The sequence below is a fragment of the Xiphophorus couchianus genome, chromosome 9 (genome assembly GCF_001444195.1).
Source record: "Xiphophorus couchianus chromosome 9, X_couchianus-1.0, whole genome shotgun sequence".
Taxonomy (NCBI): Eukaryota; Metazoa; Chordata; class Actinopteri; order Cyprinodontiformes; family Poeciliidae; genus Xiphophorus; species Xiphophorus couchianus.
The window spans coordinates 3461390-3529181 of record NC_040236.1 but is presented as its reverse complement, the minus strand read 5'-3'; the positions used below and the strand labels follow the sequence as shown (position 1 = coordinate 3529181).

Below are 67792 nucleotides of genomic sequence, written 5' to 3'. Positions count from 1 at the left end.
GGTCAGTAGCATTGACCTCTGTTCCCACAAGCACACTGATACACTTGTCCCTGTCGGTCAGTGTTTAACCCAGTCCGTCTTCTTGACATAGCCATTAGCTTTTACTGCTACTAACTGTAAAGTGATATTTCCAGCGAACATAAATGTTTTTGGACTACGGGATAAAACCAAAGTAATGCATCACTGGGCAAATATGTGGACTCCACACACAAAGGCGCAGCCTGGGGGTTTGAACCTAGGAGTGAGCAAATAGGTGACTTTTTAAAACACATTTTGTTTATTTGTGGGGAAAATATGTCTATGCAACTTCAAGAGACAGCAAAATGTGTCATGTCCTGCTACGCTTTCACATGGGTAAACAGTAACTAAAGATGCCCACTAGTTTCCTTGTAACCTCAAAAACACAGCAGGAACATGGTTGTTCCTTTTTTTAATGCCTCACAGTCATCAAAAAAAAATCCCCTATGACACAACAATAAGATGTTTTCCTCATACGTCTCCAAAAAATCAGATTAGCAAAAAAAAAAAAAAAAAAAATGCAAGTGCCATTTGGAGAGTTTATTTTAGTTTCTCTGTTAAATCATTGCCAACCCACGAATATTTCCTAAAAATATCAAGACTGTCGTATTAGGAAATATTCTGTGGCATTTTCACTTAAAAAAATAAAAACTAAAGATCTTAATCACAAGTATCACAAAACTCTTTGTTCAAAAAACAAAAGCTTAGATAATGGAGAAGAAATAATAAGAAAAATAATAAGTACACTGTAACATTTTGTTTTGAAATTTCACATCCCAATTCCAGGCTGTTGATGTCAGTCACAGATTGATGCCACGCCTGGTTGATGCATTCTGAATAAATACTGCAGAACATCAAACATTTTTACTGGACTTTTGGAAAAGGAACAAGTTTATAGAAATCTTAAGTTCACAGGACACAATAGTTGGGGATTTCACATACTACAGCCACAAGAGAGACAAAGCAAGAAGTTTTTTCCCCTGTAAATCCTAAGTGGCCATATAAACGGGCTTTTATAGAAAGGTTCTCCTCCTTGTCTGGTCCACAACTGCACTCTGAAGCAATAAACACACAAAATAAACAGACGAGGTTGGGAGGGATAGGGAAGGAGTTAGCAAGCTCTGCTATCAGAAGGAGCCACAGATGTGAAGACATAACAGGAGGAAAAACAGTTGCTCTTAAACCAGTTCAGTGATATTCATGCTTTCATTCCGTTCTCCTAATCCCTCGACATTAATCTTAACTTTGGCCTGACTGTGGGGTGAAGCTGCCACGGCTGTGGGAATAACTGAAGCGATTTTGCTCCAGTCGGTTCCTTCAGAGTCCACCGGACCTTGTAGCAGAATCTCGCCAGGGTTTTTCTGCAGCCAGTAATGAACTTTTGTAGGTGGAATAAAAACGATATATTGCGAAATCAGACAGAATTAGGCTCTGAGGCCAGAAGAGGTCTTTGGGTCTTGGCGTGATGGCAGCGTAGATCAAGAAGAAGAAAACAAGATGTCAGAAGTAGATAAGGCGGATGTATGGTACCTTCACAAAGTATTCACACCGCTTGAACTTTTACACAAGTAGTTATACTGCGACCGCAAATGTCAGTGTCTTGCATTGGACTTTTCTGTTTTGGCTGTTTTATAGTTTTTTGGAAGTTTGTTCCAGATTTGTGGTGCTCCATGTTTGGTTCTGGTTCTGGTTCTGCAGCCCCAGAATCAGAAGATCTGAGAGGTGTGGAAGGGTCATGAAAACAATTAGTGTGGACCAAAATGGAGACTAAAGGAGGCAGCAAGTTCAATGCAAAAGGAAGATTTATTGTAAGAAATGGAAGATGAACTTCCAAAACAAAGGGGGGGGAGAGGGATCAACTAACTAGAAACATGGAGCGTGAAACCAGTGAAGAGTAATGAGTCTGAGAGGTAGATATGCAGAGGAGGGAGGGGAGATGACAGAGGAACTAATCAGAGGTAAATCGCTGCAGCTGGGAGGGCAGCGAGTGAGACTAGATGAGAAAATGACTAGCAGCTGGGATGTGACTAAGACAACAGATGAAAGTAGCAGGGAGAAAACCTAAACAGAAACAAACACCAAACCTAACAAACATAAACCCGACATCTAAAACCGAACTAACAGAAAGCATAAACCGGAAGGAGAAGATCAAACCGAAGGCAAAACAAACACAAACCTCAAACACTGAGCAAAATGAAAGGATAAACTGAAAGTGAAATATTATGAAATAAGAAATCAAAGCAAAGAAATAAAAGCCGAAAAATGTCTCAATGTTCCCGTTTGTTTTTAAGGTACATAAAAATAATACAATTTAGAACACATGATCATATTAAATGTAAGCAAGAGTCAATGACTTAAGCTTTTTCTGAACTTGGATCAATATATAATAAGAATCAGAACTTTATGTCTGAAATAAGTAATAAGCGACAAATACCAGTGTATAAGTATAAATTTAGTATTAAAATATGTCTTAGTATTCCTTTACTTAGTGTTAGATTCCTCTTTATACTTTTATAAGTCAAGTTAAGTTTCCTTATCATATATGGTTCATAATAAGTACAGTGCCTCATTTTTAGTATAAAGTAAGCATACTCCTCGCTTACTTTGGTAAGGATCCAATCAGCTCATCTGGTCTTGCTAAGGTAACCTCCAGCCTGGTCAGGATCTTCAGACACATTCAGGGACGGATGTGGAAACAGAAAGAGGAGAGAATGACAAGTTGAAGTGTTTACTCGTGGTCGCCTGCTCCTGTTTGCAGGTTACCATGAGTTCGCTCTCAGTCAGACTCAGCCAGGCTGGAGGAGAGGCAGACCTAATAGTTTTCACGATAATTTAGTTTTATTGTGTTGTGACTTTTTTTTTTGTCTAATTTGGTTTGTTTTAATTAGCTTTCAAGATTGTGTTTGCTTGTTTTAATTAGCTAAAGATTGGTTAGTTTTTATAAGTTGTAGGTTTTTTTTCATACTTCGGTTAATTTTTCAGTGCAGAATTTAAAAACACTCCAAAGTGTTGCACATGGATTGGGTAATGAATACTCAACAGGAGATGCAGTTTTAAAAATAATTTATTCAGTTATTGTTGAACAACGACTCACTCTGGTGTTTTCTCCCAATTTTTGCTAACACCATTTAGCGGACTGGCGTTATCTGCCAACAACTGCTGGTGCGTGGAAAAAAAATACATTTCAGATCAATTAAAAATATTCAAAATAGATCCATAAACACAAAATGAAGGATACCAGATCAATAATTTCAGTATATAAAAGTTAGTTTTATAAAGGAACAGTCATTTCCAATCAGTTAGATGTTTTCCTCATTAACTACTGTTTTTATTTATTTCAGTTAATGGAAATGTTGTCTCAGTTTCAATTGTCGTCACTTTGTTAGTTTTGGTTATTTATGACAACCTTGTGGACAAAACCAAAGCTGATCGTTTATTTTGGCTAAGTTGTGACAAGCAGGCGGACAGCGAGGGGAGATGTGAAGGGAAGATCTTACAGATGCACTTGCGTTCACACACACCTCCACGCCCCCCACACACCCATACAAAAGAAAATATGCGCTGTTAAAAAAAGATAAAAAATAAGTGCTTTCCTATGCTTGTGAAGCAGAGCGTTGCCCAAAATTTCCAGAGCAGAGCTCCAAATTTCAGAGCAGGAAGAATGTGAAGCATGCACAGACTTTTCATAATACGGCTAAATACTGGCAGAAAAGTAAGTTTGATGAGTTTGGAAGGCCAAAGTCTAACCTCAAGCATTTTAAGCTTTCTTCACTGAATTTCCTTCTGTTGAAAATAAGCAATAGATGAAAATGAATGGGACGCTCCCTGTGAGCGGCAGGCCGGGTCAGCAGGACATTCAGAGTCTGAACAGAGTTTTAAACCAGCGGCTTGAGTCTGCTGCTGAGGTCAGATACTCCACCAATAAATACAGGATAAAACACACCCTGATGACATCATGTTTTTTTAATGCTGTTGTTGGTGATGTGGGCAGAAAAAAAAGAAACTAGCTGAGAATAACACGTCAGATCAACTGCAGAATATCGTTAACCATACAAAGGTTTTGACTAAACGTCTTATTTACATGTAACGCATAATGTGAAGATGTCTCTGCTTTTTGGTTTATGTACAACTAAACCTATTCAGATTCGTTTCAACACTGACTGCTACCAGATATCCTTCCTGCCCTCAGCATCACCATCCACAGCAACTTTTTGAAGGCCTTTGGACAACATTTTATTTCTCTTTGGAATAAATAAAGTATTTTCCCACTGAATTGAACTGAACCTCACATTGGAAAAAGAGAGGCTCCAATACATCACTAAAACCCAACAGTTAATATGATGCATAATTATTGTATTTAGTCCTCTGAAAGCACTTTATTTAGCTTTAGTTTTCCTGACGTTTTTCAGTTAAATCCACTCTCTGTTCGAATGAAAACATAAATAAATCAATCAATCAATCAAACCTGTACAGATAGAAAACACTGCCCTGGTCCACTGACACACAAACACACACACATACAAATCCTCCCATGCAAGCTCGCACACATATGCAGCGGTCACAGCGTTTGAATCCCTCACCGCTAAACACAGATGGGATCTGGAAAGAGACATAGTTGTGGCCAGCCAAGAATCGGACCGGATGGAGGCCAAGTCGACAGTTCAGCCTCGCTGCCGGCTGAACTGCTGCTTTGTGTTAACCCGCCGTACAGCAGGAGGATGACTTCAGCTCACACACTCGCTTGTCAGCTAGTGTAGGTTTATTTCAAATGAATCTTGGCGTGTAATTTTGTTTTTTCCTTTAAAGTTCCTTCCAGAACGACCAGCCTGGTGATGACACCAGGATGTCTTTGATTCTCAGCTGATTTACTGCAGCTCAAGAACATAACACTCAGCAACAGAGTCTCGGTGAATTCAGAGAGAGAAGGAAGATAAGAATATGTTTTTAAAATTCTAAAATGTGAACACACAAGTCCAGTAGTAGGCTGGTAAAAACCAGTCCCTTGTTTTGCGCTTTGCTTGGTACAACTGGTTCAAATGTGAAGTTTAAGTGTGAAATGACTGGATCTGATTTTCCCAACCTCTAACATCTGACCGTTCTGGATGTAACGCAGCAGACAACCTAGACAGAAACAAAGAGGAAAGTCCTGAACTGAACAACATCTTTACCAGGAATACAACAGCTGTGTTTCCATTAACCATAGAACTGCGCAAATTGAAATTTCAAAAATAATTTTGCTTAATGGAAACAAGTCAGTTTAAAAACAGATTTTGTATTAGGATGAGGTGGTTTATGGGCTGTATTGAAATAAACGAATTTAACAAAACTGTAATGGAAACGCTTTTCTCAAATCACGCCAGTCACCAGACGTTACTACTGACGGAAACAATGAAAAGAGACCAGGAAGTGGTAGCAGGATGAAGGTTTGTTTTTATTTTTTCAGAGAGCAGCTGACTCCTCCAGAGTTCTCACTTTATCACAGTTTATAAAAAGTTGTGTGTCATTCCAACGTATTGAATCCATAACTCTTCTGTAAATTGGTTGATTACAATTTACCCAAAACGCTTCATACTTGGTCCCTCCCAAGTAGGCGGGGCTTGTAGCTCCAACGCCTGAATATGACACCGACGTCTCTTCTGATTGGCTGATAGATGAGCACTAGCGCCATGGCTGAATTATGAATATATCTCATGTAACTGTTTACATGCATTGCTGCCATGATTTTTAATAACTTATCACATGAACAAACTTATTTACATGTGATTTTAACTTCATTTCTTAATTAATGGAAACAGCGCAATTGTGATTGTTCGACATTAGACAAAGATTTGTGCACATTTCTAATGGAAACGCAGATGCTCTCATACACTCCTGTTGCTCCAACTTTAATAGCTCAATATTTGGAAATATGACCAAAATGGACTGAACGGTTTTGTTCACTGTGTGTATGTAGCAGCCAAGATACAGCAGAATTTATCTGGTGCTTCTGCTGCTATATAGAAATGTTCAGAATGAACATCTACTGCTTTTTACGGCTTTTCGAAAGAAAGTCCACTTCCTCCTCTGGGCTCTCCTGCTGCGGTGAGCTCGTAATCTCAGTCCATCTGGAGGCTCAGCAGGTGAACGGTCAGAAATCCGTCCACACATGTTTTTGATCTCAGCAGCTGCACCACTAAATGTATTTGTAATTTCAACTATTTGCTGACTTCATGCCATTTCTTCAGATTTCTGGATGTAAAACAAGCACAGCCGTGTGTGTGTGTGTGTGTGTGTGTGTGTCTTTTTTTATAACTGAAACAAGAATGTGGCTGAGAAGCATAAAATAATGAATGCTACTACTGTTCTTCAGCGCATAAAGGAATAAAGCCAAACCACAAGCCAAACTGAAGTAACAAGTTTCAAAAGTTAAAGAGGAATTTAAGCTATGAAAATTACAGACTGAACTCACAGATGTTTGCATATTTGCAAAATGAGGATCAGTGTCTGAACATGCACATTAGTGGGTTTATTTCTGAGTTTGAAATAAAAAGAGCAAAAAATAAAATAAAGGAGAGGTGAGGTTTTACCAAATGTTGTAAATCTAGTGAACTTTGGCACGTTCATGCTGCTAACATGTTTGACAAGAATATTGAGCTTCACATGTTTGGTTTTTGTTAAGACAGACTGTTGTTCTCTAAAGAAACACTAATAATGAAAGATGTTAGTCATTAACTTTCTTTGGCACATTAAAACAATCTCTCCTTAGAGAAATACAACAAACAGAGAAATTTATATCTAAAAAATAAACCATTTTTAAAACATTTATTTTGATAACCTAAATAAATATTTAGATTAGAAGTTTTAGTCTTAATTCTAAACCTGTTGCACTCCATAAAAAAGCTGCATCACCACCCAGTGTAGAGATGTCTTCACTCACTGCCTACCAAGATGTCTGCCCTGCCATCCACCTAAATGTTTCAGAAAAATCAGCTAATTCACTTTAGTTCTTCTTGAAGACAGAATTAAATCAAGATATGCTCTGTAACATGGCAACAACATTTGAGGCTGGTTAAAATAACTTTTCTACATGTCAGGTCAGAGTCACCCTGACCTCCAGCTGTCCAGTTGTTGACCTTTTCTGATGTGCAGGTTAATGATTAATAGGCAGAACTGACTGAAGGTTTTCGTAAACAACCCTGAAGTATGAAAAATTACAGTTTTATCAACAAATACAATTGTAACAACTAAAACAAATAAAAAGTAAATATTGCAAGGAAATGAAAGCCAATCAGATTTATTTTTGGAAGCATGCAAAGGTGGAGGTAAATAGAAAATTAGCCAATTGTATTATTTAGTATATTGGTTGGATTGCTGTCACACATTTCTCCACGCGACCTGCAGAGGGACGCCTTGGAAAACCACCAGCAGTGACAGGAAAGAGTAGATGGGAATGTTTCTCCACTTATTCAAAAACATGGTGACAATCTGAGAAGAATATAGAGCAAATATACCACAAAAAAAAATTCAAGTTCATTCAAATTTTACTAAATTACATTTCAGTCCAAAGCCAAATGAAGATGTTGTGTCAAAACAAACATTCCTCCTGTTCTCATCACCCAGGATCCTCAGCAGCAGCAGGAACAAAATAATGAAACCGGTGGTTCAAAAACATTTGAAAACTGTGAGAAAACTCCAACACTGAGACTGATTACAGGAGAACTACACAGGGGCGCCGCCAGGAATCTTGGGCCCCATGACAAAAAATTAGATTGGGCCCCCCCACGCAGCTGCTGTTTTAATTTTTTGAGTCTATTTGACCCACAAAAAGCGTCACAATTTTAAAGGCTTGCAGCTGCCTGGCTTTGGTCCAATACTGATAATAGCACAATATTTACTACTCATGAATTTTACAAGTAGGTTGCTTACATTTTTTCTATTACTGAAATGTCTCTCCCCACAAGCAACAGTCATAGGAAACATGCAAAATGTACATAAAGCAATCCAGACTTCTCAAAAAATTTTATGTAGTTGCATTTTATTCTAGCTGCAGGATATAACTTATAAAAATATAACTTTAATAAAAAATATGTTTTCTCCACTTTGTTAAATCTGTCATCATGTCAGTTAATCTGTGAAAACAATCGATCTTCTCCATCTCCTCCCTGAATTACTATTACTAGATGAAGTAATGCAGCGTTTCGGCCAAAACAACCAATCAGAGCCAGTAGGACGGTCTTAGCGCTGTCAATCAACCTCATTCACTCACTGCTAAATATGCTAATGGGGGAGAAACAACTTATCACTACAGGATAAATGTTTATCTGCTGTCATTGGTAACGATGCTAACCAGACTGAGCATTCACAACAGGCTGTGCTAGCTACAGCACAGCACAGAGCAAGGGGGAGGATGAGCAGCACCACATGAGATTGTGATTGACAGCAGTAAAACTCTCCCGACTCTGATTGGTTGTTTCTAGATAGTACTGGAAGAAGGCAGAGGAAATAGATTTTTCATAGATTATCTCTCATGTTGTACTGTCACAATATAATGGGAGTTTTAATAAATGCGTAAAAAAATATTTTTTTAAATAAAAGTTACATACTGCAGCTTTAATTTCACTCAGGAGAGGACAGGTCAGGAGGGACGTGAGTTAGAGCTGCTGCTGACTGACTCACCTGTTGTTAAGTGGTAAAAGGTTCAGGGACAAATTCAATATATGAATATCTTGGTAATTTCTTTCCTTAATTCATTAAATGCTAGTGAAATAGAAGCAAACAGTCTGTAGCTAAGCTAACTATGCTAAATTGTTGACAATCTCACAGTCTAACCACCTCGGAGAAAAACTGGGTTACAAATTGACACTTTGTCTTTTTCTCTCTTATATCTTAATTTTTTTGAAAACCTGATTTTCTAAATTCTTTTAGTAACAAAATAGCCGCCACAGTGGTTCTTGTCTTCTACTGACTGCTGCTGAACATCGTCACCATTTCATGCAGATCCAGGGAGTTTAGTGCAAATATGGATGTGTGCTTTTTGGTCTGGGAGTGCTAACATTTAATTTTTACTGATAAAAACAATTATAGAAAACACAATATGATTAATTTTGTAATTGACAGGGCCCCATTTTATTTACTTTCTATGAAAAAAATGAAATAAAAATTGTGGAGGGCCCCCTGTTGGTCAGGGGCCCTTGGAATTCTCCTAAATTTTGCCCCCTATAAGGCGCCCCTGGGTAGCATAACTTATTTTATCACTCAGTTTTGAACAGTTATAGTAGCCAAGCTAGCTACGCTGACAACATGCTAACCAACGTCAAAACAAGTTAATGGTGGGTAACTATGGCAACCACTGACAGTTTAAACGCCCACTGAGGCTTTCTGCAGTCCACCTTCTGAATATGAAATGAAACTGTGACATCACAATGTGACATGACAATAAAACTCCAAAAGCAGAATTCTGACATCACCAGTGATTATATAAGTTCCTCACATCGATCTACTTTCATCACAACCTTTTAGCAGCCGTTGTTGATACGTTCCTCTTGAGAGTTTATTGAGCAGTTCACAGTAAGATCTTCAACGTTGTTTGGTGAACATTTCTTTTGGAGATCGACATCAAACTTAACTTGAAATCTTTACTGAGTTTTTAAAGAAGTGATTTATCTTAGAACCTGAAACAAGCAAAGGTTACAATGCAGTCCAACCAGCCTAGAGTTGAAGAGGTTGAATTCGACAAAATTGTCGAAAGCGAATTACAGCCACCCAAGCCACCCAAGCACAAGAAGAAGAAGGTGTCATTTGCAGTCTGGTGGGAGCTGCACGCAGCTGAGGAGCTAAAGATTTCTGCTGAAAATATCCAACAGCAGGACCCTTCACTGGTGGTTGAAAAAGGATCGATTGCCAAAGCAAAGGAGACAGTGGATCACAAAGGGGACAGACCGACACCTGAGAGTGAGACCAATGAGAAGAACCAGGTACCATTTAAAACCTGGTCGGAGGAACATGTCCCCATTGACCAAGAGATTTCTGCAGGAAATATTGAAAAGCAGAACGATTCACTGCTCAGTGAAGAAGAGTCAATCACTAGAGTGCAGGAGACAATCAATGTAGTAGAGAAGGAACAGCCCTCTAAGTCTGAGGAACAGCCACCAACCACCAGGCGCAACAAGAAGAAAAAGATACCGTTTCATATCTGGCTGGAGAAAAATGCCCCTGCTGATCTAAGGATTTCATCTGAAGGTACTGGAACGGAAAACGTTTCACCAGTTACTGAAAAAGCATCGATCTCCGTACTGCAGGAGACAATCAATGTAGCAGAGAAGGAAGAGTCCTTTAAGTCTTGCCCAGAAAATGTTAATAAGCAAGACACTTCTCTGACTGAAGAGGAAAGTGATCAGGCTGTTTCCTTAAAAATGATTTGCGCCGAGGAAACACCACTGGTCACTGAACAAGATTTCATCTCCAAAACACAGGAGACACTGGATCAGCAAGAGGAGGAACAGCCACCAACCACCAGGCGCCACAAGAAGAAAAAGATACCGTTTCAAATCTGGTTGGAGAAACATGCCCCTGCTGATCTAAGGATTTCATCTGAAACTACTGGAACAGAAAACGTTTCACCAGTTACTGAAAAAGCATCGATCTCCGTACTGCAGGAGACAATCAATGTAGCAGAGAAGGAAGAGTCCTTTAAGTCTTGCCCAGAAAATGTTAATAAGCAAGACACTTCTCTGACTGAAGAGGAAAGTGATCAGGCTGTTTCCTTAAAAAATGAGATTTGCGCCGAGGAAACACCACTAGACACTGAACAGGATTTCATCTCCAAAACACAGGAGACACTGGATCAGCAAGAGGAGGAACAGCCACCAACCACCAGGCGCCACAAGAAGAAAAAGATACCATTTCAAATCTGGTTGGAGAAACATGCCCCCACTGATCTAAGGATTTCATCTGAAACTACTGGAACGGAAAACGTTTCACCAGTTACTGAAAAAGCATCGATCTCCGTACTGCAGGAGACAATCGATGTAGCAGAGAAGGAAGAGTCCTTTAAGTCTTGCCCAGAAAATGTTAATAAGCAAGACACTTCTCTGTCTGAAGAGGAAAGTGATCAGGCTGTTTCCTTGAAAAAGATTTGCGCCGAGGAAACACCACTGGTCACTGAACAAGATTTCATCTCCAAAACACAGGAGACACTGGATCAGCAAGAGGAGGAACAGCCACCAACCACCAGGCGCCACAAGAAGAAAAAGATACCGTTTCAAATCTGGCTGGAGAAAAATGCCCCTGCTGATCTAAGGATTTCATCTGAAGGTACTGGAACGGAAGATGTTTCACCAGTTACTGAAAAAGCATCGATCTCCGTACTGCAGGAGACAATCAATGTAGCAGAGAAGGAAGAGTCCTTTAAGTCTTGCCCAGAAAATGTTAATAAGCAAGACACTTCTCTGACTGAAGAGGAAAGTGATCAGGCTGTTTCCTTAAAAATGATTTGCGCCGAGGAAACACCACTGGTCACTGAACAAGATTTCATCTCCAAAACACAGGAGACACTGGATCAGCAAGAGGAGGAACAGCCACCAACCACCAGGCGCCACAAGAAGAAAAAGATACCGTTTCAAATCTGGTTGGAGAAACATGCCCCTGCTGATCTAAGGATTTCATCTGAAACTACTGGAACAGAAAACGTTTCACCAGTTACTGAAAAAGCATCGATCTCCGTACTGCAGGAGACAATCAATGTAGCAGAGAAGGAAGAGTCCTTTAAGTCTTGCCCAGAAAATGTTAATAAGCAAGACACTTCTCTGACTGAAGAGGAAAGTGATCAGGCTGTTTCCTTAAAAAATGAGATTTGCGCCGAGGAAACACCACTAGACACTGAACAGGATTTCATCTCCAAAACACAGGAGACACTGGATCAGCAAGAGGAGGAACAGCCACCAACCACCAGGCGCCACAAGAAGAAAAAGATACCATTTCAAATCTGGTTGGAGAAACATGCCCCCACTGATCTAAGGATTTCATCTGAAACTACTGGAACGGAAAACGTTTCACCAGTTACTGAAAAAGCATCGATCTCCGTACTGCAGGAGACAATCGATGTAGCAGAGAAGGAAGAGTCCTTTAAGTCTTGCCCAGAAAATGTTAATAAGCAAGACACTTCTCTGTCTGAAGAGGAAAGTGATCAGGCTGTTTCCTTGAAAAAGATTTGCGCCGAGGAAACACCACTGGTCACTGAACAAGATTTCATTTCCAAAACACAGGAGACACTGGATCAGCAAGAGGAGGAACAGCCACCAACCACCAGGCGCCACAAGAAGAAAAAGATACCGTTTCAAATCTGGCTGGAGAAAAATGCCCCTGCTGATCTAAGGATTTCATCTGAAGGTACTGGAACGGAAAACGTTTCACCAGTTACTGAAAAAGCATCGATCTCCGTACTGCAGGAGACAATCAATGTAGCAGAGAAGGAAGAGTCCTTTAAGTCTTGCCCAGAAAATGTTAATAAGCAAGACACTTCTCTGACTGAAGAAGAAGGTGATCAGGAAGATTCCTTGAAAAAGGAGATTTGTACAGAAGAACCTGTGATTTTTACAACACAGCTGGTCACCAAAAAGAAATCCATCTTGAAATCACAGAAGAAAGTGGATCAAAAAGGGGAGAAACAGACATCAAAGACAAAGCGCATCAAGAAGACGCCACTATTATGGAAATCTTTCCCCGAGTCAGACGCTTGTGTAGATCTAACGTTTTTGACACAAGATAGTGACGTCAATAACGGTCCTCTACCAGAAAAACCAAGTTATCAGTCAGCTTTGCCCAGCAGAGGAAAGAAAACATTTTGGAAAGTGCTCCCTGAATTAGAACCTCGCATTGACCTAAATTTCTTTGCTGAACATATCGAAGGGCAAGATGTTTCAGTTCCGGCAAAACACGGTGAACAGGAAGCTTCCTTGGAAAATCAGTGTTATTCCAAGGACACTGTGATTTCCACAACAAGTCAAGCAAAGTGTTTGTGTCAGGCCAAATCGAAGGAACCTGAATTGGGAAATATCGAACTACAGAAATACTTAATGAGACAACTTGATGAGATGTTCGACATAAATCGTAAACTAAGTGCTAAACTCAAATACCAGAACGATCTGTTGAAGAAAGTATTCTCAGAGCAAAGACAAAACAGGAAGTCAACGGGGTGGGGCCACGTGTGGGTTGAGTGATTGGTGGGAATTTAAAAAGAGCTTCTGATGTTGTTAATTGGACATTTTAGATAATATTAAAAAGCAAAGACATCAGTACTCATGTTCATCCATTGTAAGATTTTTATTTCTAATTGTAAACAGAAAATAAGACAACCACATTTATTAATTAAAGGGAGATTTAGAAAAAGAAAATGTAAACAACATGGAACAAAAAGAGCCTTTTAGAAGTTTAAACCTATACAAATTGGGGAAAATTTAGAAAACTATTTATCTTTCTGGGAAAGATATATCTATATCTAAATGTATCTATCTATCTAGAATCTAGATAGATAGATACATTTAGATCTATCTATCTATCTATCTATCTATCTATCTATATAAAGATAGATATTTATAAATAGATGTATATATGTAAACATGCACATAGATCATATATATCTATCTATAGAGTACATCTCTCTCATAGATAGATATCTATATATATATTGTATATATATATATATATAATAGATATATATAGATATAGATATCTATCTACAGTATATATATAGATATATAGATATAGATCTATCTGTCTGTATCTCTCTCTCTATATATATACATATATAGATATAGATCTATATCTATCTATCTATCTATCTATCTATCTAAAGATAGATATTTATAAATAGATGTCTATATGTAAACATGAACATAGATCATATATATCTATCTATAGAGTACATCTCTCTCATAGATAGATATCTATATCTATATATATATATCTATATCTATCTATATATACTGTATATATATATATATAATAGATATAGATATAGATATCTATCTACAGTATATATATAGATATATAGATATCTCTCTATATATATCTATATAGATATATAGATATAGATCTATCTATCTATCTATCTATCTATCTATCTATCTATCTATCTATCTATCTATCTATCTATCTATCTATATAAAGATAGATATTTATATATAGATGTATATATGTAAACATGCACATAGATCATATATATATCTATAGAGTACATCTCTCTCATAGATAGATATCTAGATATATATCATATATATATATTATAGATATATAGATATAGATATCTCTATATATCTCTCTCTCTCTCTATATATATATATACTGCTCAAAAAAATAAAGGGAACATTTTAAGTGTTAAACACCTGTTTAAGTGTTCCCTTTATTTTTTCGAGCAGTGTATATATAGTATATACAGTATATATATATATGTGTGTGTATAAAGATATAGCTCTCTATATAGATATAGATATCTATATATAGCTATATCTATAGATATAGATATATATACACTTTTTCTTACCTCACTGACTAATCTCTATTCATACATGATGGGTTTTGGTGCAAAGTCAAATGTCAGCATATAGTGAAATAGCTTAAACAGTAAAGGTGATCAGATTGAAACATATCCATATCAAATGTTAAAATGTAAAACAACGTTGACATATTGATGTCAACCAATTAAAACGTTATTTGCTTTCCAGTGTTTTAGAGAGGTTACAAACAATGTCTGTTTTTAAACCTTTATGGCACAAGCGATGCCTTCTCGCGAGAAGGCATCGCCCCCATGTGGTAGTTCTGCAGCAGTACAATAAAGTAAAGGGCTAACATTCTTTGGAAAGATCTGCTGCTCAGGTCCTCGAGAGTCTAAACAAATGAATCTCAATAAATTTAGATATTATCGAAATGTAAATGTATTTCACCAGTTAAATTTAAAAGTGAAACAAGAGAGAATGGAGATGACGTCACATGTCAATCAATTCAGCAGGTTTATCAGCAACTGACCAATCAGCGGTCGCGATTTGTCCCGAAGGGAACGCCCCCATAATTGGAAGAACTGCACCTCAGACAAAGTTCAGATATCATTATTACGGTCAGAGACATTTGGTGAAAAGTTACTGGGGGGAAAAATGGTCAAATGTTTCCAGTGGGGAACATGCAATGAAGGCACTGAATAGAGCCTCTGAATAGAGTTTATTCCATTTCCAAAGCACAAAGTTTGTAAAAATGTGAAAGATGGATAAATGTCTGCTGGCGAAACTTGTTCCACTTCAGCTATTCTCTTATTTTGAAAGGCCCCAAAACGTCCCTATGCAGTTGGCTTTATTGGAACATAAGGGCAGCAAGGTGTTGTGCATTACCTGATCAGCCGCCTTGGAAGGCAGAACAGGAAATGCTGACGTAAGTGAGAGCTTTGAATTGGAATAGTCCAATCCTTAACTGCAGCAGAAGCAGCGAGAGACTGAGAAGAACTCAGGTCTGTTTGGGGTTAGAACAGAGCATCATTAGTAATGTTTGCCCCAGCTGCTGCTGATATGTCTGGTGAGTTTTTCTGGCACCAACACCGCCCTCTTCCAAAGACCCAAATTAAACACCAGTTAAGTTGCAGTTCACTCAGGCATGAACAGCAGCTCAGCGACCTAGAACAATAAACATCTATTTAATTAAAGTCTTGAATTCCTGTGGTCTAAATTAACCATTTGTCATTATTCTTCTAGATTCTCTGCTGTTATTGATAAGTAGTTCTAACGTTACAATTTATTTGGTCTTAATTCTGTATAACATTTTTCAAGTCTTACGTTTTCCAATTTGACCGCTAGATGGAGCCAAATAACACATTTAAGTGAGCGAGTTAACTGGTTAGGCTTTGTGTAACCTTGGATTTAACAACCATAATAATGACATTTTAACTAATTAATAAGATATTTAAAGAGGCAGTTTCCTCGGACACGTTGTTTCTCCTCCTCCTCCTCGGACCCCCACGCCTGCAGCAGCTCATGTAGTCTGGATAATTAGACTCTCATGATCCGCCCTCTCACTCCCCCCTCCAACCTCCTCTTAACTACTCTTGCAAATAATCCGTTCATTCGTGTTCTTCTCTGTGATGGAGCAATGAGGATTCCGAAACTGGACTTCCTGTAGAGCTTTTCCCTTTTCTACGACCTTTTACTTTTCTTTCTAAGTTTTTTGTTTTTTGTCCTACCTGTTCGCTGCCATGCTGCGGGTCATAGTAGAGTCTGCCACGGGTCTCCCCAAAAAGAAACTCGGCAGTCCTGACCCAATCGTTTCTGTGACTTTCAAAGGTACGTCTCATTTCAAGGCAAATGTTCCATGTTCAGACTGACTTGCAAGCCAATATTTTGTTTTTCTAAAACGTTAGGTGAAATTTAAAGAAGGGAAATACAACTATTTATTTAAAACTTGATCATGATTGATGTACAATTTTAGATGCAATATTTATACATTTCATTAATGCTAAATAGAAGATGTACATGTGGCTAATTTGACCTAAACAACAACTTATGTTGTTGAAAACAAAAACTTAAAAAGTTCTTGCTGGGGAGTGGCAGATCCTGGATCCACGGGAACACACACACACACACACACACACACACACACACACGATTGTGATGACTAAGAGAGACGAGTTGGAAATTATGGAAAAATGATCCTGAATAAACACAATTACTGTAACTGTAGCAGAAACGTTTACATGTTTGATCCAAAGTTAAAAATCCTGATAATTGTAGTTGAGCTAAAGTTGATGTCAATCAACAAGTGTTGCAGGATGCTTCCCGAGTTCAGGCCCTCCTCCCAAATTCATCATCATCCGTCAACGATGACAACCTTCCTGTATTCATGAAGTGTTTCTCTTCCAGATGAGAAGAAGAAAACCAAATCGATCGACAATGAAGTGAACCCTGTCTGGAATGAGGTAATCTGCAAAAACACTCATCGTTCCTCCACATCATTACTGTGACCCCATCAGAGTGACCCCTCACTGTAGCAGCACCAATCAATAGTTTACTATCATCATGAGATTGTCCCAGTACAGCAGTATTTGCTCTTCGTGTTCCTTCAGGTGCTGGAGTTTGATCTGAAAGGCGTTCCGCTGGACTCCGGCTCCCAGCTAGATGTGGTTGTGAAAGACTATGAGACGATTGGGAAAGATAAGTGAGTTAAATACAGCCTGAAGGCTTCTTGGGCTTGCTGTTGGTTTCACACAACAAAAGGATTTTGGTGATGAGGTAGTCGGCATCAAGTCTTTCCTTTGATGAAACCTTAAAGTTGCCGTTGTACAATCTGAGTTTCTAGGAAACCTTTCATTCTCTCCGCAGCACTGATTCCTCTTTCAAACACATTAATGAGACTAATGTATAGTATTCAAGGAAAGTTTGAAAATTTCAGAGAAATGGAGTTATTGGCTGGAGTTATTGGCTCCACCTGATCACACCCACCTCGCCATGCTGAGACTTGCTGGACAGTGTGGGATGACAGAATTTGATTGAGTAACAATGCCTCTGTTAGTTTTCTGTCTCAGAGTAGGATTTGTCTACAGAACGCTGCAAATTCCTGCTGCAAACAGGAAGAAACTCGATCACTGTGAACTACTACGACCGTAAACTGGATGTTGCCTTTTAATTAAAGAAACATGTGGGCCCAATCTGTGCCAACCACAAAATAATGTTTCCATCCTTGTTGACCGTTGCTAGTGACGGCGACAGAGCCTTCTCGTCTGATATTGAAAGAACCTCGCAGAGTTAGAGAATCGTTTTTATAAATATAGAATATGTAAAGCTGTATCCAAAGTTTCTGTGCATGTGCTTTGCTGAGTAAAAGTTTCCCTTGTGTCTGGGCAGTCATACGGAGGGAGGTGCGTTTCCAGGGCATGAGATCAGTTTTCCACTCCGCTGTCCTGCCTGCCACACTCCCAGAAGATTTAAACAGTGCTGGCAGTGGTGAGCTGTGCTCTCTCTGAGAATAGTTTTCCAGCTGCTAATGGGTTATTTCCTGTTATCATGGCAACAGGTTGGTCTTGATAACCTTTTTTTTTTTTTTTTTAAAGAAGCATTGTGGTGGAGAGTCTTGTACGTGTAATTGTTAGCATGTCTTTGTAGGAAAGATCAGAGTTGTGAATCCAGAGCGTATTAAACATGAGAATGGAATTCCTTTAATTACCTCTTTGGGATCTGAGCATTGGCATGAATGCCAATGCATTCACGCATGGACAACTCGGATTGTTTCTGTGGGGGCTTAAAGTACAGTTGCTGCGTAGCAACTGTACTCGCATTAACAGATCAGAATATTATGAATATTATGTTTTAAAGCAGATGTCTTGCCAAAACTGATCCTGTAAGCTGAAACCAACACCCTTCTTAGCCTGTAAGTCAGGGGTCTGCAGCGGGTTTCCTTTTTTCAGATGGTTTTACACACCCGACCATGGTTAGGATCCACCTCAGGAATAATTGTGGAAGTGTCTGTAAGATGGGGAAACCGAATAAATAAAGCTCTGACACGCTGACCTGTATAGGAAGTCATCAGGAAATTGTCTCTTTCCACATGCCTGGATGGTTTTCTAAAGCCTAGCTTCTTTGCGACATTAATCCAGTCATTTTCACTGATATTTCTCTAACTTCTCCTCTGTTCAAGGTCAAAGCCCTCATTTTCTCAATCCTTTCTTTTTAAGAGAAGTTATTTTGAGCTGGGCAGGCTGATCTGAAGATCAGTCTAATTCAGTAGTATAAAGTAGCTGAACTTCAAAGTTTAATTTAAGGAACTGTTGGAGTTCATTCACTTTGTCTCTGTGCTCCACCAGGTCCGTTAACCCGTTTCAGGGCCTGACCAGAACCCCTCAGTGTAAATTCCCTTGAGTAATAATGAGATTTGGTTATATATACAAGAAGGCTTTAATGCCGAAAGACGATCAAATGTTACAAGCCATACATGTCATACAAATGGAACAGATGCAGAGTTACATTCACCGTCCAGCGCTGGGCCACACTCAGCTCAACTTATGGATGGAACCAAGCGAGGCTAAGATTGTAGCAAGTTTAGCTTTTTATTCTTCTCTGCAATCTGTAACCTCCCTAAAGGGTAACCTAATCAGTTTCAGTCTGTTTATGTGTGACTGGCGGCAGTCACACACAAACATGGTTATGTAAGCTGCTGTGTGTGCGTGTAAGCAGATGAACGAGGCTAAAAGAGATGGAGGAAAAAACAGAATCCATAACAGGACATTAAATTATTTCAGGGTTGTCCCCTCTGTCCTTTAGCTCTGCACAGGTTTTCCTCCTTTTTCTGGCCTTGAGGTGATGGAAGCAGCTGAGAGCTGTGGGCTTTCCTTGTTAAGCATGTGTGACTAAAAAGCTAATAGCAGAAGCAAAACAGGGCTGCTGGCCAGTGTCAAATGCACAAGAATACCTTCACTTCCTTCTGGGTGGAACGTTTCTCCGTTGGGTAGGCCACAGAAGTCCAACCTGACTCTTTTATTTCAAAAATCCTGAATACAACTGGCTCCTTGGTTTAAAGAACCATGCTGGTATGAATTTTACATTGAAGATCACTCTGACTGTTGATGTGCAAGTGCAGATCAAGGTGAGCAACTGAAAGGTCAAGAAACGTATCACTTGTAAAAACTAGGCAAAGTGACAGAGCCTCAATGTGAAAGGATGTTTTCACTGTCACACACAGCACAGAGGGTCTGTTGACGGTGTGGTTCCACTGGCAATCAGACATATTTCCATGCAACAAGTTGGAAAGAGGGGGCTGCACAGTGGCGCAGTTGGTAGCACTGTTGCCTTGCAGCAAGAAGGTCCTGGGTTCGATTCCCGGCCGGGGTCTTTCTGCATGGAGTTTGCATGTTCTCCCTGTGCATGCGTGGGTTCTCTCCGGGTACTCCGGCTTCCTCCCACAGTCCAAAAACATGACTGTTAGGTTAATTGGTCTATCTAAATTCTCCCTAGGTGTGAGTGTGTGTGTGAATGGTTGTTTGTCCTGTCTGTCTTTGTGTTGCCCTGCGACAGACTGGCGACCTGTCCAGGGTGAACTCCGCCTCTCGCCCGGAACGTAGCTGGAGATAGTCACCAGCAACTCTCCCGACCCCATTAGGGACAAGGGTGCACAGAAAATGGATGGATGGAAGTTGGAAAGAGAACAGAGAAACGGAAACAAGTGGAGGCTGATGTTTACAGTAACCACTGAACTGCAAGCAGCAGAACAGAAAGAAGATACTATGATTTCTATAGTTCATCGCTGGAAAGAAGCAGCGAAATGGTTTGTGACTGAAAGCCTGGCACTGAGGAAAACTGAAGTTGAACTTCAGGTCAGAGGTCACCTACTGAATGGTTAAAAGACCCCCGAATTTGTATTGAACTTTTCCAGTCACATCAACCAATAAGAGCCCTTTACACTAAAGCAATATTCAACCAATTGGGCTCATTAACTCACACATACAGTATATGCACAGATTATTTGAGGTAACCCCTCAGGCTCTAAGCTGGATTCAGATCTTCAGTTTTTTGGATTGCATAGCAACCACTCTACACCCACAGTGACGGAGAATGTTGTAAGTTGTAACTCATCCATAGAAGCTGATTTTATGCTAACAGAAGTCATGCACTTTTGTCACAACCCCCTACAGTCTTGGCATCTAGATGAAACAAGCAGTTCAAAGCACCTCAGGGCAAAGTTACCTCTGGAAGTGACCTTCACAAGTACATGTTGTAATTTGTTACCTAGCAGCAGAACCTGGAATGGATCCACCATGAAGATGAAGATCTGGACAAAAGTGAATTCTGTTCAGTTTAGACTTCATATCCTCTCCAGGACAATGACCCAGAGCTTTAGCAATGGTTTCTGACCAAACATGCTAATGCTGGGGAGAGAGGTCCACTCATTTAAGAGCTGAGGAAAAGATGAATCAAAAGAACTATGACTCTACATAACTATCTTCTGTGCTCAATAGAAAACCCAGTATTCTTCTTCTTTTACTAAACGTGTTGTGACTGCTTGGTGCTGTGGCTACGCCAAAGAGACTCTGCTTCTTGGAAAAAAGGGGGCTAGTGTAGTAGATGTATTAGTGGGCTGTTATATGTCCCACATAGGGATGTCACACCAGCAGCAGACTAATGTTGCAGTGGGGTGTGTGTAGAGGGGTGGGAGACGGGGTTTGAAGGATGTGTGAAGGTTTTCTGACAGAGAAAACTGTTCAAAAGACTGCATGTGTTCAAACTGCTGCTGCTGCTGCTGCAGCTTTCCTCACTGAGGAAGTGAGCCTTCATCTTGGACTTGGGAATCTAATATCTTGCTCATTCTAACTATATGATAAGAGGTTTTAGAGAGAAACGGACATGAGTTAATTAGAATCTGGTCTGTTCTCAATTAAACCAAAGCTAAACACACTGGGGGCCTTTTTGTGTCAAGTGTTTTTAAAGCGATTCTCATTTCTGCTGAGAACAAGAAGCCAAATGAATGTTTTGTTATGACCACAAGGATAAGTGGTACTGTTGTCAACTGAATACGAATAAGTCAGCTTGTTGATAAAGAACTATTTACCTTCAGCCATTAAGTAATAGAAAGGATTATATCCTGCTCATATTTCTCTCTGACTCACCACAGCTTACCTAAGGACTCAGCCTGATTTAGCCTCTGGATATTTACAAAGGAAGTTCATAGTCCCAGCATGTCCTCTGTAAGCTGTTTACTCTCTGTTTAGAAGGAAATTGTAATAATGTGCCTTCATCTTAATGCTGGTGTTTGTTAATCATGGGTGGATACAGGTTTAATGTACAACTTGTTCTCTTAACAAGTGAACTCTTTTAGCTGACAGCAGTGCAGCAGGAACTCACTGAACTAAACAAGTTAGAATCCAGAACTGGCGCTCCGTTCGGCAGATGATTCAGGTTTTTTCCCTGAGGGGGAAACTGGTGACGGAGCAATGCAAGAGCTTTATCTCCCCGAAGCTCCTCCTTTATAGAATCCCCTTGACACGATTCAATTTTAAAAGGATCTCTGGGTATTTTTTTCTTCCCGGTGTGAGGCCCCCCCCTTCAAAGTTTACACAAGTGAAGCCTTTTTTTTCTTCTTTTTTTTTAAAAAACAAAACAGTTGCGCTCACTTTGGAATAATCATGCAGAACAACTGTTACTCTTTGCTTCAAAGATTTTAACTTTATTTTTGTCTGAAACTGTGTCCTATGTGTCGGTGTGGTGACCAGTTGTGACTGCGCCCAGTAAATTCGGGCCCCAATATACGTTCACAATTGGGGCCCTAGTGCCTTTGCTATATTCTCCACATGACAGATCTGTCTCTCTTTGACAGATCTGTCACTATAGACGGCCGTCTATAGTGACGGCGGCCGTCACTATAGACCAGGGGACTCAAACTCCAGTCCTCGAGGGCCGCAGTCCTGCAACGTTTAGATGTGCCTCTGTTGCACCACAGCTGAATAGAATAATTAGGTCATTAGCAAGGCTCTGAGAACTGATCTACACAAGGAGGAGGTAATTAAGCCATTTCATTCCAGCGTTTTGTACGTGTGGCACATCTAAAAACTGCAGGACAGCGGCCCTTGAGGACTGGAGTTTGAGACCCCTGCTGTAGACCTTTTTGGTGGGTCTACAGAGATCGAAGGTCATCCTAGCATAACTGACCTACTTCCCTCTCCACTGTTATTTGCTTTTAATTAAAACATTTTCCTGACCTTATGTAGTTGTCAATTAGTAGTAGTAATTAGTGTTGACAGTTAGTAGCAAAACACTTCATCCGCTTTCCTTTTATACATCAGGTGTACATTTAAGATTTAGCGGGTTGACAGCTTGTCGTGGTCGGCGAGCAGCTTTTTTCCCTCCACCAGAGGGCGGGATCTTGCATCTGTGATGTCACGTTGCAATATGTCCTACCCAATAAAGCATGTCATTATTTTCTTCTTGTCCTCCTTAGTCTTTTATTTTATATAAAATCTAATCCAAACTAGAATGTTTCCTTCAGTAGATTGTTGTTGGTGGTGTGTGTTTCTGAGGACGGTACCGTAGGAGCCTGCTGTTGTAATTTCTACTCAGCTGTGTGAGACTGTGGACTCCAAACGTTCCTCCTACTAGGAGTCCAGCCAAAGTTTAAAGTTACTCAGCCTGACCAAACAAGATACAATATGATTTATACACACACTTTGATAGCTTACTCTGGACATGGCTCAGTAGATTTCATTCCACCCTCTAGCAAACTGGTTGAGATGGTTTTTCTCTCGAGGTCGACTTTTAGCTCTTTGTCAGTTCTGTGTTTTGACTTTTCTGCTTTGTACAAAGCAAAAAAAAATAAATTTTTTTATTAAAGCATAAACGGAGCAAACTAAGCTATGCAGGTAATGGCTGAGTGACGGGGTGGAAACAGAAATTCATCACAAGGGACAAATTGTGTGAGGTCATTCCTGGAAAGTGGCATACAGTACATTGTTAAAGTATTTATATGCATTTATTGATGCTAAAGCTACAAATTCTGTATCTTGTTGAGACGCTACAAAATGCTGACGCTGCGTGTTCATTCATGTCTTCACTGAACTGCTGGATTTATACTGAGATTAAGTTCTAGACATTTTGTAAGCTCAATTTCCTAACTAGCATCAGTGTTCACAACAGGCTCTGCCGATAGGGAAAAGCTGTAGCGGTAGCAGAGAACTGTCCCCTGGCTCTGATTGGTTGCTTCTAGTTAGCACTGGGGGAAGACATAGGAGTTCAGTTTTTTTCAGATTATCTCTCATGCCAAGTTGTCACAACATAGTTTCAACAAATATGTAAAAAACATCGTTTAAAAAAAAAAAAAAAGTTGGATACTGCAGCTGTAAAAGACTGATGAAGAGCTTCTCAATCTCAATCTAGAGCATTACTGATAATCATCTTGGTAATCAGCAGGGCGGCTGCACATGATCCAACAAAATGTGAGAATCCATGAATGACTGGAACCACTCCACCAGTCCTGCTCTTCACACAGCTCTGCGTACGATAAGCTCCCAACGCTGCAGCCTCACCTCCACGTACAGCAGGTGGTGAAGTGACTAACTCTGGTAGTTCTCAGCTGTTTGGACACTAGCAGTGTGCAGAAACCCGAGCAGACAGATTGAAGAGTAAAATGATATTCCTCCTGGTGAGTTTTGTTTGTCTGTGAAGGCAGGGCTTGTTAGCTCTGGGTGGTTTCTCTCTCTCTGGGCTCTTTCTGTGAATGTGACATCAGCTGAGCACACATCACTGCATCCACTGTCCCTGTCACCGAAGACATCCTGGCCGACTGCAGCAGAACGGACGTTACGGAATAAAATCAGCTAAACTGGTGTGCTGACTTTTACCTTGCAACGTGGAAACAATCCTGTTTGTTGTTTTTGATTTGTAGATTCCTTGGGTCCACTAAGGTTTCTCTGCGAGACCTTGCCTCTGGAAAATCGAGATCTTTGCCGTGCAAAAATGTTCCTCTGGTCAATGACAACGGGCAGGGGATCGGAGTGAGTGTCGTATTGTAAAAGTAACGTTAAGCATGATAAGCAAGTCGAATAAAACAGAGCTGAGCAGGTTCTCGTTTCCCTGCAGGCTACGATAGACCTGGTGGTCGCCTACGACCCTCCAGCCAGTGCCGTGCCGAACCCCAACGACCCCCAAGATGGAAATGCTGCAGTGGACGCCGGTCTGTTTGTTTCATAGTTTCATAGTGAAGCATTGCTGCGCAAAACTTTGGCCGACTGGATTTAGTTTGCTGAATCTCGGCTCTTTTCTGTCTTTGGCGCCTGGCAGCAGGAGGAGGAGGTGGGGATGAGGAGGGGAATGAGGCTGTTCCTGACGGGGCCCAGAGTGGCCCAGCTGGAGCCCCTTCATCCTCCGACCAGCCTGGGGCTCTTCGCCAGAGGCTGAACCGGGTGCAGAGTCGCCAACGACTCGCCAATAAACCCCAGGACTTCCAGGTCAGTTCAGTAGTTTTTATTTATGGGCATTTTGTTTATAATTTTTGATGACTTCAGAATTGAAATGCATATGCTTCTTCAAATCGTCTAATTGTATTACAGTAGAATAATTCCTTACTGAAAAATGTACAAAAATCAAACATTTTAACTTAAATTCATTAAGAGTGGAGCAAATCCTCTGTTTAGAAATAACTGTTTTTAACAAAGTCATTGGTGGATCATTATTGCGTCACTTATTTATCTGCATGTTGTGGATGATGATCCTGCTGAACGGTCAGATGAAGAGCAGGTTGTATTCCCGCCCAGTGGGTTCATCTGGTGTTTCAAACAACTTACTCTGACTGTGGGAAAGGAGAAGGCCCACAGCATCACAGATCATCCACTGTACTTAACAGTGGGTGTGAGACTTGCTTCACCCAAAAACACCACCTTGAATATTTGTAGCCAAGTAATTTTAAGCATATCACACTAAAGCATATTGTCGGTGCGTCCAGCGGTAGTTCTGGAAACTTGGTGAAACCAAGATGTGAAGATTTTCAGGAATCTGTTGAGGTGAGTTTGGAGGTTTAGCTTCATTGCCATCCTACTCATCATTAAGCCTGTTACAGTAAGTAATGAATCAATTAATCACCTGATCAATTAAAACCAGCTCGATAACTACCATTTACAGGATTGTTTTTGTCGTTCTGCCAACAAAAGTTTCCATTATGGTTCATTGGTCTCAACTGTTCAGTTTTATTTTAGAGATTTCATAATTCATTTTATTTGTTGTTTCTGTTATTTTCTTTTTTATATCCTGGATATTTAAAACGTCTTTCACTTCCAGTGTTAAATGTTTGTTAGATTTAAACTTTATTAATCTTTGATCATGTGTTCTTGCATTATTATGCCACTAACATTATATTACGTGAAAATGATCTTGGAACAACAATAATATCGTCTTTCACAATAACTTCTGGGACGATTTATCGTCCAGAGAAATGACTCCTCTCTCTGTGTGGTGGAAAAGCAAATCTGGGTTGTTGTTCAGCTCAGCGGTCAGGAGATAAGGGAAACGGTGTGTTTATGCTCCATGAAAACAGAAAGTTATGAATAACCAATTAGTGGCTCTGATAAACTAGAAAAACAGAAAGTAAAGATTAGCATCTGTGATTTTGTTGGAGCCTTTTTCCACAACAACTATGTAAATCTCCTTCAATGTAACGTTGATTTGTTTTCCTCCTGCATTAACAGAAGAATTCAATTCAAAGGTGTTTTAAATTTTTTTTTTTTTTTTTTTTTACACATTTTCAGCTGGTGTGTGTCCACACATTTATCATCTGTATGAATAATGTAACCCTAAAATTCTTCAGATAAAACACATATTTTAAATCCTGAAAATATTTTCTCGTTTCCTGTTGACCCGGCCTGGGTCAACAGATCACTGATTTAATCAAACAGAAAAAGCAGCAGAAGCGACTTTTGTCAGTTTGAAAAAAGTCTGAATTATTTCTCCCAGCGTCTCGACTTTCACCCTATAAGGAGAAAACATCTGAAGAATTCTGCTCCAGAAAGGCAGCTTGTGTTTTTGTTGGTTTTTTTTCCAGCCATGACTAAACAAGTTCTGTTCAAACAAGATGAAAATGTTTTGTGATTTTAAGTACTCTTGAATAGTTAGGTGATGAACTTACATGGTGACATGACTATGGTGTGTTACCTGTTTTCCCTCTAACCCAGTTGTTCCTTTACATGCAGTCCACTCATGAACTGATCCACTCTGTCTTCCAGATCCGTGTTCGGGTCGTGGAAGCCCGTCAGCTGTCCGGAAACAACATCAAGCCTGTGGTGAAGGTCCACGTGTGTGGACAAACCCACCGGACGAGGATCAAGAAGGGAAACAACCCGTTCTTTGACGAGGTTTCGTCTTTTTTTCCCATAGACGACACAAGCTTAACTGTTCCGGCTCGTTGTTCTGCTCCGGCTCTCGTGGATCCTCGTGTGATTGGTTGTTGGCTTCTTGCAGATCTTCTTCTACAACGTTCACATGCTGCCGTCGGATTTGTTTGAACAGAACATCAGCTTCAGGGTTGGTGCAGTTCATGGAAATGTTGTGGTTTTCTGCTCCAGCATAAATCCTGATTGTTTTTTATTTATAGGTGTATAATTCATATTCACTGAGGGCAGACAGCCTTATGGGTGAATTCATGGTAAGTATTAAGTGGCGACCACTCATACTTAGTAATTTTTTATAAGTGTTTGTGTCTCAAGCAGACCTCTCCTTGTTTTTTTCACACAGCTGGACGTTGGTTATGTTTATGATGAACCAGGTACGTTCACACAGGCCATTAGGTGTTTTTCAAGTCCATGTTTTGAAAGTTTTGTTCTTTTTTGTCACTTCTGGAGGGAATTTCAGATGATTCTTTTACAACAGCTTTTGGTAACACTTTATTTGTCAGTCTTATGCATAAGACTGACATGACGCTGTCATAAACATGACAAAACACCCGTCATGAACATGAAGGAGTCTTTATGAATGTTGTCACGAAGTGTCATTTGGTAAATAATGACACTTTTAAGGCAAAGCGGCTTTAAAAGATGCATTGAAAGTCCATTAAAAGTCCCAACTTTGCATTATTTTGTAAATAATGACACTTTAATGCAAAGTTGGGACTTTTAATGGGCTTTCAGTGCAACATTTAAAGCCCCTTTGCATTAAAAGTGTCATTATTTACCAAGTAACACTTCATGACAACATTCATAAAGACTCCTTCATGTTTATGACAGGTGTTATATCACGTTTATGACAGCGTCATGTCAGGCTAATGCACAACCCATCAAATAAAGTGTTACCCAACTTTCTATCTATCAGACAATATGTAGCTTTGGGTGCTTTTCTTAATCTAGTTGTTTCTTTTCTTATGAAAATGCTGAAGTAGTTCTCAGAGAGAGAAACTAATTGTTGCCTGGTAAAAGTCGGGTCAGCGCAGTCCGAAGCCCTCATGATCACATGTTAATTTTTAGCATTTTGTAGGCATTTAGCTGTAACAGCTGTAAAAATTCCAGGTTTTCAGTTGAAATTCCAATAGAACCCCTAGTGTTTAAGTCTGAACCTCTTCAGTCTGAATTTGACAGCTATTTTGAAGTTGTTTTCTGCAAAACTGAAAGTGCAAATGTGAAATACTCAAAGAAAGTACACTGGACTTTGGTTCAAAAGATTCTTCAGACATGATCTCCGAACTCTTCACAATAATAAACATGGGTGAGTTCACTACACACTGCACAGAACAGCTCCTGTTTTGGTTCAGATTTAAACAAGCAGTGTGTACTGACTACAGCAAGCAGTTTCAACTTAAAGCAACCTATAAATCCCAGGCTAAGGCATCCAGAAGCACATGTAATTAGCACAGAAGTAATGTAATTGAATGGCTAACACATGCGACGGCATATTTATAACGCCAAAACAAGGCTAAACCTACAAACAGCATAAAGACTCCACAGTGTTTGCCTTCTATACTCTGAAATAGCAAGGGTTGAAAAAAACGGCAGGCAAACAACATTAGCTCCTAAACTACAAGGTTCTAGTGACATCAGTTTGCTGCTGTGTTCAGGCGTCTCTTCCTGTATGTTTCTGAAAATACATTTGACTTGGAGCAAAGTGGCATTCATTGTGTTAACGCTGCCTTTACATATTTGTTAATTTGACCGTGTAAACTCAGATGACTAATCAAATCTCTAATAAAGTATAAGCTGTGGATTACTGAAACAGCCAAAACTGTCCATCAGTACAATAAACGCTCACCGGTGCTTCATCAGATACACACTATATCTGTTCATTTGTCCACATGGTGGACACAGAGAAGAAGGCTAGGAGTTTCAGAAATTTCAAATCAAAACTCTGTTAGCTTTACAGATTGGTCCAAAAAGGAGAAAATATCCAGTGGGAGAAAAATGGTGAAGATGAAAAATCCTTATCAGAGGAGAATGACTGATTTTAACATAATACATGGAAAACAGTCAAGAAATGACTGCAGAATATCATCTCTGAACAAGCAGACGTTGACACTAGGGGCCACTCCTGACAGAGAGGTACAGGAAACAGGCAGCAGCTCACACAGTCTGACCAAAACTGGATAGTGATTGGTTGGAAAAACGCTGCCTTTAGCTTCAGACACAACATTACCATAAGCATAAAAGCATGGATCCATCCTGCCTTGTATCCACAGTTCAGCCTGGTGTTGTGGAGGATGGTTTTTTTTTTTTGGCACATTTTGGGTCCTTTAAGCAACATTTAAAGATGTTTCTGCTGCTGATGTCCATCCCATCATCCAGCAGGATAACACGCTGTGTCACAAATCTCAAATGAGTCCACTGGTTTTCTGAACTTGACAATGAATCTACTGTCCCCCAACGGCCTCAGCAGTCGCCAGATTTCATTCCAACACAGCACATTTGCAACGAAATGGAAGCGTTCCTTCATAAAACTCCAGCGACTGTGAAATCGCGTCAGTACGGACTGGAAACCACCAAGGAACGCTTGAATCTTTCTCTGCGCGTGAAAGGGGCCGGGGAATCTGTGATTCTCGTGTCCTGATTATATTTGTTTTCATTCTGCAGCCCATTGTGTGATGAGGAAGTGGCTCCTGTTGAATGACCCGGACGACTCCAGCTCTGGCGCTAAAGGCTACCTCAAAGTCAGCCTGTTTGTTGTGGGGACGGGAGACGAGCCTCCGGTTTGTAGTCACTGATTCTACGCGTGCCTCAAATACAGAATTTGCTCCCGTTTTTCATTTATTTTCTTATTTTTGGAATCCGTTCTGACTGCAGATGGAGAAGAGGGAGTCTCAGGATGACCAGGATGACATAGAGAGCAACCTGCTGCTGCCAGCAGGAGTCACCCTGCGGAGGGCCACGCTGTCCTTAAAGGTGTTCAGGGCTGAGGACATTCCCCAGAGTAAGACGAGAAAAAATCAATCAGATCACGAATCTCTGTCTGATAAAACAAACGATGTGTTTTCTCGTTTTCAGTGGACAATGCATTTGCCCAGACGTTGAAAGGAATCTTTGGAGGAGAGGAAAACAAGAAGAACCTGGTGGATCCTTTCCTAGAGGCGCGGTTTGCTGGCAAAAAGGTTTCAACTCAATCCAGTCTTGTTAGCCAGTTAGGGATGAACGATATAGCTGAAATCGTTCATCCATCGACTGATAAGTGTTTCTTATCAGTCGATATTAATAACTGATTAGATTTTAGTTTTAAATATTTGAAGTACAAGCAAGCTTTTTCTGTTTTATCCAGTTTTCCCTCCAAATCATTTTTTATTTTTAAGCAGTTATGAGGAACGGTGGCAAAACCTGAAACTGCTGCTGCGCAAGTTACTCAACATGTTGTTGCTAAGTAACCAAAGAGTGAGTTACTTGATGCCATCCAGCTAGCTGTGAAAGGTTGAGCAGGTTGCCTTTCCTTTGCCTACATCTCCCAGAATGCTGTGTGGTTCTGGCTCAGATTTCAGTGAATATTTTTATATTGAATATTATATTATACTTGTTATCTATTGATATTAATCCCATGTCTATCACGGTGTATTATTATTTATTTCTTGTCCAGTCCTAGTCAAAGTCCTTTAATAAGAAAGCATAAATGTTAACTGGTGAGACAAAAATCTAATAACGGTGTTTTTCTGTTTCCAGTTGTGCACTCAGATCATTGAGAAGAACGCGAACCCGGAGTGGAACCAAGTTTTGAACCTTCAAGTCAAAGTAAGAAGTCCTGATCCTGTTAAAGACGATCAAGTTTAGAAAAGTTTAGTGGAAATGATTTTTTTTTGTCTTCGCTGCAGTTCCCGTCCATGTGTGAGCGCATCAAGCTGACTGTGTACGACTGGTGAGTTCTTCTGTTTCAAAGCATCCAGGCTGCAGCTGTGTATCGCAGCTGGGAAAATGTGCCTCCATGTTTCTGCAATGTGGTCAGTGACATTCTGTGTGTGTGTGTGTGTGTGGATGGCCCAGCAACAACCACTTAAGAATAATGCAGGGCAGTGACTCAGACTGCGGTGGCCCTTCCCTTTTCCCTCAATAACATGTTCTGTTGGCTGCGCTGAGCTAATTTTCATCACAGTATCTGGGGAAAAAAAAAAAAGTGTTCACATAACTCAGGTTCAGGAAGGCCAGAGGGAAATAAGCTGAAGAGGAAAAGGTTAGAGAAACGACATGCCTCTTTAGGAGTTGATAACATATTTAAATCTCGGTGTAATTTGATTCCATGCAGAAAACTTCCAGACTCAAAGCAACAAAAAAATAAAGATTTTAATTTTGCCTTCTTAGTAATGAAACCGTAACTCACTTACTGTGTTATTAAAATGAATGCAGGGAAGAATGAAATGTCTTTACCTGATGTTTGGCTGCAGGGATCGGCTGACAGGAAATGATGCTGTTGGCACCACATACCTGAACCTGACCGAGATAGCCTCCTCTGGTGGAGAGATAGAAGGTACGGGACTTTCTGAAAAGTGCAAAAACTGGAGGAGAAGTTTTCTAATCCAAGTAGCAGAACTTTTAAATTGTTCTTCTTTTTTTCTTTTGGAATAGAGGAACATGCAGATAATGGGGAAATGGCATTGTTTGAAGGTTCACCTGCGCTTTTTGTTCTGTGTTGCATGTGATGTTATGCATTGAGCATGCCAGCGCTTGTGATTAGCCATGGGCCGGTATGAAGCTCTCTCTAAGCTAATCTTTCCCAGTAACTGATTCAGACTCGGATGAGATTTATTTTGTTAAATTTACAACATTCCTAAAAAAGGAGACAAAATGAAACACTATTTAACAAATCAATAGTTTAGGCTTCTACTTTCCCTTTTGCACATAGAATAAAACAAAACCTGTTTTTATTTAAGACAATAGATTTTATTGTCAGTTGTACATAAGTCATTTAATAGACTACAGCAAAAATACTTAGGCATTTTTTAATGGTTTAAATGCTTATTGTACAGGATAATACAGTGCTGAATGCAAAATTAGTATAATGAAGGTCGGCCAGAGTTTGTGACAAACCTGGACAGTTCAGTTCTTTTTATTTATATTTTTTAACAAAGCTTGACTAAAATAGAATTTGAGCCAGGCTTAGAAAAAACCCCCAATTGAGAATAAAGTCTTAATAATGAGAAAAGTTGCATAAGAATAAAGTTAAAGTAGCACAAGAATAAACTCATATTACCAGATTGAAATGGTAGTATTGGTAAAATGAATTAGTAATTTTACAACTACAACACAAAAAATCTTAAATCTAAATGATGAATTTTGAGCATCTAGTGAAGTTATGGTTATCAGTTTTACAAATAGAAGATCATCTTTTAGCAGATGAGGACCAAATTGTCACTGGCAGGAGTTTGAAACGTTTGTGCAAACGACTGAGTCTAATTCGAAGAAAGAACCTCGGGCTAAATGAGCTGCTCAGGTCAGATCTTAAAACCTCTTTTGAAAATTAACTCTCAATAAAATGACTTTCTTGTAATTTTATGACTTTCTTCTGGTGTTTTTGTCTTATATTCTTGTAATATTTTTACTATTCTCATAATTACTAAAAATCCTTGGCCCTAACATATATAGAAATGCTAAACAATGGTGACTATATTTAAACCAAAAGCCCCAAAATAAGGGCTCATGAAATATTGAATGAAGGTTGTGTATAATAGCATAAACTATTCATAATTACCAGACCCAGTGGGGGACGTAAAATGTCAGACTTCATTGTTTGAAGCTGTTGGTGAAACCTAAACGTTTTGAAACCTCGGCACATTTCGATGCTGGCTAACCGGCCCATGTCTAATTGTGGTCAAGTCCTGTTTGTGCATAGTGTTGGTACCGCTGTTCTCTGCTCTGTTCTGACCCGATAAGTTTTCCGTGTTGACTTCACACCTCCCTGTCACTTCAGTTTGTTCCCGCCTGCTTTCCCAGCATGACCTACTAACAAGCAGAACTTTGCTCATGTAAATTTGCCCAGAGATGACCTCTGCTGCCGTCTCCCCAGCTGACTCAGGAGAGTCTCAGGTGGGTTTCCTGCCCGTGTTTGGACCCTGCTACATCAACCTGTACGGCAGTCCCAGAGAGTTCACGGGCCTTCCGGACCCCTACGAGGCTCTGAACCTTGGCGAGGTACCAGCACCATTTTGCTTTTAGCCTTTCCTTTCTTTTGTACAATAATCTTGAGTTCCTAATCATTTGAATTCACTACAGGGAGAAGGAGTTTCGTACAGGGGCAGGGTACTAGTGGAGCTCTCCACGAAGCTGGAGGGGAAAGCAGACAAAGCAGTTGAAAGTATCCACAGTGACGACATCCTTGTGGTTCAGGTACTGCAGCTGTTCATCTCAGAGGGGAGGGACAGTATCATGTAAAATTGACTTTTTTGAGCTTTACATCATGTTATAACGTTATTCTCTCATCAAAAACATACCTGGAGTGTTGCCTCGATTCTTTCATGTGTGTTTGAGAAATTCTTTAATCTCCATGGCAACCATTCGCCTGTGCAAAAGGCCTGGGTGGACCTAGCCCCGCCCAGCTCCCGATCTTTCACCTCACAGACGACCCCTTCCTCACTCAGCTCCTTCAGACTAGCCAGCATCAATTAGCAAACACCTGCTGGAACTGAACGTCAGCTGAGCTCATTATAGGAGCTACTTCTCTGTGCAACGCTGTTGAAAACGTTATTAAAGTGATGGAGGAGCCATGTTGTGACGACTTGCTGAAGGCGGAGTTTCAGAAAGAGCAGGAGTTTTTAAAGAGACAGAGCCCCAATTTCAAGGAGTTAAATTTCTTTAAAGTCATATTTGACAACTTTTGGCAACTGATGATTTTATGACAACTGAAGGTAACATAGTTACTTGATAGTGTTGTGAGATAGTAATATGTGCCTGGAAAATACATAATATTGTTCCTTTTAAATTGCAAGTTTGTTGCCTGAAATGAGTTTGTGGAGGAAATTATATTTGCCAATTAGAGTTTTCATAGTACAGTTATGTTTTTAGCTGTTCCTTCCTCTTGTCTGATAACCTTGTAGCATTCTTTTGGAGTTCCTAATGGTTATTCTGGTGGGAAAAAATCAGACATTATTTCAATATCTTGTTTTGTGAAGGAAAACTGATTTTAGATCATTGTGGCTTCTCTTTAAGAGCTATGAATAACAGAAATATTTATGTTCTAGGTATTATAATTTGAGTGCCATACAAAAATTATGTATTGTTACGAATCAGTTGGGATCAAAGATGATGTCACACTGTGTGAAAATGGGTATTTTACAGTTACAACAGTCGCTTTGTCTTTAACAGAGATGAGAGGATTAAGGACAGAATGTAAACTGTGAACACATTCCTTACAGAACGTAAGGAATGTGTCCAACTCGTTAACTCTGATGGAGGTTAAAAACTCAAAAGCAATAAAACATCAACTTTACAGCCATGACCTCTCCCCTGGGCCCCAACATGATGAACAACAGGGACCTGAAGCCAGAGATTACCAGATCACAGTTGCAGCCTTGTGGCCCCTCAGGAGGCCCCTCATGCTCCACCACTCTGTCTTCAGCTGGGTGGAGCTGCACATGAACAGAGCGGCACATCACTTTGCTCTCCTGGATCAGGCTTAACCCTGCAGGACCCCAGCCCGCAAGGACTGGATCTGGAGCTTTATATTTACAACATAAGATGGCAGGAAAAATGCCCTGAATTGTGTTAAAACTGGCATTCTTGTCAGGCAGGAAAGTTTAGTTTAAAATGGCTTCTAACATATTTTGTGCTTCTTAGTTTTTAATCACCTCCTGACAACTGCTGAAACAGGAGACGTATTCCCACAATAATAACTTCCACAATGAAGAGGGTTGTTAGCATACCTAGCATAGCATATTAGCACTGAGGTTTAATGCATTTATTGACTGGAAAAATTATTAGATTTGAGTTGCAAACTGAAAACCATCCCATTCTAATCACTGTTAAAACTTATTCATCATTTCGACAACATAGCTAGCATTTTATCATATAAAAGTTAACATACTGTTTTTTTCTTCCCCATTCTTAAGAAGTACCAGCGAAGAAGAAAATACTGTCTGTGCGCAGTCTTCCACAGCGCCTCCATGATCCAGGAGCCTGGCGAACCCATCCAGTTTGAGGTCAGCATTGGTAACTACGGCAACAAACTGGACACCACCTGTAAACCCCTGGCCTCCACCACCCAGTACAGCTGTGCTGTATTTGATGGTACGTGATTAAGCTCTTTGTTTTGCAGTCACTGATGTAACCAACAGTCTAAAGCTCTTTAAAGCAGGGCTGCTCAGTCCAGTCCTCGAGAGCTACCATCCTGCAACTTTCAGATGCATCCCTGCGCCAACACACCTGAATCAGATGAGTGGCTCGTTACCAGGCCTGTTTAGAGCTGATCCCTGGCTGTTGGAGTAAGGATGCTTCTAAAAGTTGCAGGATGGTAGCTCTCGAGGACTGGACTTGAGCAGCCCTGCTTTAAACGAAACGTTTCAAGGCTTCACTTGACCTCAGCTGTGGTTCTGTTTCCCAGGTAACCATTACTACTACCTGCCCTGGGCAAACACTAAGCCAGTGGTTGTTCTCACGTCCTTCTGGGAGGACATTGGTCACCGCCTCGATTCTGTCAACATCATCCTCTACATCACACACCGCCTGGTAAACATCAGTGTTTTCTTTGCTAACTAAAGGCCTGATGCAACATATTTATTTTATTGAGACTTCTTGATGTGTTAAAGCTGCAGTATGTAACTTTTATAAAACAATTTATTTTGCATATTTATGTAATTGTCACTATGTCGTAGCAACATAAGATCAGACAGATGAAAAAAATCCAACTAGAAACAACAATCAGAGCCAGGGGGCGGGGCTTAGCACTGTCAATCATGTCCCCCACCCCCTTCCCTTGTTTTCTGCTACCACTAGAGCACAGGTGTCAAACTCCAGTCCTCAAGGGCCGCTGTCCTGCAGTTTTTAGATGTGCCACAGGTACAAAACACTGGAATGAAATGGCTTAATTACCTCCTCCTTGTGTAGATCAGTTCTCCAGAGCCTTAATGACCTAATTATTCTGTTCAGGTGTGGAGCAGCAGAGGCACATCTAAAAGTTGCAGGACAGCGGCCCTTGAGGACTGGAGTATGACACCCCTGCACTAGAGTTTCTCTGCGTCAACAGAGCCTTTCCTGAATGCTAATCCTAGTTAGCATAGCCACCAATGTTGACTGATGAATGGTTTTCCTGTAACTATAAGTTGTTTCTCCACCATTAGCACATTTAGCAGTGAGAACACACATTGATTGACAGCTCTAAGGCCCTCCTCATGGCTCTGATTGGTTGTTTCTGACCTGGAGGCGGTGCATTTCTTCAGACAGCTATAGAAGCACAGGGAGGAGAAACAATCTTTTTCACAGATTATCTGTCCCATTCCGTCACAACATGGTGACAGTTTTAACAAATATGTAAAAATAAACTTTTTTTTAAATTAAAGTTGCACACTGCAGCTTTAAAGTTGATCTGAGAATATGTGAGAGGGAGCTGCTTGTTCAGTGTTCTGTGTTCCATGTTTTAGCAATCCAACCTAGATGCATTTAAAACGGCCATATTGGCTAAAGTTCCCGACAGCCAGCTGGCAGAGGTGTGGATGAAGTTACTCAATCAGTTGATTGAAGACTTGGACAGGTAAACAGAGGAAGGGTCTATTTCCTGCCTGTCTAACAGGAGATGCACCCTACAGCATTTTGTAGAGTGATTATCTTGACTTTTTGTAAAAACATTTTCACATTCAGTTTTAATTTTGGTTTATTCCAGTTTCACTTTCAGAACCATAATAGAACCAGATTCAAAATAAAGGCACCTTTCTAAAATAATGGCCTTTGTTGTTTTTTGCCAAGTAATTTTGGCAACAAAAAAAAAAAAATCACTTTTGCCATAAAATGACTTGGGCCACTATTTTACAAAAGTGACTATATTTCCATTGTTTTTTAGGAGAGTGAATGTCACATTGGATGTGAGAATCTCTTGAGGTTAAACCAAATCATCTTTGTGTTGCTGAATGGCTGCTAACATGTCCAAATCCGGCATGTTTTCTGAAATGTTGAAAGTGCAAAAAGCGGTTCTTCTGTTCAGCCTTCCTGTTATCCACTTAGCCTTGCTCTCTTCCAGATTGATTGTTGCAGGGCTCAAACATACATAAAAAAAAATTTCAAACCCAATTTGATTCCTGATTTTAATAATTTATTTTCCCCCCTTCACTTTCTTTACTTATTGTTTTTATTTGTACTTTTTTTTTTCAAATGATAGAAATTATTTTCAAAAAAATTTGACTTTTATTTCAATAATCTCTTCCTTCCTGGATGCTGAGTTGACCTGAAATCAAATTCAAAATAATTAGAAAGATGATGAGTCTTGGGTGTGCTGACATCACTCCTAACTATGGAAACCCAAGGAGTGAATTGGTGGGGAATATTCCAGATTTTGTACTGAATAAATTATTAGCTATGAAAATGATTGACTGTGGAAATGTTTCAAATCAAAAATTGATATAATTTAAAAGATATATTGCAGAGCCCTATTTATTTCACTCTTAAATGGGGCCTAAACACCTTTTACACAATGCTAGAAATGGTTAGCTTCAAGTCTTTGTTGGTGCATCTCTGCTTCAATGAAAGGGAGGTCAGGTTAAAGGATCAGAATAACCACAAATTAACAAGACCAGAAATTGTATTGACATGTGGATAATGATTGTGACTGACTGTGTGTGTTCTCGTGGAGTTTCCCCACCCCTGACCTGGAGGGCCGCTCCAACCTGACATCTCTGGACATCCAGATCAAGAAACTACGAGACGGCGCTCTGACGTCCATCAAGGTGGCAGCGAGACGCATGAGAGAGGAGGCCAGGGAAATCCCAGACACGCTGCCGGACATAGAGAGCTGGGCGGACAAGCTCAACCAGCTGGCCGACGAGGTACACACACACACAGGAAGCCCAAAGGTTTGAGGCTGGGTTCCGGCTGGCATTCGGGGATTGTTTCAAAAACTCCTAATATGGCCAAAGTTTTCTCTGCCAACATTCTCCTCGTCTGCAGCCCCAGAACAGCATGCCTGACGTGATCATCTGGATGCTGCGCGGTGAGAAGCGTGTGGCCTACAGCCGCATCCCGGCTCATCAGATCCTCTACTCCACCTACAGCGAGCAGGCCTGTGGGCAGCACTGTGGCCAGACTCGGACCATCTTCCTGAAGGTACACAGTGTGTGTGGGGGAAGAGACGCTGGACCAGATTCTGCTGTTAGATTTTCTGAACTGCTACTTTCTTCATCATCTTGTTGAAGCTTTGTGGTGTTCATGCCCTCAGTACCCCATGGACAAGACCAAAGGCCTGAAGGTTCCAGTTCAGGTCAGGGTCAACATGTGGCTGGGCCTCTCTGCACAAGAGAAAAGGTTCAACGCCTTCTCAGAGGGAACCTTCAGTGTGTTTGCTGAACTGGTATGAGACTTCAACAACTGAGCTTTAATGGAGAATTTTTTTTTTTTTGTCAAATAAATGTTTCAATATAAAGTTTCATCCAGCTTGGAAGATGTTACTTCATCAACAACGCTTGAACAGTTCGAGATTGTTTCATAAGTAAATTCTGAGAAGCATATGATTGTATTCAGCCCCCTTTACTATGATGCTCCTAAATATGCAGCCAACTTCCTTCCGTGTGTTTCACTTCCTGGTCAGAGTACGATCCTCTTCTTTGTAATCTGGGCAAACGTTTAAAGCAGAGTTGGTATATAAAGCTGAGCTCTATTCAGTCATCCAAACATAATCGCATAAATGTCAACAAAATAAATAGAAGTATATGGTATGAAGTGAGAAACTTAATAAAAGTTTAAGGATATACATGCCTGTCCAGTCGCTTTCAGTCGCCGTGTCGTCTGCTGTGTTGCAGTATGAAAACCAGGCTAAAGTGTTTGGGAACTGGGGGACCACCGGACTGGTGGGCCGCCACAAGTTCTCCGATGTGACGGGAAAACTGAAGCTGAAGCAGGAATACTTCATGCCACCCAGAGGATGGGAATGGGAGTCCGACTGGTTCATCGACCCGGAGAAAGCGTGAGAACACACGGGTTTAATGAAGGGAGACAAGTTTGTCTAAACTAGTCTTTGCTTATTTAGTAAATTCAACACAGAAAAACTTATTTTATTCACCAGGACTAAATTGAATGGGCCACACTTCCTCTGCTTTGTTCACATTTCTCTCATTCCACAGAAAATGACTTTATGTCTGTAGCAGAATGTACCAATGAGCTGGAAGTTCTGGTTTCTACAACAGTCAGTCTTGATGTTTGATGAAATCCCCCCAAAACGAAATTAGCTCATTATTATGACTAGGCTAACAGAGCTAGCTTGAATTGGATCTCTTGCGTTCTAAGGAGATGAATGAGACAAGTTTGTCTTGATAGAAAGAAATGGATGTTGCCAACATCACTGAGCAATACTTCAGGATCTGTTGTAATGTTTGTAATATTGGGAGTTTTGAACAATCCCATAATGTCAAATAAACTTCAAAGAACCAGGTTTGTCGAAGAAAAAAAAAAATCTTATGATCGCAAGATAGATAAGTCATCATTATGAGACACAAGTTTTTTTTTTTCTATCAAAGAGGTGGAAATGGGCTTCCATGTCAGATAATTACTTCTCATTAAAAAGAGAACAGAGAGGATTAGCAACCTGTGCCCCGCCCCTTTAATTAGTCGCAGGAAACAGAAAGAGGCAGCGCTGTGGGGAAGCGTCGTTTTGAAAACCTGTTAAATTCATTCTAACTGGAATCAAACTTAACGCCAAACATTTCTCCCTCCATCATGGTCGTTTCCGTAGAAACTGCTTCTGTTTTTAAAGCTTCCCCCAAAGAGATAAACTAGAATGGCTGGGTTTTCGATTTCTCCCCAGAATGGCTGAACAGGGCCAAAAGGCCCTGAGTCCACCCTGACGACTCTGATGGCTCAAATTAGCATTCTTCTTCAATTGTAAATGTGGCCGTTGACCGTCAGGCCAGAATGTAGGAATGTGAATAGTCCATGTTGGGGGTGGGTATCTATGATACTTGCAGGAGATCAGATCTCCTGTAGGTAATGCTCTTCAGTTTAGTTTTGAAGCATACATGAAGTGTTTTTGGAGAGATGTGACCTTTTGCAGCTGATCCATGATGTTGTGCTGCATTATCCAGGTCATTTTGCCAAATGTACATAGAGTTTGCAAAACATACAATCTGTTTCAAGAAATATGCAAAGGTTTTTCTAAAAGAAATTAGTAATGTTTTTCTTTGAAATAAAGCTAAGAGGGTATAAAATGACAGTTTAGAAATAAACTAACCAAATTAATTGTGTTGATCCACCTCAAAAAAATCATGCAAAAAGTGTAAGCAAAAGAAATCTGGGAGACTTTGCACATGCAAATTTGCATGCAGCCTTTTGTGCTGTGGAGGATAAATAGGTGACTGCTTCACCTATTTAGTTCACAAGAACTAATGGCATTTATTTCAGTCATAATCTTGCGGGGGGGTGACCAAGGTTCCATCACTATGTGACAGCTGGTCAGCAAACCTGGCAAACATGATTGACATGGCAGCACTGAATGCACATGTGCTTTATCAGGCATGCATTGGGGTGCAGGAGAGACGGGTGGACTTCCTGGTTGAGCTTGCAAAAGAGTTCGGTAACTCTCATGTGAGTGAGAAGAAGGCACACAAGGAGAAACTGCTTCGGCAACAACCTTCCACACCCAGCTCAGGCAAAAGGGCGAAGTGTCAGGTCAACCATCGATGCAGGATGCGTGTCCTGAGGCCGAAACATCATCAGTGACCCCTCACACCCCCACCATGGACTGTTCTTCCTGCTGCCCTCTGGAAAGAGGTTCTGCAGCATCCGGTGCAGGCCCACCTGGTTCCGAGACAGCTTTTTCCTACTTGCCATCAGACTGCTGAACTCTTAACTGGACTGCACTCAAAAACTGGTCTCCACTTTATACCTTGCACATGTACATAGCTAAATAACTTCTATTTTACGGTCAGTCCTGCACTTTATATTTTATATTTAGATTTATATTCATATTTTATACTGTATTTTATTTTACTCACATTGGAACCTCAAACATTATCCTGAGCCGTATGCAACGAAATTTCGTTCTGTATACACCCTGTGCATTGAAAATGACAACAAAGTCAGTCGAAGTCGAAGTCTAAGGAACAATTGTGCAACTGTGAGATGCGTTGAGGCCATTACCAGGGTACTTCTAAGGTAATGGCCCTAGGTAATGGCCCTATTTACTGAACAAAAGGGCTTCAGTGCAACGGGCTTCAGGCCAGTTGGACTATCTCTAGCCTGAATAGGTATATGTCCAAATGGCCTAACTCCAGCCATTCTAGTGTAAAAGTATGAGTGTCTCTAGGCACCAAATTATGTCAGTCAGTCAATTCCAGTTTTTCGCAAGCCCATGATCGTAGAAATTCACGCCAAAAGCAACAGAACCCCACATTGTTTAATGCTAATGCAGAATTGTGAGTTTATTGCAAATTTTCCTCAAAAAAAACTAACTCCCACCTGCAGGGTGGCAATATTTCCTACTTCTGCTACACTCATGTCTCAGCTTTACTTAATGTCACGTTATTGTCTGTGATTGACGTGGCAAGTATAACAGTCACATGTAATGTCATGCATAAGTGCAAATGTTTGCAAAATTCCTTTGAAATATTGGATTTTGAAAGTAACATATGATTATGATTGCAAAGAAAAATCACAAAAACAAACATGAAATCCTGGAGGTACTGATCAATGTGAAAAGACTTTCAATGTTGAAGTAATTACGGAATGTAGACAAAGCTATTTATTTATATTTTACTCATTTGCTAATGGGTTTTATCAATATCCGTGAGAATAGTCATGATTTATATGTGGCCCAAAATGAGTTTGACCCCTCTGCTTAGGGCTTTATTTAATTTTAACCCAACTACACTGAATATTTGCATTAATTTTTTTATTAAAAGATGGTTTGGCTTTGTTTCAGCCTGCTAACCGAGGCAGACGCCGGACACACAGAGTTCATGGACGAGGTGTTCCAGAACGAGAGCCGTTTCCCTGGTGGCGAGTGGAAGGCCGCCTCGGAGCCATACACAGACGTGGTGAGAGCAGCGAGTTGCGGCGCAGAGCACACACACATACACACCCACACACACACCCCATCAGGATCTCTACGACAAAAATACACGAATTTGGATGTTTTAATATTAATTAAACCTGCGGATCATCTCTCAGCTACTCAGTTGCTTAAAAATAAAAAAGGAGATGCACGCTCCTGATTATGAAAATGCAGCTGACCTGATTCGTGTGTTGGGCAGAACGGAGAGAAAAGCCGAAACCCTAAAGAGTTTGACTGTCCTCCGGGCTGGACGTGGGAGGACAGCTGGACGGTGGACATCAACAGAGCTGTGGATGATCAAGGTGCAGAAACTCATAATGTGTTATTTTACTTCCATAAACTGAGCTTTTCATGGTTGTGCTTTGATCTAATCAATGCTCCCACTGCCAGCTGTAGAAATACACTGCTGGTCAGTCAGAAACAACCAATCAGAGCCAGGAGGAGGGGCTTAGTGCTGACAATCACCTCATGTAATGACAGAGGAACAGCTTACAGATACAGGAAAGCTGTTCATCTACCATCATTGTAGTAGTCAAGCAGAGGGCAGAGAGAGGCTGTGAGCAGCACATATTCCAGGGTAATTGACAGCTCTAAGGCCCTCCTCCTGACTCTGATTGGTTGTTTCTGAATGGAGCAAAAGAGCTCGATTTCGTTTTTTTCCTCTGAGATTATTATTGTCATTCTGTCACAACCCCACCTAACCCTAACAGTTTTAAGAAATATGTAAAAAAAAAAAAAAACACACACCAAAAAAACATTTCTAAGTATAAAAGTTACATACTGTAAGTGTAGACCACTGGCGATTTAGATCCCATGAATTAAGAATCGCATGCAACACAAATTAATGTGTGAAGGCAGATGAATGAACCAATCACATATAAATATACATTTATTTCTGTAGAGCTGTACAGCAGTGAGCTCTGCACCAAAGTGCTCTCCGTTAATTCAGGGGTAAAAGAACTGAAATATCATTAGAAGAAACATAAAAATGACAAAATACTGCAAGAATAATATGAATGATAAAAGTATACAACTCTGTGTGTGTGGGGGTGTGTGTACGTGTGTGATCTGTACAGGCTGGGAGTACGGGGTGACCATTCCTCCAGATGATAAGCCCCTGTCCTGGGTCCCTGCTGAGAAGATGTATCACGTCCATCGGCGGAGGAGGTTGGTCCGGCCCCGAAAGAGAGCGCCGCGTCCCGCCGGAGCGGCTCCGGAGGTCGGCATCCGATGCCGCGGCTTAGTTCAGAAACGATGCCACATGCATTTCTGCATTTATTCATTTAAGGAAAAATTGTCACCTTGAGATGTTTGTTCTCAAACGCACAGAGGAGAGATCAAGGTGACCCCGCGGGATGGGAATTCTCCTCCCTGATCGGCTGGAAGTTCCATCAAAACGAGCGCTCCTCGGACTCGTTCCGTCGACGGCGCTGGAGGAGAAAGATGGCGCCCGAAGATCGCCTCGGAGCCTGCGCCATCTTTCAGCTGGAGGGCGCATTAGTGAGTGAAACTGGATCCACCGTCACAGACGGACAGATTCTTGTTTGGAGCAGCAAACAGTTCTGTTGGTAATTCAGAGGAAGCAGGAACTGACTGTGAGCTTAATGAGTCACCAAATATTTACCCATGATTAATGAAGGCCGGCTCCTCAGGCACAGTTTGGCTTGTATTTGCCGTGTGACACATGAACACGCCGCTTAAGGATGTTTCTGCTTTGGTCTGCAGGGCGTCGATACAGAGGACAAGGAGAAAGGCTCCAAAGGCGACGCCACCAAGCTGTTTGGTGCCAACACCCCCACCGTGTCCTGCACCTTTGACAGTGAGCCACAGACAATCAGAACATAACATACCACAGGCCAGAAGGGTCAGATGTGAATTTATAGCATTTTGCATAACTCCTCTGCAGGGTCGTACATGTACCACCTCCGAGTGTATCTCTACCAGGCCAGGAACCTGATCTCTATGGACAAAGACAGTTTCTCTGGTAAGATTTTATCTGTGGGGGAAAAAAAAAAAACGGATCCATGTCAGGAAATTAGAATATTATGAAAAAGTTTATTTTATTTCAGTCGAAAAAGTGAAATCCTTTTAAAGGATTGCTTCTGCAGCAGGTCAAACGGCGCTCTGCTACCGGGCCGCGTTTGAAAAGTTACACAGTAAAATATTAACAGCAATATTTGGTTTATTTAGCCTGGGAAATAAACTGAGTGTTCATTTTCAAAGTTATATTTTAATCATGTTCATACATTCATAAATGTGTGCAGTTCCTAACCAGATATAATTCACAAGCCAAATGTTTAGTTAAATAAAGTATTAAATTTGAAGCTAAATATTTAGTCTGTAGGCTAAATATTTAGTCTGTAGACTAAATATTTAATTCTCAAACTAAATATTTATCTCTGACATAAATATTTAGTCATGAGTTAAATATTTAGCTTGATGGCTAAATTTTTAGGTCTGAGCTAAATATTTAAAGAAAATATCTCAATTGGAACTAAATATCTAGTTGGCAAACAAAATATTTGTAAACTAAATATTTAGCTACAAAAAAACCTAAATATTTAAATCACAAGCTAGTCAGTTGATGTGACTATGTCTCAGACCACGTTTTGAAGTGACCTGGAGAAAAGCAGTTCAGCATCATGTCCGCTACAGATCTCCCTCTTGACCATGACGAGTCTTTGTGTTTTTAATAAGACTGACCCATGCAAATGAAGATGAGGTAAAATCATGTCTTCCCGCCATACAGATCCGTACGCACACGTTTCCTTCCTTCACGTTAGCAAGACGACCGAGAAGCTCCGGGCCACTCTGAACCCGACCTGGGACCAAACTCTGATTTTCAGCGACGTGGAGATTTACGGAGACCCCAAGAACGTCGGCGCCAATCCTCCAGACGTGGTGCTGGAGTTCTACGACAGCGACCAAGTGGTAGGCTGCATGGTGGTGTTGGTAGGCTGCATGGTGGTGTTGGTAGGCTGCATGGTGGTGTTGTGTTACAACGATTGAAAGATCCCATTTACAGATGAAATGGCTTCGGACTGTAAATGCATCGTTCAAACGTTGAACTTTCATAGGGCAGAAAATTGACTTTTCAAGGACTAATTTTCCTCAGGAAAGATTCAGCATGCCTTTTATTAAATGTAACAACATTCTTTTTCATGCCGGAGAACTTCTCTGCAGATTTTTATTTCCTTGCAAAACAACGTCCATCTCTTCCCCTCCTAACGGGCGTGACTGTGGCTGAATAAATCCGTTACCCTCCGGGAGTTTTCTCAGGTCCTCATTGGTTCTCTGCCGTTGGGGATTCCAGCCGAACTCTGTGGAAGTGAAACATGCGATGGTGTGTGCAGGGGAAGGACGAGCAGCTGGGCCGCAGCGTTTGCGTCCCGCTGGTGAAGCTGAACTCTGAGATGGATCAGACGCCCAGGCTGCTGTGGCACCCCGTCATCCAGAAGGGCCAGAGGTCTGGGGAGGCACTCGTGGCTGCTGAACTCATTCTTAAAGACAAGGTCTGATTTATCAAAACAAATTTTTATCTGTACATCTCTGGGAAATGGGTGGCTTTACATTCTTAGAAATTGTGGAGCATTGCTTCCTGCTTTGCATTTGGACTGAATTACCTGCTACACCAAATGTTCCTATACAGTTTGGTTTCTTGACACCAAACATCTCTTGCTGTTTTTAAATTGAGAGGGTTGGAGGTAACGTTTTCTTACAGCTGGCAGGCTGAGCGATTGGGGTTGGGAATGCTGGGAAAAGACGGAAAGTACAACAGGAAAATGATTTTTGTTTGATTCTGTGAACAACAGAATGAAATGATGAGATTAGCTCATAATGTTGGGATAATCTAGTGCAGTAATGTTGATCTTTGATCAAGTTCTGCATCAAGGCTGCAGCTATTACTGTAGCAATCGATTATTCTATCAATTATTCTCAGGATTAATCCGATAATAAAACTTTTAAACCAGATAACTGCGACTTTTTCATTTTAACTTTTTAACTTGCACTTAAAAAGTATATTGTGCAACATAAAAATGCAAATTCTTCTTAAATAAGAAGTTTATGTTATTGCCTTGAATGCAGAAACAGCGATGAACAATGATGCTGTTCATCATGTGTAGCAAACAATTCAACTGCAGCTAAAAGAATCATCATATGTGAAACTCATTCCTTCTGTTTGACTCATCAGAACAGAGTCAGGCTGGTCTGCTGGTTAATTTTTAAATGAACTAATTAAAAACTGGATAGTAAAAGATACTTAATGTGAGGATTAATGTGAGGTTTGCTTGTTTTTACAGAATTTGAACCAGGTGAAGCCAAAACTAGAGGAGAACTGCGTAGAACAGATCAACATTTTTTTTTTTTATCTTCAATGTAAAATGTATATATTTTTGGGCAGTTTTTGCTCAGTTGCTGCTCCGAATATTTTCTTTCAGGAAACAGCCTTTTTTTTGAGTCTGAATACTCCAGTTAACGGTTAATCGATTACTTGGTTGATTATTTCCATACATTTTTAGCAATCATACTTTTTAAAATGTGAAACCTGTACAAACCCTGAATTCAGTGCTCAAGTAAGAAGTTTTATATTTTTCAAACTGGTATTTCATCCTCTTCCCTTTTTTGTCTCTCTACGGTCAGTCTTGGAAACAAAACGTTGAGAGTTTGTCTTTTTGCAGTCGGGTGAGGGGGATCTTCCCCTGGTTCCCCCAAAAAGAGCCGAGAACCTCTACATGGTCCCTCAGGGGATCCGGCCGGTGGTGCAGCTCACAGCCGTGGAGGTGAGGCTCATCGGCAGACGCCGGTCCACCGATGCTCTCCTTCTCTCTGTGTGACCGACTTTCCTCTCGGCCACCAGATTCTGGCGTGGGGTCTGAGGAACATGAAGACGTACCAGCTGGCGGCGGTGTCTTCCCCCAGCCTGGTGGTGGAGTGCGGAGGCCAGCGGGTGGAGACTGCTGTGATCAAGAACATGAAGAAGAGCCCCAACTTCCCCGGCTCCGTCCTCTTCATCAAAGTGGTAATGATGACGTCAACAGGGATATTTGAAATGCAGCATTTTGGTCCTTCAGTCTGAAATTGAATAAGAAATTCAACTTTTATATATTTATATATATATACAGTATATATATATATATATATATATATATATACATATATATATATGTATATAGCATCAATTCATAACAAATGTTGTCTTGAGGCACTTTGCAGAAAAAGTCACATATATCCCAATTAACACTTTTTATCAAACTGTGCATTAAACTGAAAAAGAAACAGATGAACTGATGTTTTTATTTTAATAGTTGTGACCAAAAAGAGAGAACAAATCATTTTTCAAGAGGAGGTTTAATCTATAAAGCACTGGACATAAAAACATTTCAAATATGTTGATGTGTTCTTCCAAACACTGCAACCAGGAAATGTCTGCAGCATTTAGCACAAACAAAGTCACATGACTTTACCCGTAATTAGTTTTTAATGTCCAGTGTTTCTTTAGATAAAACCTCTTTAAGAAGCTTATCACTACCTCACTGTCTAAAAAAGCTTCATAGATATTCATCATTTTGCTCCCACTTCAGTTACGCACTACTTTGTATCAAAATACATCAGTTTTTGGATAAAACACAAGTGGTAAGAGGACATGGATGAGCATTCGACATCTCAGTGTGTTTTGTTAAATATAAAATCCTAAACTTCTTCCTAAAGCTTCAGGTTGTTTCCTACTCTTTCCCTCTCAGCTCCTTCCAAAGGATGAGATGTACACTCCTCCCATCGTGGTGAAGGTGATTGACCACCGGCCGTTTGGCAGGAAGCCTGTGGTTGGTCAGTGCACCATCACCTCTCTGGAGGAGTTCAGGTGTGACCCATACGTCGTCACTTCCGAGGGAGCCAGGGCCTCCAAGAGTGAGTTCCAGTTCCTCAAGTCGACAAGTTGTTCCAGACGTGGGAGAAAATCTTTCCTCATTTCTGTCCAACAGTGGCTCTGATGATGACTGCGCCTCGTAAGGACGTTGCCATCACGATGGACGAGGGCCGACCGCTGCTGGAGGCGCAGGTTAATGCTAGCTTCTTGTATCTGGCCCCCCAGCACCGAGTTTAAACACAAACAAACTTTGGCTCCTAAAGTGTCAAATTTTGACAGATTTCCATGCTTTGGCTTGCAGTGTTTATACAGTATGTCTGCAGCTTTCAACAAACTGGCTTCCCCAACTGTCCCGTTTGTATGTATGATTACTTCCTGTAGCTTTCACTAAACCAGTGACATGGCTGTAATCCACATCGCAGCTGATTTTTACCAAACATATCTAGAAGTGCTTTAATCGACACACTGAATCATTTTGATCACAGCGAGGGTGTAACATGGAGCAAAGGCTCCCTGATGGGATGACTGGCTGCTGGCCTTTTCCAGTTCGTCCAGATTTATGGTGAAAACGGCCAGAAATCATCCAGTTGACACTTTCGCCCTGAGCTGTGGCTCAGGTTTCCCAAACCACTGAGGTCTTCATAAAACTGCTGTATTTACACAACCAGACGCCTTTTACTAAGTAAATGAGTTGCAATGCATTTAAGATTTTATTATTGAGAACATTTGATTTTTTTTGTTGTTGTTTTTTTTAGGTTGGACCTAAAAAAAACAACAACTAATTAACTCTAATGAGAGCCTGAAGTAAACATGACATACTTTAATTAAGCTTTTTTTGGTTTTGCCTTTAGACCACCATTTGAGTAAATAGTGTAATATCTCCTGCCTCTATTTTGTCACTTGTAAACACAGGGTTAATTTTTGACTTTTCAAACTCAAATTTCATTGTTTGTTTTCATGTCTTGTATAGTTTTTCTAGTTCAGAGAGTTGATATAGTTGAGATTAATCTAAAAAAATGTTGTGTTTTTTCTAGAAAATGTTCAACTTTTCAAACACAAATTTCTTTTTCTCAGAAATTAATCTTCTGAGATTAGATTAATTTCTAAATGTAAATTTGTTTTTCTAAAAAAAAAAACATTCTGAGATCTCAACAGTTCTGTTTTTTTTTTTTTTTTTTTTTTTGGTTGATATTTACTTTTTTATATAGTGGAGCATAAATCCTCTGGGACATTTGATGGGAGTGGATCATGTCTACATTAGTAGTTTAATGCGCTGCGCTTGTTAGTCCTATCTAATGCACCGTTCTTTCTTTCCTCAACAGGGTAATCCACTTTTTAGACTGTTCTAAGTAGATTAACACGTCTTTATTTCACATGTTTTCATTTAGTTTTCTCTGTGCTGTTTGTACTGTACGCTTTTTGAAAAATGCACCACAGAAGCGCGAGACCAACTCGATCACCAACCAGATAATTTTGTCGCATCCTGGTCTGAATTTTGGTTCAGCTCCAGCTATAAATCTAAACTCTAATTTGAACCTTTTTTAAATCTTTGATTGGTCGAAGCTAGTAAAACTGGAAGACTTTTGTTAGAGGTGCATCTGCCTTCCTTGTTACACCCTTGTACCATCAATCATAAAAACAGGAATGCTCACTAATCCTTCGCCACATCGCTTTCGCCATTCCGTGTTCTCTGATGGTGATGTCATGACTGACTCATTTATTGACCTTTTTTCTCATCCCGTCTGTCTTCAAAGCACGCAGAAAAGGTGAGACAAACGTTTCTAGCATTCAAGTTCTGATTGCACATTTAACTCTGCCAAGATAATCATGCAACTCAACCGCACTTTCAGGAAAAGGAGACGGTTGATTGGTGGAGTAAATTCTACGCCTCAGTTGGAGACCAGGAGAAATGCGGCCCTTACACCAGGAAAGGCTACGACACCCTTAAAGTACGCAGACTTGATTTCTTCCCACACGAAATGATCCTGACCCTTCACAGCTCATTATGTGGCAAACAGAGTTACGTTTCTGGTTGCACAAGTCTTACATGTTGGTGCAAATTTTCAGGTGTATGACCGTGAGTTGGAGAATATTGACGATTTCAAAGGGTTGACCGACTTCTGCAACACATTTAAACTGCAGCGAGGCAAGAACGAAAACGGGGACGAAGACCCCACCGTGGTCGGAGAGTTCAAGGTCCGTTTGGTACCAAAACATATTCAGAATAAAACACTGGTTAACAGCCAAAACATTGTCTGGGGTTTTCAACTGTTTTAGGGTCATGTTTATGACCTGAATCCAAAAATCACATTGGTTTTGCTCGATCAGGTCAACTTTCTGGACTATGGAGCAACATGAGCATCAAAATGCATGAATTGTTTCTACATCTGGATCGGTTTCCTGAGAGTCTGATCAATGAGTGATGAGCAGGAGGAGAGATTCCACCAGGACAGGAAAGAGACAGAGAATTTTACACAATGAAGACGAAATGTTCAGTTCACATGTACTTACCCTTATCAGTGTTTATTATTCAATTTACAGAAATCCAAGTTTGTAATATTTAATTAATACACTCTGTTAGAAAACAATTTTTTTTCTCCTAAAACCTTTTTTTTGGATGAGAAATATGAACTGAAATTAACTGATGTCACAAAAATGTCATCAATTTAGTCAGAAGATCAGATTTCTCTAAATCAAATTAGAATAAAATCCTGACCTGACTGAGAAAAATAGATGTTATCTTTGGATTCAGCAGTACAAAATGGTCCTGATTCAGTTGAAAAAAACAAACAACTTCCAAAAAATGGTTTTTGTAACCCAGTGAAATACTCCACCAAATTCAACACAAAGCTGAAAAAAATGCATAAAATGAACCTGGTTCAGCGTGGAATGTGTAGAAATTGTGCACAAAATACACCAGATAGACATTTTCATGCTTTGTGGCTCTACAAACCAGTTCAGGCATTCCAGGTAGAAGTAACTCCGTCTCTTTCCACCATCTTGAAAAGAAATGGAGTTATGATGAGACATTGTGATGATGTTTCATCTCATTATCACAATGTCTTGGTTTATTAGGAGACACCGCAGTCATTTTTAACAATGTCAATCCTAAACGATTACTTTCAATGTTAAACATTACCAAAATGACAATTCTGAATTGGAAAACAAGGACCGCTGTCAGTCTGACATATTGAACACATTTCAATGGAAAATAACATTTGGTATAATTTATACCAAATAATATTTGGTATAAATTCCATATCATTTTCACTTATATTATGAACAACATCATTATTTTATGGATTAACTTTATTGTTTTTTGTCTTGCCCCTCCTTTTTCTCTTATTTCTGTATTTCTCTTCCTTTCTCATCTCATCTAATTCCTGTATAAAATCTAACAAACTCTACTTAAAGGAACTTTTTAACTATTAATTGATCCATTGTATGTTTGATTACCTGACTTATTGATTTATTCTTATCACTATTATGACTTGATTGATGTTTTCATTTCTTTCTTTTCATAATGTAAGTGTTAATTCATTCAGTCCACCACCAATGCTTACACATGCCTACACGCGCACACACACACACATACACACACGTTTGAGGAGCTATCTTTGCAGGAACTTTCCATTGACTTCCATTCATTTCTACAGCCTAAACCTAAACCTTACCCTAACCCTATCCATTACATACCTAACCCTAACCAAAACTCAATTCACACCTTAGTCCTAAATCTGACCCCTGACCCAAAAACAGCGTTTCCCCTGGTGGGGACCAGGCTTCGGTCCCCACAAGGAGCATTGTGTCCCCACAACGTAGTATATGTCAGGAAAAGGTCCCCCGCGCACACACACACACCCCGTCATCAATATTCATTCATTCACCCACAGTATTTTTTTCTTTTTCACAAATGTACAGTTGCTATGTACGTATATCATACTGTGTTGTATAAGACATACTTCCACGCTCTGCTGAGCTCATCTGTGTTTCCCTGTTCCTACCACTAGGGGGCGTTCAAAGTGTACCCCCTGCCAGATGACCCCAGCATTGCTGCCCCGCCCCGGCAGTTCCGCGAGCTGCCGGAAAGCGGACCCCAGGAGTGTCTGGTCAGGATTTATGTGGTTCGGGCAATTGACCTGCAGCCTAAAGACAACAACGGCAGAGTGAGAATGGAGCTGTACTGAAAACCAAAAAATCCTCATTATGCTCATGGTTTCCTCTGCTTTAACTTGGTTTGTCTTTTTAGTGTGACCCGTACATTAAAATATCAGTGGGCCGAAACACAGTGGACGACAGAGATAACTACCTGCCCAACATCCTAAACCCTGTGTTTGGAAGGTGAATCTACTCGGCCTTGTTGTTCATCGTTCCCCCAGTGTCAAGCTAAGCATTTTCCACCCTTCCTCTTGTTCAGGATGTTTGAGATGACATGTTTCCTGCCTCAAGACAAGGACCTGAAAATTGCCGTGTACGACTACGATCTCCTGACTCGTGACGAAAAGGTCGGCGAGACGGTCATCGACCTCGAGAACCGCTTCATGTCTCGATACAACTCCTACTGCGGCCTTCCTCAGACCTACTGCATGTGAGCAAACCGGCGGTCCACTCAATTCTATCATCTCCACATGCAGTGAAATGTCTGAAGAGGTTTTATGGACAGGGATGAAATATGATTCTGTGTCATTGAAGCTCTGGCATCAACCAGTGGCGGGATCAGCTGAAGCCGTCTCAGATCCTGGAGAACCTGGCCCGACTGAAAGGCCTGTCCAAGCCCAGGACGGAGGACAACGGCACGTCGCTTACGTTCAATGGAAAAGATTACACGTTGGCTCAGTTTGGTAAGAGATTAAAACGATGTAAGAACGGGTCGCTTGTTTCAACCAAGTTATATGAAATTCTGTTTTGTCTTAAAGAAAGCAACACGGAAATTCACCAGCACCTGGGCCCGCCGCTAGAACGCCTCTGTCTGCATGTCCTCAGAACACAGGGACTGGTTCCTGAACACGTGGAGACCAGGACCCTCTACAGCTCCTTCCAGCCAAATCTGTCTCAGGTTAGACATCAGTTACCCAGCAGTCCAATCATGCATGGCTTTTAAAGTTGTTTTATTAGTAAAAATCTGAAAAGTTGTTACTCTATTTATTTTCAGGTATGACTACCTTGACAAAAGAAAATCTGAATAGATGGTCAAATTAGTGTTTATGCTATACTGATTATGTTATGTTGGTTAAAGGGAAAGCTTCAGATGTGGGTAGACGTCTTCCCCAAAAGCATCGGGCTCCCTGGTCCTCCCTTTGACATCACACCCCGCAAACCCAAAAAGTAAGTCGGCAATGTTTCTGCTTCGTTGAACGCACAACGACGCCGAGCTGATCTGACCTTATGACCTGTGCCGATGTTCAGGTTCTTCCTGCGAGCGGTCATCTGGAACACCACCGACGTCACTCTGGATGAAACCAGCATCACGGGAGAGAACATGAGCGATATCTACGTGAAAGGGTAGGCTACAGTCAGTCCTTCAACAAGAAGCGACTTTACAAATGGAACAAAGTCACAGAGGCTGAAGTATGTACTGAAGTCTTCCAATAATGGATGTTGAAGGTTTCAGAATTAATTTGAACTTGTTGAGGTCGAGTACCTGTTGGTGACTATAACTGACCAAAGCTTCTTCCTAGTACATCAAAAATAATTTGGTTGACATCGAGTCTGACAAAGGGGAATGTCGATGAACCTTAAAGATAAAGGGACAAGACTTGTAGTAAGATTACGTTGTAATCTTGAACAACCAAATGGTCACCCTCTGATGAAAGAAAAGTGGTTAGGATGTTCAGGAACCACTGAGCATCCAGCCTGTATTGAACTGGAAACCACCCACTGCCTGCTTCACATCTGGACTGGGAGAATGCTGAGCTGCTCAAAAATCTAAACCTTTAAGTTCTGCTGAAATATGCAACTATTCCAAACTACCTTTATGGTCAGATCAGATGAAGATTGACCTGTTTGGCCACAGCGATGAGAGGAAGTTAAGATTAGGCATTTTAAATGTAGAATCATGTGGAGGGTTTGCTTAGCTGTGGGTTGTTCTTGTTATGCATTGCATGAAATGGATTGATTAATGAATGAGGAAGATGACCTCATAATTGTTTAACTTCACCTCAGATCATAAGTTAAAGTAAAAGCAGTTCCAACAGAAAGAACAAAACATCTTGTGGAGTTTCTGGAACAGCTTTAAAAATAACCTCAGTTCAGTTTAACTCCGACCCCAACCCTATTGACTCTTGTTGATGGCAACAGAAAGCTTGTTGTCAAGGTGTTGCTCACACAGTGACATTTAATCAACTACTATGTACTTTTGAGACTGAATATAGTTATCATTCACAATTCTTCAATTGTGGATGATAAAAACTTCCTTGGTAAATTCAAACCTGTTTGCCTGGTTGTGTGGTATTTCTGTAAGGGTCGGCTGTTGTCCAATCAAGGCATCAAAGGACATTCATGAGTGTACAAGTTCTGTCATTCTCTGTGGCAGCTGGATGCCGGGCATGGAGGAGGACAAACAGAAGACTGATGTCCACTACAGGTCTCTGGATGGAGACGGAAACTTTAACTGGCGGTTTGTCTTTGGCTTTGACTACCTGCCGGCTGAACAGCTCTGCCTCGTTTCCAAGAAGGTAAGGTGTGTTTAAGGTTTTCGTAAAGTGGACTGGCTTTGTTGAATGAATGTAACCGTGTGTGTATTCGTTCTGCATCAGGAACACTTTTGGAGTCTTGACAATACAGAGTTCAGGATTCCTCCCAAGATGCTGCTTCAGATATGGGATAACGACAAGTTCTCATTGGACGATTACTTGGGTAAAGGCTCAAAACTGAACCTTGTGTCACACAGTTTTTACATTCATAACTGTGGAAACTACTAAACTTGTTGACCCTTGTTTTCAGGCACGCTGGAGCTGGATTTACGCAAGCTGGTCCCTCCTGCCAAAACTCCAGAGAAATGCTCCCTGAACATGATGGACAATCTGGAAATTGTAACGCCAGACAAACCGACGACTGCCAAGTCTCTGTTTGCTCAGCAGTCAGTCAGAGGCTGGTGGCCTTGCTCCATCGAACAGGACGGGAAGAGAGTACTGGGTGTAAGCATACAGTGTTCCTTTTTCAACAAAGCCCTTCCTTATTGCATTGTAAGACAAATTTCTGAGGAGTTTGATTGAAGAAAAAAGATAAATCCTTGAGGTGTAACTCTAACTGTACAGGTAAAAAGAGGACCAGTAAGGTTTGTAGAGCAGTTTTGATGAGAGTCTGTGGACAGACTGGTTCAACCGAATCCTTGTTCACTTTTTCATCTCGGCAGGGTAAAGTGGAGATGACGCTGGAGATTGTGAGTGAAGCAGAAGCAGACGAGAGACCTGCAGGAAAAGGACGGGACGAACCCAACATGAACCCAAAGCTGGACTTTCCTAAGTAAGACGGCGCCGAACCAAACTGTACAGAACGGGATGGGTTTCAGTTCAGCTGAACAAACGCTGCTTTATCCCCTCACCAGCCGTCCAGAAACCTCTTTCTTCTGGTTCACTAACCCCTGCAAGACCATGAAGTTCATTGTATGGAGAAGGTTCAAGTGGGTGTTCCTTGGACTCATCATCCTCATCATCGTCGTGCTCTTCATCGCCATCCTGCTGTACTCTTTACCAGTAAGAGCAAATTACATAACATGAAAGTATATGTCCTTTAATAACCACACCATTTGCTTTTTTGGTAATTTTATTCTTAATGTATATATATTCAGTGAGTTTTACCCAAAGTAGTTCAACCAAATCTGTTTTTAATAATTTGTTAAACTAAATACAGCAAAGGCTTTCACATAGATGTATGACTGAGTTTAGACATCAAATTGTAAGCGTAGAATATGGCAAACATGCATATTCATAACCTGCAAAAAAATATGCAAAGTTTTTCAATTAAAATACAGCATGATTAGTTTATTAATCACCGCAGACATTTCTGTTTTTCCTTTAATCTGGCTGCCTTTTACTTTTGACTTGGCAATTTTGACCCACATGACAAAGTTTGGACATTTGATCCAAGTTCAGCATCAGCACTGCAGCAGCGTTTGCAGTGAGGTTACAGTGATATCTAATTCCACCTGAATGTTTTTCTACATGTCTTTATGAAAAATGCTCCAAATAATATAGTCCAGGTACCGGAGCAGCGCTGACTCGTCTCAACTTCTCTGTTGCAGAACTACATCTCCATGAAGATCGTGAAGCCGCTCCAGTGACAACGGATCGCACCGACTGAACACTCAGCCAAACCAAACAGGATTTGCTTTTATTTTCACAGCTGACGGTGTTTTATTATTGAGGCGGGTGTTTTTGCATATTTGCACTGTTGCCATAATAAATGTGTATTTTATGTAGACAGCTTCAAGGCGACAACCATGGGACACTGTTGACGTTTCACGCTGCCATGCAGCCTAAAAGCACAGGTGGTTGAACCGTTTTAATGTCCGTTGTAAGGTCATGCAGTCTGAACAAGGGTTCTGGTTCTACGTTGGTATGGGGACGATTTTATCCACACGGTCACTGAGACGGATTTAAGACGTTCATCACAAGTCATTCTTTCATTACAAGGTGTCTTCCTGATTTGTCTCCTTAATGTTATTGTGCCAAACCGTTCTATCATGTCTGTTCTGTTTTTAAGTGGAATATTAAACATGTTTTACATTGAAGTTAAATATTTCCAGAGGATTTGTTTGAATGAGTCACCAGTGGCGTTTGCTGCTGTAGCGCATCACTTTCACATGAATGGAAAACAATGTTGGAGGAAAAATACAATAAAGACTCAAAAGTTTCAAATAAAATCTAGATTTATTGTGCAAATATGACAGCAGAAGAGAAAATTCCATCTGTATTAGGTTTGTTCTTCAGGATTTCTTTCATTATATTATGATGAAATATTTGAGGCTGAACACTGGAGAGGATTTCAACCACTAACAGTTATGGACATTATTACAATGACAGTAAAATTAAGCAGCTTGTTCAACTCTATGATTTATTATGTCTGCAAACAGATATGGGAAACTGATACAGGAGTTCAATGACAAACTGGTTAATACAGTTTCAAATTTTAAGTCCCAAAGATGCATGTTCATTAAAATTCAACTTAATCTATTAAAATACTCATTCAGCATAGAGGTTTATGAAATGTGGCTGATGTATTAAGTTTTTTTTTTCTTTTTCATATTGTGGTTCTTTCATATCTCATTGCATAACATTAAAACAATCTTGTTTTTAATGTTATGTTTCACATGGAGGTAAAATATGCAAAAGCAGCTCAGACGGTGCACCGTGAAAACATTTTAATTTAAACGGAGGCTGCATTTCTATTCTGAATCATCATCCTGTATTTCACATGGCTATAGGAGCCACCTGTCAGTATCCCACATACAAATATGTACATCATTAGAAAAGTGCTCCAGTATTTTAAAAAAAAATTAACATCTACATACAGAAATAGACAAACTGGCATCTCTGGTAAAGATGTGTACAGACCTAATATAAACTCACCATATATTGCAGAATATCACTAAAATGTTTAGAAAATAATCTAATACTGGACAAACTTTATTCAGCATGGAAGTATGTCCACAATAAGAAATGTTTAACAAAATAACTAATACAAAAAACGCAACACATTTTATTTCTCTGACTTTTCAAGAAATGTCTAATTCATGACTTCTAGTTTTTATGGGTGTAAATGGTGACAAAAAATCCCAAACTGTCACAGAGCTGCAGCATGCTGTGGCATCTTGTGGTCACCGTAGCAACCCCTAACATTACAAATGTCCGCATGCCAAGCTAAACTGTAGCTTTAGCTGTATCCATGTCCAGGCTGTTACCACCTCAGTACGGTGAGAGACCTGTGATGCTGAGGGCAAAGCATCCTTTGCCTGCCATCATAAACGCTTAGAAATACAACTTTCACATTTTAAATAGAATCATAGTCAACTCTACCAGAAAACTGCAAATGGGCCATCAGGGGTGAATGAGTCACTAAACAGGTTGAACCTTCTCTCTGGGTCAGGCCAAGCCTCAGACTGAAATCTGATAGAACAGCTGTGAGAATCTAGAGAAGCAGTGTAAACACCCTGTAGGCTCTAAACATGTTTCAACAGAACAGGTGTCAGCAGTTGTGCCAGTTATTTTGTAAACTGTTTATGTATAAATTTGCTCCTAAATAAAGATCAGACTTTTCTAAATGTTCTACTAGCATGCCACTGCAATAATGTGACTTTATTTTAACGTTCTGCACACATCTTTTTCTGGGGTTTAAAGTCGTTGTGGAGTTGCAGTTCCCTCCAGGGGGCGCTCTCTGCTGCAGGCTTTACTCTTCCTCTGAGCTGTGATGTTCGCAGTGCTGCCTCAGGAAAGCCTCCACCTCCTCTCTGCGTGCCAGACTGTTGGCTTTGCCTTGGAAACGCCCGCTCTTCCCCGCCCCTTTTCCCTGAAGCAACTCCAAAATCCTGAAGAGAACAAAAGCGTCTTCAACAGCTCTTTTTTAAAAAAAAAATAATACAATGCAGAATCTCCTCGTACCGTGGGCCTAATTTGGTAACTTGTCCACTGGGTCCAGCGAGGAGAAACAAACCGGCTCCCTTTTCCTCTCCAACAGTGAGGAAAACCAGAGTTTCCTTCAGGCAAATAAAACGATTACTCCAGGATTATCAGGCAGGGCTGAAGCAGACAGGTGGAGGTCTTACCTCTGTGTTTATTTCATTGGCGATGATGTTCATGAACTCATTGTCACCTTCTTTTCTGTAGTTAGAGGAAGATTCCAATTATTGAAATTTCTAATGCATTGCAAAGGTTTTTATTCATCCTCCAAAGTTTGCACATTATGTTATAACCGCAAACTAGGGATGCACTGATTAAAAAAAACAATTGCTATTATGGGCTGATAACCGATATTTACTGCGATATTTCTATGCCTTTTTAACATTGAAATATTAATCCACTGTGAAACCCTCTGAGTAAGCCTGTCGCAATGAGCAGTAATCTGATTGCATGATAAATAGAAATTAGTGCAATAATGTGATGTTGCCCTTTAATATTTTTGTAAAGCTGCCATTTTGAAAAATGATGCAAGCATTTGGTGCAAAGTAGTTTGTCAATTTTGTTTAGGGACGAAATAATCCATTTTATTTATTGTTTTGGTATATCTAAAATGTCGGGTTCCTGTGTTAAAGGTACTTTTGAAATTACAGTTTGTTGACCTTTGAGAGGCTGTACTTGCATTTTGCCATTAGCATTAGATTAATTGAAAGTGGTCTCAAAATGCCATATTATCATTTATTGCAATTTATCGTCCAGCAAAGCTTATGACAGGCCTCCATCTGAGCTGGAGCTACACACAGGGACAAGCCCCGCCCCCTCCTGAAACAAACAACAAGATGGTAATAAACATAGGTTGTTATCAACACAGTTCTACTCATCAGGCCGATGCCGATGTGGATGCTGATATATCATGAATCCCGACTTCAATCCTCAACTTTTCTTTTTTCAGTTCTCTTTATTCTTTTCCACTTTACACAGTGATGCAATATTAAGTGAGTCCATCACATAAAATCCCCCCATAAATCCTTATTTTCTGATTGTAATGAATAGTTTTCTATGTTGACCGCTTATCTTACTTGTGAAAGCTGAAGAAGTTTCCTCTGTGAGGGTTGTTCTTAAAGTCCCGAGCAATAAGCACGGCCATGTCCCGCAGCAGACTCAGGTTGCTCTGGAAATGCATTTTGATAGGTTGGATAAAAACTCAGGGCTGCAGCTTCAGATAGAAGCTGAACTCCTTCTACCTTCTGTAGCATCTTGACAGACTTCTGGATCTTCTCCACGGCCTCGACGTGCTCGTCTGGACCCGTCCTGTGGAATCATGACCAAGACGATGTTTTCATCTCTGAGCTTTGCATTGCATTGTGTTCTTCAGACATGTCAGTTTGAACCTACTTCAGGAGAGAGACCAGCGATCGCTCTGTGCTGTAGCTCTTCTCCGCGTACTTCAGGACTCTGTTCCCTGTAAGGAAGATGAGGTTGGTTTTGTTTTTCTTTCCCTTCTCTGTTCCCAGCAGCTTTATGACCTTAGATGAAAAATCGGGAGAGAAGTTGTTTTTTATCGTAACCACCTCAGCTGATGTCTGTGTCGGAGTGATGCGAGTCACCTGTAAGTGGCTGAGGTTGGTCACATGGGTTCCACAGCACATGTTGGCATCAATGCCCTCCATGTCGATGATTCGAATAGGCCCTGCATGGTCGTCTGGCAGCCCCCGACTCCTCACCTGCCTCGCACAAACACCATGGTCACGATTCAATCACTGATCGCAGAGCTCAGTATCTGCTGCTGTGTTTCCATTACTACTGCGCACAAATCTGTCTATATTCTGCTAATGTAAAAAAAACTATTTCACAACTGCAGTGTTTTTATTAAATGAGAAATGAAATTAAAATCACGTGAATGAGCTTGTTCATGCGATAAGTCATTACGTCCGTTCCCGCTGTGGTTTTTAAACAGTAACACATTCATATTTCAGGCATAAGATGAGGCGTTGGCGTCTTACTCAGGCGATGGAGCGACAAGCCCCGCCTACTTGGGAGCGGTTATGTATGCGGCGTTTTGGAGAAATTATAGTCAGTGATTTTACAGAAGAGTTTTGGATTCAACATGTTCAAATACGCAACAACTTTTGATGAGCTGTGATGCTGTGAGAGCTCTGGTGGAGCCAGCTGAACATTGAAAAAACAAAAATTATCATCCTACTACTACTTCCTGTCGTCTTCATCGTTTTTGCCAGTAGTAACATCGGGCTGTTGTTGTGAAAAGTGTTTCTATTGCAGTTTGTAAAATCCATCTATTTTGATATGACCACTTTACCACTTAAGTCTTGTGCAAAAACTTAACAAAAATGTGTGTTGGCGTGTTTCCATTAAGCAAATTCATTTTTGTAAACATGTGTGTGTAAGTGTGTGTGCGCACTTTCTCCACAGCAGGGTCGCTTAAATCAAGGAGTTGAACATTGACAGGAATCCCAGCTCGAATCTTCTCATTCACGGCTTCTTCCAGTTCCTGAAGCTGCGCGGCTTTAACTGATGGAGTGTCCAGTTCGATTGTGCTTCTGTGACGGCCCAAGTCCCTGAAGAGAGAGGGGGAAATGACATCAGACCAGGGAAATGCTCAGGTCTCTATCGACAGTGAAACTGATCCGATGATGTACCAGGAAGTGGTCTTGTATCCAAACATTGCATCTGCCAGGGCTGTGATTAAATGCTGGCCTAAGGAAGAAGAAAACTATATCTTAGAACATTTTATGTTTTCACGTTACACTCTCGACTCACTGTATTTCTTCAGGGACAAATAAACAAATATGAAAATCTGACATCCAATCACGCCCAGCTTCCTCATCCATTCTTTCCACCAGCCCAGTGACAACGCTACGTTCACATGATGAATCTAACTAAGGCCTCTTACACATGGGCTCTGGGTTATCTTTAAGTGTGGTGTTGACCCATTACATAGCACCCTAATAACATACCTGGATGTTTGTGATTGTGACAAACGGAGAAGAATGCACACATTCTTGGAAAGCATTTGTATCTCAGGGCAGTTAAAACACTGCTGTTTGATCCTCCTCTTCCTCACCTGAGTGTTGCTGCATGTGATCAAACCTCCTCTCCCAGTCTACAGTCACGCGCACCTCCTGACGCTCCTCCACAGGTGAGGTCACGAAGTGGACTGCATCCGGTCCCTGCCTGGTCACTCTTAAAACTGGAACCTCTCCAATCAGACCATGGTCGTCTGGCTGTGAGAGCATCAAGAAAATAGCGTCACATACACGCACACACACTTTCAGTGGTGGAACAAGCTTAATGATGAACGCGCTTACTTGGCCTCCTCCCTCAGGGAATAAGATTGTATCTTGGAGCAGGACATTAAAACCTTTAAGGGTTTCTTTCTTTCCATTCACTTCTTGTTTTAGTTCCGCAGGACAGCAGGATACTACAGAAGTGACAAACTGAAAGCGAATGAATGGAAATGGGTCAGCCAGCAACGCTTTTCTATTGTTGTATGGCAATGTTGCGATTGATTTAAGAGCAACACAGTGAGTAAATGCTATGCACAATGAATATAAACACACAATTCAAAGCTCAAAATAGACAAAAACTTTAATTCTTGAAAATAAAAGTGAAGTTAGCTTTAGCTATAGTAGCTTAGCAGCCATGCTAGTAGATCCAGCAGGATTTAAAGGTTACGTTTCCGGGATGCTTAGTTTAGCTTCCGCTTTAGAGACTCGTACCTCTTTCATATAACAGTCTCTCTGACACTGGAAAGCCATTCTGGGCTGTTTAAGAAGCGAAACCTGAGTCTGAAAGTGGTGCAGACTCGTTTGAACGTATCCACGCAAAGATGTCAGTGAAGCACGGGTAGCAATGTAGTCCAAACTTAACAACTTCGGGTTTTCCTCTTTCGTCGGGCATCCCTTAAAGGGGCCATACGCATCATTGGCTGGCACCCAGTTGAACTCTTCCTTTATCTATTTGCTTAGTTCGAAACAATACATCAGTGTCTGTCTTTTCAGTTACACTCAAGAATACTTGTATTGTAGAACCCCAGAGGTAAATTAAAAAGTAACTCATATTACATAATTTAATGTTCTTTATCCTCAATGTTCTTCATTTTATAAAAACGTATTTCTCTAGTCTATACCATCATCTCCAGATGTTTCACAGTAGTTCCCAGAACAGAACCAAACTTCTTTAGTAGCTTTTTGAACTGTGAGTTCCTGGATCTGATACTGCGGCCCCAACAGAATGTTAGAAAAGATAACAACAGATTTAGGGAAGATAAGCAGCATTTTGTTAACAGGTCACTGTTGAAAATGAGAACTTTGACCTCAATCACTTTAACTCACAGGTGTCAAACTCCAGGCCTCCAGGGCCGCTGTCCTGCAGTTTTTAGATGTGACACAGGTACAAACAGGTACGCTGGAATGAAATGGCTTAATTACCTCCTCCTTGTGTAGATCAGTTCTCCAGAGCCTTGCTAATGACCTAATTATTCTATTCAGGTGGTGCAGCAGAGGCACAACTAAAAGTTGCAGGACAGCGGCCCTTGAGGACTGGAGTTTGAGACCCCTGCAACTGGTTAAAAAAAAACACTGAAGGATTCCTCAAAAGGCAAACTCTGCTCTGTCTCTCTGGTGTCAAGTTCAGTCTGTTGTCCAGGTGAACCCCAAGGTGTTTATACTTCCCAACAACAACCGCGATTGATAATAGTATTTTCTCTAACTCTGTTTCTATTGAAATCTACAGTAGATGATAGGAGTCTGACTGGACATCTGTCCAGAGTGAAAAGGAACAGTGGAAGTACAGTGCCCTGTGGTGCTCCTGTGCTGCTGACCTGCTGCTGAGACAGTTTTTCAGTATCAGATTTTGGTCTCATTGTCATCAAAAATGTATATTAAGAGCTACTAAACCAAATGCAATATAGCATAACACATTATCAGTATGTCAAGATTCATAAATAAATACAGCCTTACCATCTTTGCATGTTTTGTGATAGTTTTTTTTTCTTTCCATATCTACTGATTGCAAATTGTTTCTATTATTAAATCTGACTATAAATGTTTTTTTTTTCTTCAGGTATCCTTTAAAAAGCTAAACTATTCCTCTTGAATACCTTTAATGCTGAATACTTTCAATGCTGCCACTTGCTGGAGTTAACAAAAATGCCAGACTTTCCATCTGTCTCCATCACCTTTTTCAACGTGTCAAATTTATCTGTTGACTGTTCATTTTTAAAATATAACCGAAAATACAGACAGAACATTAACATCATACACCATAATACACAAATAAGCACGTGTGGAATAGATTTATATTTATAAAAAAAAGCATGTGACACAATTTTATCTCACAATTCTCACAAGCATTAGCACAGTATTTAAAAATCCACAGTTGTATAGGAAAATCTGTCTCCAAAAACCATCCTGAAGAGTTAGTCAGACTGCAAGAGAAGAAAATAGATATATGCCTGAATACATATTCATTAGAATAATAATCATTTTTCCATATTACATAATGAAAGCTGCCAGATTCCTCTGCTTACATCACTGAGGTCCCCCATGTCCGGTATGGCTCCTTTGTTTTCACTGGCCATTTCTTGAATCATCTGACAAAGAAAAAAAAAACATATCCAGAAATGTAATCATGCATATGTTGCATAATTGTAATATACCCTTGAATCTTTTCACATTTCATCATGCACTGTAAAAAAAAATTATTTCAAATAATTAAAAAAATATATTGAAAAGTCTGTGAGCAGGAAACGCTTCACATCCCTCTCTGATGGTGTGCCCTCTGAGCACACAATCATTATTCACTAAAATGTGGGGATGGCTTCATGCTTTGTTTTTCCTTTGCAGGGACAGAGAAGCTGGTCAGAGTGGAGGGAAGATGGAGCTAAAGACACGGCGAAAATCTGTTGCTTACTGTATGTTGAGACTGGGGCGGATATTCACCTTCCAGCAGGAAAAACAACCCGACATGCAGCTACAGCTAGACAGAAGGGTTTAGGTTTAAACATATTCTCATACTAGTATGGCTTATTCCAAGTTCAGACGTAAATCCATTACAGAAGATTTGAAATTTCATGTTCAGATGTCAGATTTTCCAGACGAACTGAGCTAGAACTAACCCGCTAAGAAGTTGCAGTCCTAATTGCAGTAAAAATATGGTTCTGAAAAATGCTTGGGCTGAATCAAAATACACGCTACATGAAAAATTTTGATATGCAAAAATAAATAAGTAAATGAAAATGATGTGTCATTTCCTTCCATTTTAGAAACCTGCACCAGTCTTTGCTGGTTTATTGCAGGTTTCAGCAACCTTTATAACCCACAGAGCAAGTTTGGAGCTTTTAATAAACTGCATGATCATTTTGTTCTTAATAAACAAAATGATCTGTAGTCATATGTGAGACTTTTTCAGTTTTATGGGCACCTACTATATAAATAGCTTATGTTTTGCAGTTAAATTAATTAAATAGAGCTGCAGGGTGCAGAGGCCTGGTCAGCTGCATAAAAACCTAATGAAATTCAATAGGATTTTGTGTTGCAATGCAGCAACATGTGAAAACAGCTTAAGCAGTGCAGAGTGTGGGGCCCACTCACATCCACGTATTGGTCATACTCTGCCTTTCCCTCATCTTCCTCATGCTCCCAGTCTCTCCAGTTATCAAAGTCTACAGAAATCCAGCTGGGCTGCAGGAGGAGCAACAACATATTGTTAAACACACAACTCAACAATACAAAAAAGTCACACCAGTTAAATTTGTGCAAGATGAGAGCTTTTTACTGCTGCTACCTTTGCAGGGTCCTTCTGGACGCGAGGCCATGCAACGTCTGGTTTCATCTTTCTGAGCAAGACGTGGATGGTGCGTTCATGCACTGTCTCTCTGGAGTCCTTGAAAGTGTTGAAAGCATTTCCAGGTCTACATTTAATGTTGTATTTCACACATAAGTTAATAAACACAAGAAGTTTCAAAAGGTGAATCCTTACATGGATTTGGACTTTGTCATAAAAGTGTAGTTCATTGTAAAAGACGTCATCTGTGTCATTTTTGCAGCTGTTTAACAGATAGAAGTTTAGTCAGACGAAAACCGTGTGCAGTTATCAGCAGAGTAAATTACACAAACCCACCACAAAATCATTTTGTCTGGCTGGATGTCCACTTGGACACCTGTCGGCTTTTGAACAGCAAAGTTGATGGTGACGTATTTCTTTCTGTCGAACCACAGCGCATGTGCCGGCTGACTGTTGAAACACAGAGTCAGTGATGATTTGTTTGATCGGTGTGAAGATTCAAACCTGAAAGCTCAAAGCAAAGGTTCACGCGTGAGCAGCTTCTTCCTACTGCACACTAACAGAAAACCAACACCTACCTTACTTCTGGTCTTACAATCTTTGGTTTGTTCATTCTGATTCCTGGAAAAATTTAAAGAGCAGCTACTTCTTTTATTTCTTTAAATCGCAGAAAAGTAAAAGGCTTTACTTTTCTCTAGTCTCACGCTGTACGCTCTAATACAATGACCAGGCCCAAGAAGCTATAAATAGAGCAATATCAGCTGCTGGGAGTGAGACCGCCCACAGCCCCCTCTCTGCCCTTTATAGGCTGCCTGTGGAACACTCCGGAAGGCAAAAGCAGTTTCTGGGTTCTACAACACTCCACTCAACCCCCATCTAATCCCCCACTACTCCCTGAAACACCCAACTGGGCAGAAGGGTTGGGAGATTTAGGCCAAAAATAACAAAAACAGTTAAACTCTTACATTTTCCTTACTTTTGTTGCTAAAAGGATTGTTCAGAACATCTAATGTGATTTTTTGTTAAGATATTGTACACTTGATAGTCACTTGACATATGATTGTACTAGTTAAAATCTACAAAGGAAACTATCTTGCCATCTTAATTTGGATAAAAATCCAGATGATTTGATTCTGGAGGATGAAGAAAGTGGCTTTTCAGAAAAAAATCAAGCCCAAAAAGCGGTCTGCTAAAATCTTTAACTCCAAGCCCAAAAACGCCATAGCAGTTCATATGAATGATCTTTTATGAACCTTCAAACCATCAATGGTTCGCATTTGCTGGTTATTTGCAAAGAGGCCAATGATTATTCACATGGGAAATGGAGCGCCATCACAGTGTGAAACACGTATTGAGAAGAGCACACAGGAAAAACATTTCCAGTCACACAAAACGTTTTAGAGTCTTGAGTTTTAACCTCAAAAGAAGAATTTGTGCTTGTTGGAAACTTACTGAAAATTATGCGTTATTGTTTCAAAATACATATTTGAAATGCCTGCATAAAGTTTCCAAGGTGTAAGCAATGTTCCAGTTTTGTTTTCCTCCTCTCAGTTATCCCAGTGACACATGACACACTTTTAGAGGGCAGCATGGTTTGTCCAGGTCTGTGCTGAATATGAAGCTAAAGGTGCAACTGTGGAGTTTGTCAGTATTGTGTCATTGAAAATTATTGCCAGTGAGTCAGCAGAATGTAGAAGCATAATTACTGCATGCTTGCTGAGATTATTGTTTATGCTCAATGAGTAATGTCAGTGCAACAAAAAATCGTCTTGTGTGTCAACTTACTTGGAGTTACAGCTGAAGTGTTTTGCCTTTTACACTGTTTAGCTTTTGTAGAAGCCATTTGGCATGACTGAAAACACGTTACGTGTTTTGTTTTCCATATGTTTCTATTTTCAGTAACCTCTTCATACAAATGCTTTTGGATGAACTGCTATAATATTTTTTGAGATCAGAAACTGTTTGAGGACTGTAAATGTCCACTTTGGTCTGGACTCCATTGTCCCAGTGAGATGAGACCAAACATGAATTCTTTTTTTCTATATAAAGGTGGTAGAAAACTAACCCTGCACATCATCCTGACTCCAGGGTGGTGGTCTCATACCGTTGGGATGACTTGCTAAAGTAGAGAAATCAAAGATGGTTCGAACTGATGGGATGATTGGTTGGGCTAAACAAAACTGGAAGAAATCTATTGGAGGTTGTGAGAGACTTGACACTGGCGCCGTGGAGGGTCCCAGCACTCTTAAGGGTTGGTGTTGCCTGACACCAACCCTACAGAGCTGCAGGGAAATGTCTTAGATAAAAGCATAAAAGCATATTTGTGTGCTAGAATAGCACAAATAAAGTAAAAGACTTCAAAAATTAAAAAGGTTTTCATA

At 40.4% G+C, this 67792-nt stretch overlaps 3 protein-coding genes across 8 annotated transcripts; 1 reads left to right on the top strand and 2 right to left on the bottom strand.

Annotated features, from left to right (window-relative positions):
- The first annotated feature begins 16090 nt into the window (after positions 1-16090).
- LOC114151308 (myoferlin) lies at positions 16091-56725 on the top strand. 6 transcript variants are annotated; one of them, XM_028028438.1, is made up of 54 exons: positions 16091-16316; positions 16893-16948; positions 17096-17187; positions 24394-24502; positions 24588-24681; positions 24792-24955; positions 26723-26851; positions 26958-27020; positions 27091-27141; positions 27231-27261; positions 29549-29664; positions 29759-29885; positions 29960-30063; positions 30620-30688; positions 30769-30812; positions 31336-31418; positions 31517-31555; positions 32928-33079; positions 33161-33274; positions 34993-35170; positions 35484-35608; positions 36520-36629; positions 37722-37914; positions 38036-38191; positions 38304-38435; positions 38884-39047; positions 41997-42111; positions 42328-42430; positions 43205-43347; positions 43458-43628; positions 43854-43947; positions 44035-44112; positions 44878-45059; positions 45482-45640; positions 46808-46909; positions 46987-47148; positions 47870-48035; positions 48110-48186; positions 49749-49760; positions 49845-49943; positions 50062-50190; positions 52005-52160; positions 52244-52335; positions 52412-52582; positions 52687-52835; positions 52911-53050; positions 53231-53319; positions 53401-53496; positions 54527-54668; positions 54750-54849; positions 54937-55130; positions 55349-55458; positions 55541-55688; positions 56237-56725. In XM_028028438.1, the coding sequence occupies exons 1-54, from the start codon at positions 16229-16231 to the stop codon at positions 56273-56275; spliced, it is 6201 nt and encodes a 2066-aa protein (XP_027884239.1). In that variant the 5' UTR covers positions 16091-16228; the 3' UTR covers positions 56276-56725. The 6 variants fall into 6 exon arrangements, with proteins under 6 accessions (XP_027884239.1, XP_027884238.1, XP_027884243.1 ...); XM_028028437.1 differs by having other exon boundaries at positions 24789-24955; XM_028028439.1 differs by having other exon boundaries at positions 16092-16316; positions 24789-24955; positions 32955-33079.
- A 120-nt stretch (positions 56726-56845) lies between these two features.
- aarsd1 (alanyl-tRNA synthetase domain containing 1) lies at positions 56846-62488 on the bottom strand. Its single transcript, XM_028028444.1, has 12 exons — positions 62345-62488; positions 61934-62062; positions 61690-61849; positions 61265-61322; positions 61027-61183; positions 60215-60331; positions 60003-60133; positions 59852-59918; positions 59687-59778; positions 58757-58811; positions 58593-58687; positions 56846-58519 (listed from the first exon to the last, which is right to left on the bottom strand). Exons 1-12 carry the CDS (start codon positions 62381-62383, stop codon positions 58381-58383), a joined length of 1239 nt encoding a protein of 412 aa, XP_027884245.1. The 5' UTR covers positions 62384-62488; the 3' UTR covers positions 56846-58380.
- A 1419-nt stretch (positions 62489-63907) lies between these two features.
- ptges3l (prostaglandin E synthase 3 like) lies at positions 63908-66181 on the bottom strand. Its single transcript, XM_028028445.1, has 7 exons — positions 65990-66181; positions 65748-65861; positions 65607-65673; positions 65412-65510; positions 65219-65308; positions 64156-64218; positions 63908-64053 (listed from the first exon to the last, which is right to left on the bottom strand). Exons 1-7 carry the CDS (start codon positions 66022-66024, stop codon positions 64045-64047), a joined length of 477 nt encoding a protein of 158 aa, XP_027884246.1. The 5' UTR covers positions 66025-66181; the 3' UTR covers positions 63908-64044.
- Between the last annotated feature and the right edge of the window lie 1611 nt (positions 66182-67792).

Bases quoted from the DNA above. Each gene is read 5' to 3' on its own strand.
- aarsd1 (XM_028028444.1), bottom strand. From the start codon at position 62,383: ATGGCTTTCCAGTGTCAGAGAGACTGTTATATGAAAGAG. The intron at 60,332-61,026 runs GTGCGCACACAC...TGTGCGAGGCAG, and splicing joins GCGACCCTGCTGTGGAGAAA to GTGAGGAGTCGGGGGCTGCC. The intron at 59,779-59,851 runs GTAGAAGGAGTT...ATGCATTTCCAG, and splicing joins CTGTCAAGATGCTACAGAAG to AGCAACCTGAGTCTGCTGCG.
- ptges3l (XM_028028445.1), bottom strand. From the start codon at position 66,024: ATGAACAAACCAAAGATTGTAAGACCAGAAGTAAG. The intron at 65,309-65,411 runs GTAGCAGCAGTA...CTCCTCCTGCAG, and splicing joins TCCAGAAGGACCCTGCAAAG to CCCAGCTGGATTTCTGTAGA. The intron at 64,219-65,218 runs GTGAGTGGGCCC...TTTCTTTGTCAG, and splicing joins AGTATGACCAATACGTGGAT to ATGATTCAAGAAATGGCCAG.
- LOC114151308 (XM_028028437.1), top strand. From the start codon at position 16,229: ATGCTGCGGGTCATAGTAGAGTCTGCCACGGGTCTCCCCAAAAAGAAA. The intron at 16,317-16,892 runs GTACGTCTCATT...TTTCTCTTCCAG, and splicing joins CGTTTCTGTGACTTTCAAAG to ATGAGAAGAAGAAAACCAAA. The intron at 53,497-54,526 runs GTAGGCTACAGT...TCTCTGTGGCAG, and splicing joins AGCGATATCTACGTGAAAGG to CTGGATGCCGGGCATGGAGG.